General features: G+C 49.0%; 1 protein-coding gene and 2 long non-coding RNA genes across 7 annotated transcripts; 1 reads left to right on the top strand and 2 right to left on the bottom strand.

Moving 5' to 3' along the window:
- The first annotated feature begins 13,018 nt into the window (after positions 1 to 13,018).
- LOC134470546 (uncharacterized) lies at positions 13,019 to 15,305 on the top strand. The gene is made up of 5 exons (XR_010039490.1): positions 13,019 to 13,215; positions 13,373 to 13,450; positions 13,567 to 13,654; positions 14,657 to 14,812; positions 15,083 to 15,305. It is a non-coding gene; the product is annotated as an uncharacterized LOC134470546 (long non-coding RNA).
- Positions 15,306 to 18,232: 2,927 nt separating this feature from the next.
- Positions 18,233 to 44,801, bottom strand: LOC100717337 (interferon-induced GTP-binding protein Mx2-like). 5 transcript variants are annotated; one of them, XM_063224466.1, is made up of 17 exons: positions 44,650 to 44,801; positions 43,811 to 43,872; positions 43,140 to 43,165; positions 42,400 to 42,490; positions 40,026 to 40,218; positions 38,894 to 39,031; positions 38,681 to 38,728; positions 36,792 to 36,946; positions 36,008 to 36,146; positions 35,345 to 35,543; positions 33,884 to 33,962; positions 32,800 to 32,922; positions 32,296 to 32,437; positions 22,821 to 22,979; positions 21,057 to 21,133; positions 20,011 to 20,238; positions 18,233 to 18,865 (listed from the first exon to the last, which is right to left on the bottom strand). In XM_063224466.1, exons 1-17 carry the CDS (start codon positions 44,684 to 44,686, stop codon positions 18,635 to 18,637), a joined length of 2,127 nt encoding a protein of 708 aa, XP_063080536.1. In that variant the 5' UTR covers positions 44,687 to 44,801; the 3' UTR covers positions 18,233 to 18,634. The 5 variants fall into 5 exon arrangements, with proteins under 5 accessions (XP_063080536.1, XP_023418270.2, XP_063080537.1 ...); XM_023562502.2 differs by having other exon boundaries at positions 42,400 to 42,484; XM_063224467.1 differs by lacking the exon at positions 38,681 to 38,728 and having other exon boundaries at positions 44,650 to 44,692.
- A 9,385-nt stretch (positions 44,802 to 54,186) lies between these two features.
- LOC134470421 (uncharacterized) lies at positions 54,187 to 64,548 on the bottom strand. The gene is made up of 2 exons (XR_010039270.1): positions 64,018 to 64,548; positions 54,187 to 63,716 (listed from the first exon to the last, which is right to left on the bottom strand). It is a non-coding gene; the product is annotated as an uncharacterized LOC134470421 (long non-coding RNA).
- Between the last annotated feature and the right edge of the window lie 6,346 nt (positions 64,549 to 70,894).

The raw sequence follows: 70,894 nt of genomic DNA, 5'->3' as shown, positions 1-70,894 counted from the left end.
GAAGCAGCTCCCGCAGGCTTCTTTCTTGTCTCTAAGTGCATTGCTGTGGCTCGCTCAATGCCATTGCACTGAACCAAAACCTTTACCTTTTGTTTGGGTCTTGTACCTAGACTCTCAATCCCCAAATGGGTACATGGCGAAGACTCAAAGGAATGAGACACACGGCACAGTCTTTGGGCTGCAGGAGGAGAGAGATCCTCGGCAGAGCCCGTAATCCTGTTAGCCGGCCTGCCCACTGATGCTGGGCAGCCTGTACTTAATCAGAACAAGCAAGGAGTTGAGTGGACAATGGAGGAAACCTGAGCAGGATCTTGGTGGGGGGGGGGTCAAGGACCCCTCAGAGCAACAGACGATGCTCGTTAAGGAAAACAATCCAGAGAGGCTCCAGGTGGCCTCAGCTGTGGCCTGTCTTGTCCCTGAGGTGTCTCCTTGTTCTCAGTTCCATCATGCCCCAGTCATGCCACAGCCCTGTATGTGTATTCAGCTTCCACACTCTCCAACAACCTCTCATGGTCATTTTGACATCAAGGAAGAGCCAGAAGTTGCACAGGGTCAGATTCAGAGGATCAGGTGGTTGTCACTTTTTTTTATAAGCCTGCCTTTCCTTTGGATGGCACTCAGGAGTGGTACTCACCCTATTTTTGATCACCTCTTGCAAAGAAACTCATGAAAGAGAACTTCCATAAAGTTCTGCTTCAGAAAACGGGCAACAAGATGGGATGAGCATATTCCAGGGCAGGTGGAGTATTTGGAGGGAATGTGGTGGCTTGGTGTCTTCCACCATAAGAAATGTGTCTTCTTCAGACAGTCACTACATGTTTCAGTCACACTGTGTGCCGTGATGATGGGAGCTGGGGACAGGGTTCAAGCAGGGTTTAGACAGATGCAGGCCTGCTGCTCCTGTACCTCAGCCAGTGCTGCGCCTGGGCTGTGCCTGGACGAGGCTGCTGTCCTGAAGGAGAACGAGTGTCATCAGGCAAGGTCCCAGGCAGTTCCTAAGGATGGGGTGAAGATCCCCACTCACCTTCCCCCCAGGTCAGCTTGCGACTCTTGCAGCAGAGGATTTTCAGGACTGGTCAGTAGGAAATGTGGAGAAGCCTTAAGGAGAAAGACCACACCCTCAGCCTACAGTGTGGGCGTCATGCTGGTGGGCTTTGGGGACTTTGAAGGTGACTGTGGAAAAGGAGGAGCAAGTCACAGACTAGTGGTGATGGCCCTTCCTACCGGGAATGGTGACAGTTACAGGGGGATCCTGGGGGGCTCCCGAGTGCTGGGATTAGAGGTGTGCATGGCCAAACTCAGCTCCTCCTCTCCTTTCTGTCCCTTTTATGTCTCCTCTGTCACCCATGGATGGGTAATCACTGCCACCAAGCTCAGCCTCCTCCGCTGAGTAAGCCCAGTTTCTGCCAGCGCCTGAGCCAGGACAGGGAGATGCTTGCCTTCCAAAGGTGCTGAGTGATTGTTTCAGAACCCAATGGGCAAAGTTGCCCTCACCACTTCTGGCCTCCAGGTGTAGTGTAGGAGGGGTAGCAGTGGGCCAGGGCTGCTCTGAAGGGCCGCCCTCCTTTTCCTTTCTGATTTTTCAAAACTTTCTATCCTGTTGAGGATATGGAGACTGTATTTGCTCATTATAAGGATGCTTTGAGAAGTAGATGTCATGCACATACACACACCACACATGCATGTGCACACACATACATGTATGCAAATACACATGCATAATGCACACACACATGCATGCTCCAGTGTACAACCCAAATTATTTGTAGATTATTGTCCACACTTCCCATTTTTTGCAGTTTTTTTCAAAAGAGCAAGTTTTAAAAAATTATTTTAAAGAGGAAAAAAGTCAAAAACAATGATAGAGAATTTTTTTTTTCAAGAGAATAAAACAAAACAGAACAGAACAAAGCAAATCAGAACAGAATAATGCAAGCAATACAGCACTTCACAACAAGACAACTGGATATCAACAGTAGCTACCGTAATGTCTCTTTTCTTCAACATACTTGAACATACCTTCACACACAATAATATCAAACATAACAAAATACTATAAAACCGTTCAAAAGAATGAAAGCATTACAGGACTTCAAGACCAAATAAGAGGAAATGAATAATGGCTACTATAATATCTCATTTTCCTCAAAAAATTTGTCTATACCATCACACATAATAAAATCAAGTAAAACACAACAGGATAGAACCAATCAAAACAGAAGAACAAAAGCATGATAGGACTTCAAAGCAAGATGATAGTAAATCAGCAATGGCTGCCATAGTGTCTTGTTTTCTTCAAAATAACTGTTCATATCATTACACATAATAAAATCAAACAACACAGAATAAAACCAATCAAACAAATCAATGAAAGCATTATTATAGAATTTCAAAGAAATATAATAGGAAACCAAATGATTACCATAATACATCCCATTATATTCAAAATAGCTGTACCTACCATTTGACAGCATAAAATCTAACAAAACAAGACAGAACAAAGCCAAACCTAACAAAGCTGTGTAAACAATGCAAGAGTTTTCAAGATAAGACAATAAGAAACTGATGGTAGTTTGTACTTTTCCCTCCCAGGTATTTCCTCTCCTTTGCTCTTACATTAATTATTTTGCTTTTGGATCCCATTAACTCCTTCTATTTCTTTGCTAGGGTTCACGTGTATGATTTCAAACTGTTTTGGTCATGAACATGATCTCCAGTTGTGTCTATTTACCTATAAGAGCCTTGAGATTATTCTACTTTATAGCTGGGTAGCTTTCCACTGCATGAAATTACCATATCTTTCTTATCCATTCTGTGGTTGATGGGCAAGTTACTCATGTTTCTTTTTTTTGGTCTCTTGTCAAATGAAATAATTGCTCCTTTGATTTTCATTCTATGGATTTCCTTTCCAGTTAAATGTGTTTCTTATGTACAGTGTATTGATGGATATTGTTTTTTGATCCACTTTCCCTGTGTTTCTTTTTATTGCTGACCTGAGCTTGAATACATTAATGGTTACAACCAGCATACCCTGGTTTGTGTCTGCCCTGCTATTCTCCTGCTGTTGGCCCTCCACATTTCCCCTTCATTCCATTGCCTGTCCTGTTTGGTGATCCTCCTCTGCTGCTGTTCCTGGAACCATGGCCATCTTTATCTCTCTCTCTAGAATATCCTTTAGCACACTCTGTAGGTTTGGTTGACAGTTTTGCAGTGTAGATCAATCTGGGTTGGAAGTTGTTTTCTTTCAGAGTTTGAAACACTTCACTCCAAAGTCTTCTTGACTTGATGTTTTGTGTTGATAAGTCTGCTGAGATTCTGATTGGTTTTCCTTTATAGGTGAACCATCTCTTTTCTCTAACAGCTGGGCAAAACACAGAGCGAGTGGGCAAACACAGCCTATATCTGTGACCAGAGGCAGGGAGGATGTGGGAGACTCAGATTACCACCTGTGTCCCCAGACTGTGGCGTTGCCTGGGGCCCCACAGACACCAGTGTTCCAATGAGCATGGAGGACAGCATGTCAGGAACACAACTGAGTAGGTAGCACAGCTGTATGGCTTGTCAGTTATTTTAGCTACGTTTTAGCGCTTTGAGAGCAGCTGAGCTGGCGATCCCTCACATGCACAGAGCTGAGAGGGCAAAGTACCTGAGAAATGCCCTGAGGGCACAAAGCACCAGGCAAACAGGTGAGAACACAGGGCATGAAAGGTAAGCAAGGGGGCATCACATGACAAATGTATAAATAAATGCATTGCAGAGTGTCGATGTCGCTCCCGGCCGGCAGGAAGGACACACGACAAAGTCTGGCAGTGGACAACCTTTTCTTTTATTTTCCTTCTCCGTACAGCCTGCCCTGGGATCGCTCCCAGCCGAAGCCTCCTTTGGTCCGCTCCCCGCGGCTCCTTCTGGGCTTCTACTTCCGGGCTTCTTCTTCCCCCCCAGGGGTGGCACCAGTATATATACGGATACAGTGTCCAATCATGTTAAAGTAAGCAAGGCAAGCTGATTGGCTAACATCATCAGTTGCCAGGCAGACTATATTGTTGAGCGGGTTGCTTACGCGGTAAGCAGGAAACTAACGTGCTCGATGGGAGGGGTAATCTACCTCAGGCTTTACTCTTTACTACAGGCCTCACGTCCGCCAAGTGAGGCGACCGGGCTCGGGGCTGCGGCTCCCAACATCTCCCCCTTTTTTATTTTTTTATGAATGTGCGCATCGTAGCCCTTCCTGGACTGGGTGCAGAGGCTTATGCCCTATGTGTAGGCCCACCGTAGGTCCTTGGCTTAGACCCTGGTCGGCCGTCCCATGGTCCGCCAAGGCCCTGAGGCCCTCGTCCTTTTTCTAGGGCCAGGCACAAACTGGACGGAACCTGGATGCACACAAGCTTGCACTCATTTTCTCTCCGTAAAGAAATCCCCTCGGAGAGAAATTTAGACCTGGGCAGCATCTAACAGTCCAGCGGCTTACGTGCAGAATGGGGTAGGGCCTGGCTTAGGTTGAGTCGCACCGGGGGAGTACGCTCTTACCCGTCATTGACTCTCCTACCCAGCTATGTCATAATTTTTTAGAGGAGGAGTGTGGGAAGCTCACCGTCCCTAGACTCGGTCGTAGGCTAGGCGAGCGAGCCATGCATATGCCTGAGGATCTTCTTGTCCATTTCGGGCTACCGCTATTTCTATTCATCTTGTTGGTTGGTCTGTGATGGATCTCCGGTAGGGCAGGTCTGATCTTCAGTCGAGGGCTTTGTCGCCCGTGTCAGTCTCTCCGGTACCCACAGTGGTTCTCGTCCCGATTCCTGTGGGAAAACACAAACCGCGCCTCGGTTCCAGCTGACCACTGGATCCGGGCCCATCCATTGTCCTGTCAGGACATCTTTCCACTTCACCCACCCTTTATGGTTGGGGGAAGGGTTGCAGTGCTCCACGGCTGGGGAGCAATTATCATTATTTAAATTTAAAAAATTGTGTGTGAATAGTGCCATGGATAATCGTGCCTTTGGGGCCAGGCCTTGGCCTACTCCCCCTTTTTGTTTTTGTAAAATTTCTTTGAGGCTTCTATGAGCCCTCTCAATGATTCCTTGACCTTGGGGATTGTATGGGATACCATGTTTTAATTGAACCTCCATCATTTTGCAGAACTCATTGAAGGCTTTGCCTATATAGGCTGGTCCATTATCAGTTTTTAATATTTTTGGTTTGCCCCATGCGGCCCAAGCCGCCAGGCAATGATTGATCACATTAGACACTTTTTCACCTGTTTCTGCTGTTGCGAATATGACGTGAGAACAGGTGTCTGTGGAAACATGAACATATTTAAGAGTCCCAAACTCCTGTATATGTGTGATGTCCATCTGCCAAACATCACCAGGGATCAAACCTCGAGGGTTTACTCCCATCGGTATGGCAGGTTTGTATGTGGCACAGGAGTCACATAGTCGCACGATATCTCGTGCATCTGCTCTGGAAACATGGAAATGGTTTGCTAGTGTCCTGGCATTGACATGAAACTTATCATGGAAGGCACGGGCTCGCTCGATTGGTGTTAGTAAGGTAAAAATCCATAACGGGCGAGTGGCAGTATCAGCAGCCGCATTCCCCTGTGCCATGGGCCCCGGCAGGGATGTATGTGCTCTTATGTGGGTGGTGAAGACCTTATGGTGTCTGTTCTGAAGCAATGTCTGGATAGACAGGAACAGCCCAGCCACTGTGGAAGTGGATCTAATTAAACCGGCAGTCTCAAGCACTTGCATAGCATTGACCACATACCTAGAATCGGAGACAATATTAATGGCTTCTGAGAACCGTTCAAGAATCATTTTAACGATCTGCAGTTCCACCACCTGAGGCTGATCAGGTTCAAATTGTATGGTAACCGGGGGCTTGCCTAGGATCACATAGGCGCCTATCCCCGTCTTGGAGCCATCTGTGTATATTGTAGTTGCTGGGACTAATGGCTCAGAGGCAGTAACCTTTGGAAAAATTATAGGGTGCTGAGTGACAAATGACAAGATAGGGTCTTTAGGGTATTGATTGTTTATATCCCCATGGAAAACACATCTCAGAATGGCCCATGTATCTATGCAGGCAGCCAGGGTCTTGATCTGGCTGGCGGTATAGGGTACTCGGATGGCTTGTGGTCCTGAGCCAAAATGTTGGACAGCTCTATCATGCGCTTCAAGGGCCAATGAAGCGACTGCCTCCGGGTAATGCTCCATGACTTTTGCAGGTGAGACCTTAGGGTGTATCCACAGTAATGGTCCTTTCTGCCAAATCACCGCTGTGGGCTGTAGACTAGTCTGTAGCAAACAGACATCAAAGGGTCGCCCTGGTTCAATTCTGTGTAAGGTAGCCCCACCTAAGGCTTTTTCCACTCTCTGTAAGGCAGCTCTTGCCTCAGGAGTGAGCCTCCTGTGGGAGGCTATATCTGGGTCTCCCTTTAGAAGGTCGAACAGGGGTTTGAGATCTGAATTTGGTATATGTAAATATGGCCTAATCCAATTAATGTCTCCCAATAGCTTTTGCATGTCATTTAGGGTCCTAACGCCATCCGTCCTAATGGTGACCTTCTGTGGAGAGACTAGCATAGGGGAGATTTTCGCGCCTAAGTAGGTCACCATTTCTCCTCCCTGAATCTTGTCGGGGGCAACATGCAGATTAGCTTGTCTCAGGGCCTCGACCAACTGGCCGAGCATATTATTTAGCATGTCTGGGTCCCTGCCGCTGAGCAAAAGGTCGTCCATGTAATGCACACATCTTATCTTGGGAAAGGATTTCCGTAGGGGGGCCAGTAGGGAATCAAGGTAAATCTGACACATAGTGGGACTGTTGGCCATACCTTGGGGCAGCGTTATCCACTCGTATCTGAGATCAGGGCTTTCTTGGTTAATGGTGGGTAAAGTAAAGGCGAACCTATGAGTGTCCTCTGGATGCAGGGGGATTGAGAAGAAACAGTCTCTAAGATCTATAACATAAACTGGCCAGGACTGAGGGATGGCTGAGAGAGCTGGCAGCCCCCTCTGGACCGCCCCCAGGGACTGCATCTGCGCGTTGACCGCCCTTAGATCATGGAGCAGCCTCCACTTGCCAGACTTTTTCTTAATTATAAAAATGGGGGTGTTCCATGGGGAGGTTGACGGCTTAATGTGTCCTAATCTAAGTTGTGTACTGACTATTTCTGACAAGGCTAATAGCTTCTCCTTAGGCAGGGGCCACTGAGGTACCCAAACCGGATCATTTGACCTCCAGGTGATTTTGATCGAAGTGGGTAGGAGAGCTTCTTCAGCGGCCCCTAAGAAAAACCCAGCCCTTGCCTACCTTTTTTGTTCTCTACTGGTATTGGGGATGTCCGACCCTGTAGGGCATTGCCCAAGCCTTTGCCGGGGGTATATCCCTGGTTCCTGAGTATATCCTTAGCCTGGGGGGAGCAGTTTGACGTAAGCGTGACATCCATCTGAGTGAGGATGTCCCTTCCCCATAGAGACACTGGCAACTGCAACACAAATGGTTGGAAATGGCCCTGATGACCCTCCTCATCGCACCAGAGCAGGGTTGAAGCACTAACCTGAGGAGCTGACACCATCCCCAGGCCCTGCAGCGTGTTATCTGCAGTGTTGGTGGGCCAGTTGGAGGGCCAATCCTTTCTAGAGATAATGGAACGGTCAGCTCCTGTGTCTAGGAGCCCTGTTATATTCTTGCCATTGACCTTAAGTGAGAGCATGGGCCTTTTATCAAGTATTATATGGAGTCCCTCGAAGACTTCCCCTGAGGAACCGAAACCTTGACTTTCTCTAATTTTCTGCTTTGAGGGGAATCTCTTGTGGAGACTAGGGAGCAGCAAGAGCTGCGCTATCTTGTCTCCTTTATTGATTACCATAGTACCCACAAGAGATTGAACCATAATTTTAATGTGTCCTGTGTAGTCTGAGTCTATGACCCCCGGGACTACTATGAGACCCCGAAGGGCCGTAGAGGATCTCCCGATCACCAGACCCACGGAATTTTCGGGTAACGGTCCCTTAAAGGTGGTTTCAACCACTTGAACACCCATATCAGGCACTAATATAAGTCTGGAGGCGACACTGAGGTCCACACCTGCTGACCCAGGGGTGGCCCTTGTTGAAGGCTGCCATCCTGAGCTGTCCTGTCTCTGGGGCGGGGGCCCGCCTGTGAAGGGGGCCCCCTCTGGCCGTTTTTTGGCCCTCTAGCATCTCGTCCACAAATACGGTTGCCCTGAGCATCAAAGACCGACCTACACTCCTCAGCTTTGTGTGATCCCCTCTTGCATCGCCCACAAACATATGGTTCTTCATTCCTAGGGCGAGGCCTAGCATCTGCATTGTTTGGGCAATGACGTTTAATGTGTCCTGGCTCCCCGCAGGCAAAACACCCTTTAGCCTTACATTCCCCTTCTAACCCGCGAGGTCCCCTCTGCTGTACAGCCGCGACCAGGAGAGCAGCCACTCCCGAGTTGGAGAGCGGCCCCCCTATCTCTCTACATATCCTAATCCAGGCGTTGAGGTCCTTGTTCTTATGAGGAGCTATCGCTGCCTTGCACTCCTTTGTACATTGCTCAAAAATCAGCTGCCTTACCAGCGGTCGAGCCACTCCCGGATCAGAAAATATCTTATCGGCAGCATCTTGCATTCGGGCCACAAAGTCAACAAATGGCTCTGTGGTACCCTGAATTATTTTTGAAAGACACAAGGAGGCTGTTCCGGCACCACTTACCTGCTTCCAGGCGCGGAGCCCTATGGCGTTGATTTGTTCATAGACAGCGCCGGGGAACTGAGTCTGATCATCAGCGTGCCGACCTTCTCCCATAAGCATTTCCTTGTTCCACCCCCGGTTTCCCCGACTGGCGTTTCTCTCAGCCTGCTCTGCAGAGAACTCTGCGTACCAGGCTCGCCAATCCAGGTAACTACCCGAGGGCAGACACGCCTTTGCCAGCTGAATCCAGTCCGCGGGGGTGAGGGGCCCAGAAGACAGGTTCTCCAGCATGGCAATGGTGTAAGGCGCAGTCGGCCCAAAGGTTGTAACTGTATTTTTAAGTTCTCTAATCTGCTTTATCTCAAAAGGCTCCCATGCATTACGTCCCTGGCCCATAGCTACTTGTACAGGAAATATCCCGTAGGGGCCACTATCTATCCCAGGTGGTGGATGTACCTCATGAGACAAACGTCCCCCCTGCCAAAGCCGCCTGTAAAAATACCGACCCGCCGGCGGCGGAGCATAAGACAGCGGCCATGATTGGGCGGAAAATGGGGGCCCGTGCATCACTTCCTGTTCTGGCGAAGGGGAAGGGAGCTCCCGGGCGGCCGCCTCGCGGCGAGGGATCGCCTCCGGGAACAGCCCCCAAGGTGGGGCGGAAGGCTTCGCCTCCCTCTCACGCCGGGGAGCGCTCAGGAGCTCCCTACTCCTCCGCAGACCAAGTTGAGCGGAGCGCAATTCACGGCGCAACGCTGGGAAAGAACCCTGCGACTCCTTATCGAGCGACTTAGGCTCCTGACAGCTGGTCTCTTTGGCCTCCTTGCCATTCAACTTTCCCTCGTCCTCGGAGTCAGACGACTCCGAGGCTAGAGCCCCGTCCTTCTCCTTAGCATCTTTGTTCCCCTTGACGGGCCCCTCTCGGGAGCTCCCCGACTGGGCCTGCTCAAATACCCTGCGTACTTTTGTAAGCTCTTGAGAGCTTTCTCCACAACCACCCTCGCTCTTAGTGTTGCTACCTAGCATGTTTCCCATCTTTTAATATGTTACTCACCGCGTGAGGCCCAAGGAATCCGCCACTTACGCGTGAGCCTGAGGGGAGTCTAAAAGCCCTGTAGGTGCGCGCCACCCAGAGCCCAGGCTTATCCCCAACTCACCTGTCTCGCAGCTCTGTACTGGAGCGTTGTCCGCTGTCACGTCTCGGGGGTGATCAGTCCCCATGCGGGCCTCCAAATGTCGATGTCGCTCCCGGCCGGCAGGAAGGACACACGACAAAGTCTGGCAGTGGACAACCTTTTCTTTTATTTTCCTTCTCCGTACAGCCTGCCCTGGGATCGCTCCCAGCCGAAGCCTCCTTTGGTCCGCTCCCCGCGGCTCCTTCTGGGCTTCTACTTCCGGGCTTCTTCTTCCCCCCCAGGGGTGGCACCAGTATATATACGGATACAGTGTCCAATCATGTTAAAGTAAGCAAGGCAAGCTGATTGGCTAACATCATCAGTTGCCAGGCAGACTATATTGTTGAGCGGGTTGCTTACGCGGTAAGCAGGAAACTAACGTGCTCGATGGGAGGGGTAATCTACCTCAGGCTTTACTCTTTACTACAGGCCTCACGTCCGCCAAGTGAGGCGACCGGGCTCGGGGCTGCGGCTCCCAACAGCAGAGGTTGAGCAGTTTCTTTCCTCCCATCTGGAAAGAGGGCTCCACCTGACCTCAGTTATCTGTATATTGGCTCATCTTTATTTCTCCATCCTCTCAACATCCTTCCCCCTGGGGACTTTAAGAGCTACTCGGGATGCAGCAATATTGGCACCTAAACACATAACTGGGGTAAGAAGAAATAGGTGAAGGGACACTTCTCATTGTGCCCACAAAAGGGAGAGAAGTGCAATGATAGCATCAGTATTGATCACAGAGGTGTACTGATATTGATATCATCAGGCCTAAAATATGAGACAAAGAACATGTATATAGAAATGATATATAGAGAGATATATAGAAATGCTTATTGTATGATTCTTGTATTTACTTTCTTTTTGTAGAGAATCCATGGGAGAAATAGGTTCCAGAAAAGCCAGAGAAATAGGCTGGAGAAGCCTATTTGGAAATGGGCTCACTAGGGCCATACAGAGAAATGAGCTCACTAGGGTCAAAGAGAAAAACATGCTCATTAGAGCTAAAAGAGCGAAACAGGTTCAGGAGAAACAAGCGGGAGAGAGGTGTATTGCTTTTATCAGGTATTAAATATGAGTAAGCTCTCAAGAACAACAAATGTCTACATAAATACTTGTTCTGTTATGGATTTCTGTACTTACTTTTTTTGGGGACTTGAACTAGGAGGTATCTTAATGGTCACATCCTTGTTGACTTGACTGCAGAAGATTTGGCTCAGAGAACTATTTTAAAATCAAGTCACAAGTGGGGTGGGGGGAGGTTGTGGCTGCCCCAACAGTCAGGTGGGGGACACAGCCAGCTGTGGGAGCACAAGTGGGAGCCTCAGGCTCCTAAATACAGGACCCGGGTTTTTCTTCTGCACTTAAGACTGACAGTGTCCCAGTCTATAAGAGCGATGCCTTTCAAACATTTTGTAAAACTTTTCATATTTCCCTTACCATGGGAATTCCTTATAACCCTCAAGGTCAAGGAATTATTGAACACGTTCACTGTACACTCAAAATTCAATTATAAAAACAAAAGAGGGACTCCTTCCCTATCATGGACTGATCACACCCAAAACCTCCCAGATGAGTGGAAGTGAAGGCTTAAATAAGAGACAAAGTAGTATGGTTTTGGGGCTCCAGGAAGATGAAAACCCTCCAGCAGAATTTGAGATTCTCTGGGGGCTGAGACAAAGAACTTCTCTGGTTGTCAAAGAACTTATTGGTTGTCAAACAAGGAAAGGGATTAGAGTGCACATCATGGGAAACTGAGTAGAATTTTGAGAATGGTCCAAGGATTTCTCCAAGCAACAGTGTTAATTTAATTTAGAACTATCTTATGTTAATTAGGAGAAGTATTTTACTAAGTTGTCTTTCACTGCAGGAGTGAAATGCCTGCAGCTCCAGTCTTTATTTAGTTAATTAATGTGGGAGTAAAGGCATCCTAAACTGTGACTTTATCCTGTCCTTTAAGGCATCACAGCATCACAAGCCACTACAGACCTCAGCCAGGACCAGTAACCCATAGAGTTTCACTTACTTTGGGTCTGCTGCCCATCTCCAGACAGAGGATGTGGACCTTGCACAGACTCACAAGTAAATATACAAAACCAGTTTGTTAGATTTAGCTCTAACCTAACCTTAACCCTAACCACTAACAACAATGGTAACCCTAAACCTGAAACACGAACACTATGATGATGCTGTTAAAGCCTAACACTAACCCTAATCTTAACCATAATTCTAACCCTTGAACTAACTCTAAACCCAACGCTCACTCTTGCTCTATCCCCAAAACTCACCTCACTCCTCAAAATAACCTTGCCACCTACATCCTCAGCTTCACTAACACTGTCCCTTATCCTAGCATTACCTTTCTTCACACTGTAGTAAAATTTTCTTCACAATGTGCTTAGGGATGAAAATAGTATACAATATGGCTACTAACCAAAACACTAGCATTAAAATTAGCAGTGAACAAAATCCCAGTACACCTACCCCTAAAGACCCACTCATGAAATAGGACCCTAGGGGCTGGAGGTTTAGCTCAGCGGCATAAGTGCCTGCTTTGCAAGCAGGCAGTCGTGAGTTTGATCCCCAGTACCAATAAAAAGGAAAAAGACAAAAAAAAAAAAAAAAAAAAGAAAGAAATAGGACCCTAACCTTGAACTTAACATAAAAAATGTTAACCTAACCAGGCCCAGTTTCCTAAGCCAACTTGTTCCAATAACCACTCAGCCCTACTTCAAGGACATGCCCTGATGTTCACCCTAAACCTAACCAGAGCCCTAGACACCGCACTGCCTCTCAGTTGAATCCTTCACCCTGTGCTTCACCCACAGCAACTTCTAATCTATGGCCTGAGCCCCTCAACTTTAATACAAAGAAGGAGGGCCAGGCTCTTAACCAGCTGTCTCTGCCCATGGGAAGCTGGCTGCCCTGGGGTCTGCACAAGGTTAATAGTACAGAGCATGTTGGTTTGAGTATTTCCAGTTTTGCAAATAGCAGGTTGGGAAGGGACATCTAGCAGTTGGGGGGGGGGCATGGGACATTAGCAGTTAGAGGGGACATGGCAGAAGCAGCTAGGGGAGTAGGACCCCTGGAAGTGACCTCACTTCCTTGACAACACACCAAACAGAATTTAGAATCCCCAAGGCTGGTTGGATCCTTGTGCAGAGACTCAAAAGCCAAGAGGACACTATCCTGCTGTTTCCCAAGTGGCCTAGGATCCGGTCATAAGAGCTGGTGGAGGAAGGACCTTGTTTGAGGGCAGAAAGGCTTGGGCAGCCATCAGCCCCAGCTCCTTAGGCACATTGCCCCCAGAATCCCCAAGGTGACACAGGACAGCCTAGAACAGGTCAGAGTCAGCCTGGAGGGCCCAGTCCCCTGCCTGCCTGGTGGTGTGTTGGGGAGTGTGCATGTGTGGCTATGTAGAAGCCCAGGGACTCCCTTGGCAGCTGAGCAGCTGGCTCCCATTCCCAGGATTCAATCCTCCCTTCTCGCTGCCACCTCAGGGCCAAAAGGAATCCAGTCCAAAGCTGGAGGAGGCTGGCAGGATGAAGAGCCTGGATCCAGGCACCCTGAAGAAGCTGGTAAACCACCTGGTGCCCACCCATCTCCATGGAGACTCCTCCTTTGTGCCTGCCTTCTTGGCCACCTACAGGAGGTTTGCCACTCCACAGCAGGTGCTGGATCTCCTCTTCCTCAGGTTGCCCTATCTCCAAGTCACGGACCCACGGACTCCTCAGAGGCTCTTGGGGATGCCCTGCACCATTTCACACCCTGAAGAAAATGAGGTACTCAGAGGACTCCCCCTCACATGGTGTATTCATGACCAAGTAGGCTGCAGCCCCAGAGCACCTGGCCTAGGTCTGACTCTGGGCTGAGGGTGGGGTCCTAGAGCTGTCTGCCTTCCACAGCCCACCCCTTGAAGGAGTTGTCTATCTAGGGCCTCCTTTTCCTAGATTCCTGTCTAGGAGAATCCAGAATGGGGACCCCTAAGGGAGATCCAGCACCCTGGTGGCATCCTGAGATATTTGGGCACAGCTGGCTGGGCTCACTCACCACACTCATGTCTACAAAGCACCTACTGTGTGCGGGCACCTTGCCTGATGCTTTCCTGTCATTCAGATAACAGTGAACAAACCTCATAGCTTTCCCTGCCTGCAGTGCCATCCTGCAATCACATGGTCCCCCAGACATCCTGGCAGGTGGGGACACTTGGGTGCTCAAAGTACACATCCTCCTGGCTCTTCTAGATACCACTTTTTCTGTCCCAACTCTTGAGTAGGACCAGCAGAACAAGAGGTGAGAAGCCTTGGTGTAAGGGGAAGGGAGGGCTCCTGCCTTCAGAGTGGGATACATCAGATGAACTGGGTTTCAGGTAGGCTGAGAAAAACCAGGGCCCCTCACTGTTCATTGATTCCCATTAGAGGGCTGGGATCTGAGGCTAGACCTCCAGGAGGAGAAAGTCAGACAGCTGGGCTTGGGGTCCTGTGCACAAGGGACAGGGGTGGGCTGGGCACAGAGCAGGTCCCCATGAGGATGCATCTACACGCAGTCCATTCCCTGCTAGGAGAGCCCACACCATCCTGGATGGAGGCCGCCCAAGTGGTGTGGGGTGCAGACCACTGACACCTGGGCACCACACTTCTGCCTGGCTGCTGGCAGGCAGGTCGGGCTCTGTTAGACAGTGCCCTTCAGGCTCCATGACAGGGGAGGCTAGGGCATGGGGGGGGGTGGAGGCTGAGCCCCTGACTCTCCTACCCGCCTGCCCCTGAGAGACCTGGTTGCTCCAGTACCCAGGAGACTTTGGCCAGTGTCCAGACCTGAGCCTCAAGCAGCTCGTGGCCTATGCCCTCATCAACCTGCCAGACTCGGACATCATCCTGCAAGTGTGCAGACTCCCAACCTGACTCAGAGAAGAGTCCTCTAAGTGGGATCCCATCCCAGAGGTGAGTAGGAGGCTGGGGTTGGTGACTGGGGGTGGGGGGTGAGGTGTTGCAGCAGAGGTCACGTGGCCCCACCAGAGGTTCCAGAGCCAGGAGCAAAGAAACAGGACGGGACCACCCATGGGGCTGATGGAGAGTCAGGGTGGGGTCCTGCTGTGGGCTCAGCGCCTCGGGCTTCTCTGGCAGGAAGTGGGCTGCTGTGGCTTGGGAAAGGCTCAGAGAGGGGCGATCTTGCAGGAATTTTCTGTCCTGTCCCTCTCTTGCCACTTCTAGGACCACAACTGTTTCCACAGCAGCAACCATCAAGAAGAAGCAAGAGCAGGGGTGGGGTGGGATTACAGCGGGACAGAGACTGCCCAGCCTGACCCTGAGTCCGTCCCTCTCCCTCCTCTCGTGTAGCTGGTCATCAGGTTGCAGAACAATCCAGACCACCTCACCATGCAGGACTCCAGTGGCACAGCTCTCCCTCCCTCACCTGGAAATATCGCCTTTTGTTTTTTTCTGGTTTCACTTTAGTTTTTTTTCCATTAAATATTAATAAAATTTTATTGTAATATAAAATAGAACTGTCCCTCTATTTTAAGTGCACATCTAGTGGAGCTAAGTACTCATACTGTGCTGTGCACCCCGAAGCACTGACCAACTGTAACCCAGAGCCCCTGGCAGAGCCCCTGGTCCTAGGGGGATGAATCACAGCGCCTGCTGGAGGAAGGGACTGAGGAGCTGAGAGGGACAGGTAGACAGGTGGGCCCTGCCCCAGATGACCCAGGACTGGCTCTGCACTGGGCAGGCAGCCCCCTGCATCCCCACAGAGCCTCTCCTTCTCGAGTGTCAGCTTCCTGACCCATGAGGGGCACAGCAGCACCCTCCCTGGCCCAAGTGATGACACAGGAAAGGCGCTGGCATGGAGAGCCCCCTCCAGCCCTGAGGCTGAGCTGGGCCCGCTCCCAGTGCGCAGTGTACACAGGCAGACTTCTAAGGGCAAAGCGCATGCTCGGCAGGGATTGGGGTCTACAAGAGAGGTGCAAAGCGTGGGCGGTGCTCTGAGATGACTGTAGGTCCTCCACACGCGGGGACTGGAGTGTAGCTGGCAGAGTGGGGTCTGCAGGAATTTCACCCACGTATCTGCAGGAGGATCTGGGAGGAAACCCACGGAAGTGACCACACACTCAGGACCCTGCCTCCACCATGCCAGGGTTCACTGCTAAAATTCTCCAGTTATCTGAGGGCCTGGGCAAGATCCCACCTCACTGAGATAGCAGGGACACAACCTCACTGAGATAGCGGGGATCTCAGGAGCAGCAGCACCAGGACACAGCATAGGTGTGACCACACCATGCGCTGTGTGCCGTGAGCCACGGCCCTTCCTCTGCAGCACCCTGTGTTTCCCCAGCCCAGCCAGGGGACCTCTGAGCCACAGGCACAGACAGAAAGGGTGCAGGAAATGAGACACTGTTACCAAGGACAATCCAGAAGAAACCCTGGGCTTTGCCAGTTCCCAGTACACCTAAATCCCGGCCCCTAGCGGGGCAGCGAGTGCATGGCACCTCTGAGCAGGGTCTTTATGGGAGCAGCTGCTTGTGGGACTGCTGTTGCTGAGACCGCTTTTGCTAAGAGCACTGCCCTCTCCCTCTGCCTCCGGGAACCTGACAGCTGACTGAAATGGAAGAGGAGTTCCTCCTCTGTCTGCTCATTGTGTTTTTCTCTTGCTCTCCACCCTCGGGTCAGTGCACACTCATCTGCATCACTTACATGTTTAGTCCATCATAGACAGTCAGGAGACCTGACCGCACTGTTTCCTGCTCCCTGCACTGTGGCTGCACCTTCTGCCCTCTCATCCCCCTCTGAACTCCACTAAGGGCCAGCTGCCACTACCTCTGAGGGAGCCTGACTGCCCGCAAGATGGGTCTGCAGACAGGAAGCCAGAAGCTGCATGGGAGGAGGACTCCAGCACCTCTAGGCACAGCCTCTTCTGCAGGCAGGGGCTCATCCCTGAGCTCAGTGTGGGGTCTGAGACGTGCCTCCTGGCCCTCATCACTGTCCCCCAAGAGGGCCCTCCGAGTGTGTTCTTCTAAGCTGATGGGCATCTCAGAGGTTCCTTATCCTGGACCTCCAATTTCAGGCAGTGTTCAGGATCTCCATAATGCCACCCCATCATAGGAACCTGCAGACCCAGCTCAGGATTGTGCACTGCAACGTGTCCCTGAAGACTTAATGCCTCAATCCAAGAAAGCAAGACCCTGTCCTCAGCTCTCCCTGTCCCACATGGGAGCTATCTGGGGCTCAAGAGAAGACCCTGTGTCCCTTGAGAGCCGCCCCCCTTTTGCTGCTGTCATCCAGGGTGGAGAGGGGACGTGGACTGAAGAGGGCTGGAGGCTGCTTCAGGGTAGAACCTGCCATCAGCAGGAGAGGGTCTGCCTTGCAGTTCTAAAACAGCCCTGCAGGTTAGTAAGCCCACTGTAGACAAGGGCAGTCCAGCCTCCCACTGCAGTTTAAGGAAGTTCCATATAAATAAGTAGAGAATTTCGGGACAGAGCACTCCCAGAGAGGCATGGGGCACTGCCCAGCTGCAGCCAGGGACTTGTGCAGTGCTGGAATGTTCTCCCCTCATCACCTTCATGAACAAATCCTGGAACTGTCCGAAGATTACCATCACAGAGTCTCAGGGTCAGAAGTGAGCTAGAGGGGACAAGGACTTTAATCCCCCCCTGACACTGTCCACTGTGGCCCCAAGCCTGAATCCCTTGCTGGAAGTATGTGGTGCCCATGTGGCTACTGTATTTTGAGGCTCTGTGTATGCAGGATCTCAACCCCCACAGCAACTCTCCAGCACGTGGCCCCCGAGACAGCGTCTTCCACCTCTGGGTCCTCAGCTCTCATCTCTGCATCTTCCTCATCCCTCCTGGACTCCTCAGTTCGATGCCCCAGGGCTTCCTCAGAAGGAGTGTCAGGGCCTCTGCTGAGCATGGTCTCCGGAACCCTGTCTGTCATCTTGCCCTCTGACAGGTCTGCTGGTGGGGAGGCCCTGGGCAGGGTGGACCTGGAGCTAGAGGGAGGTTGGGATGCAGGCATATAACTGGTGTTGCCCATCTCAGCCACATGGAGGCCTGAGAACTGGACAGTCCACTGGGGAGGAAATTGTTCACATACTGCCCACTGTCCCCCCGGGGGCCTCAGCAAAGCTCAGCACTCAATGTCTTCCCTTGGCTCCTCTGCCCTAGAAGGGTCAGTGCCCACTGCACACGGGTGCTGTGTGCATCTTTTTGAGTACATCCCCTTCACTGCAGTCCCAGCAGACAGGAGGACCCTGCTCTGACTCCTTCCTTTCTCAGTGCACCTGAGGACAGCTTGGTGCCCAGCACTTTGTACCACCTGTTCCTTCTGCTCTTTCCCTTGGGCTCCTCCCAAACACCAAGCTCAGCAGACAAGGATTACATGTTTATTCAAACAGAAGAGGCCCAGCTTCTAAGAGCAGCAGACCATTCCTACAAGCCGGCTCCAGAGGAGACTGCAGACAGACCAGGAAGGAGCCTTTCCCGGCACTGAGCTGGAGGCCGTCTCCTGATGCACAAAAGTTGAGTGGGGGAGGTGAGTGACGCCCTTGACCCCCTCGTGACGGTGGCACCTTCCCTTCATTCTGCAGCCCACACTTTGACATGAGACTGTCCTCTTACAGCCAGAAATCAAACCATTCTCCTAACTCTTTTCGGTCCCTACATGCTACTGGAGAAAAAGAAGAGATCTCGTTCTACCTCTGCCTACTGAGCATCTGCTAAGCGACTACATCACCCTGGCTCGGCCTCCTCCCGAGGCTTGGGAGCTGGGTTAACCAGGGAACTTGGCGAGCTGGCGCCGGGCCTGGCCCAGCCGGGTCAGCCGCTCCTTCAGGAACTTCCTCTTCTCGCTGGTGTCGCTCCGCTCCTTCAGGAGCCAGGTGCAGTTCTCCTTCTCCTGAAGCAGCTGCAGCATGGCATTCTGCAGCCGCTGGCCAAACAACTGCAGGACATAGTACTGGATGATCAAGGGGATGTGGGTGGAGATGCGGCTGTGAACCTCCTGGAAGAAGGGACAGATCACAGAAGTGTTGAGTGGCAAGCATAAGGAAGGGACCCTGATGGTGACATGCGAGCATCAGAAGACCCAGGGATCCAGGGAGGGAGATCTTGGTCTGGGTTCACACTCAAGCATTCTCCGTGCTGGAGGCAGAAGGGGCTCCACATGGACAGAGAAGGACCTGCCAACCTGGGTGGCCTCTGTCCCTGGTGATGGCCTCTGTCCCTGGCTTCCCTGACCACCATCTGGATGCTGGAAGGAAGAGAGTGAGGTAGGCTCTGAGACAGTGAGGGGCCCACTCTGCCCAAAAGGACATCGCACATGCCTGCACCCCGGGAAGAATCCCAGGTTTGGGCTGTGACAGCCCCAGGCAGGAGCCTGAGTCCCCACGCCTCTTCTTCTGCCTATCTGTCCCCGGCATGAACCCTTTCAGACACACATTGATCTCAGGGCTCTGACGTGTGGCTCATCAAGTTCGGCTGCCCCTCTGTGACTCAGTTTTCTCCTCTGGGATGTAAGGACAGCATAGTCACCCATCTCGTCCAGCAGTGAACCACAGAGAACATGGCAAGGGCCACAGGCTTGGGAAGAAGCCAGGCAGGTGACCAGCACCCAGGGACAGTTACAGCAGGGTCAGTAAGAGAAGAGAGGAGCAAGTGAGCTAGACTGGCCTGTCCCCCAAGGGCCACGGAGGGGAGGAGACAAGGTACCAGCATAGGGTGGCTCACAGTAGCGGGACACACAGAAGCCTTGGGTAGGGACCCGGACACAGCTGTCAGGAAGGAATGGGTCAGCACACAGAATTCTGACTCGAGTGACACTGTGCCCAGACATATCAACCAGCCCTGTTTTTACAGGCCTGTGAGGCTCAGGTCCCTAGAGACAGACAGGATGATGCTGGTGCTGGCCCTGGGGATGGGGACTCAGAAAGAAGCCCAGGCTCAGAGAGATGAAGGCACTGGGCGGGAACCATGCACCAGTCCAGGCCGGAAGTGGGGGCCTCTAAGCCCGCAGCATCTCTGTCTAGCTGAGGTGGAGCTGCTTCCAGGGGCCACACAGAGCTCCACCTGGCACCCCATGACCCCAGATGGAGGGCTCTCAGAAGGAAAGGACTCAGCCCCTGGGGTCTGTGACATAAGCATGCGCACCTGGCAATAGGCATTCAGGTGCTGGAGGATTTCAGCCATAGCAGTGGTCTCTGAAGACTGAAATACTTTTTTCTGCTTCTCCTCCTTGGCCTCCTCCTCTCTGATCTTCTGCAGCGCACCTCGGTAAGCCTGGTCCTGGCAGTAGACGATCTGCTCCATCTGGAAGTGAGTGCGGATCGCCTTCTCCGCCGCTTCTTCCTGATCTGATCGAATATCTTCGATTTTGTTCTGGGGGAAGAGAAAGATGACTGAAGATCCCCCAGGAGGTGGACCCAAAACCATGAGAAACAGCTCACCCGTGAGCCCACAGGAGCGGCCACCCGACCAGAATGTCCCCACCAACAATGTGATGAAGAGATCCCACCCAGGGCTGGGCCTTATCTGTTTTGTCCTTAGCCAGAAATCAGTTTCTCTCTTTGCTCCCTTGTGGGTCTGAGGGGAACACATGAGGGCAGGAAGGGATCGCCTGGGGTCAATCCCATCCCACACGTGCTCCCCCAACTTTTAGAACCACCGGGGAGAACAGTTTTGCCCAGAAAACATCCACACCCTCTACCTTGCTGAGGTGGGTCCTGACCATGTCCCTCTTGTCACTCCTACCTCAGGACACATCTCTTGTCCATTCAGGGCCATGGGCCAGTAAAACAACCACCCTCAGCTCAGACTGGAGGGCAGCAGAGCCTGAGTCCCTTCTATGCCAGGACTTGGGCCATACCTGTCCCTGTCCCCCCTCCCTCTGATCTGGTCCAGTGTCTGTACTGAGCCTCCTTGCCGAGAGTCCTGATGGAGTCTTCACTCCCTTACATGCTCCTCACTCCCCTATCCGCTATCCCATGTCTACACTGACTGGGATTCCTGGTTCCTGGTTTCATTTCTGAGTCACCTCAAACCCACTGCTTTAACCAGACCTTGCTGGGGCACCAGCAGGGAGATTACCAGGCAGGGGAGAGGATTCCTAATGTAAATGGGAAATGCATGCAAACATATGCAAGAAGTGCATGTTCTACATATTTCTTCTTTAATGACAAGCTTGTCATGGGTTTTACCTTGGTGGTTTTGTAGAGGTTAAAAAACTCAGTGAAGTTTTTTTCAGACACATCTGTGAAGGCTGCCCGGACCATATCTGATCAAAGAGAGAAAGGCGAGTCAGCCTGGCGGGCTCCTGTATACCCACCTAGGCTGCCACACATGCAACTCTGAAACAGGCTTCTGTCCCTTCTCTTCCTCCTCCTCTTCCTCCTCCTCCTCTTTCTTCTTTTTCTACTTTCTCAGCCTCTTCATCAGTCCCTTCTCCATCCTACTCTGTTACAGTGAAGACAAAGCCGCGCTGTGTGAAGTCAGAACCCACTGGAGGATTCACAGCTAAATATCCCCTGGCCGGTCTCTGTTTCCCGTTAAATGTTTTATTCAGATAGAAACTGTGTTTCCAAGAAAGTCATTTCTTATAAATTACAAACCTATAAATACTTAAAAAATAAAGCCATCATGCCGTTCTTAAATTTATCAACCAAATCTGTGTGTCCGCACTCTTCACTTCAAAAAGAATTGCAAGGACATGTTCTTATTTAAACGAAACACACCTATGTTCTTACTTTTGGAAGCCATGTCTCTATTCTGATTTCTTACAGGGTGTTACTATCACACTGCTGAGAATCAATATGCTGGCACATCTTTATTGATGTTCAGATCACAACTTTCTGAAACTGATTTTCAACTCTGTTGTATGACTAGGAGGTAATAAGGATGGCAAACTTTCCTCTGGCCATAAAAAAGCAGGTGATGATGGCATGGAAATGAGCCAGGTGCGTTGTCCTGAGGCCTGGAGGAAAGGTGCATTGGATTCACTGGGCATGGGGTGTCTGAAGCCACCCTGACCCTGTCCCTCGAGGAACCTTGAAGGACTGGGCTTTGCTGAAATGGGAGGCAGAGTCTGGGGAGGAGGCCAGGAAGGAGCACCTGAGAGGAGACATCCATTGGATTCAATCCAACAGGTGACATATTTTAAGAAGGGGTGAGTGGAAGATGAGACTCAGGTCTCCCTTGGGGGCTCCGATCATGCCCTGGCCACAGTGACACCCCATACCTAGGAGAGCCCAGAGGACTCACGCCTGGCACAGGCATTTTGGCTCTGACCTAACTCTTCAGAGCCACCCCATCAGCAGAGCCTTTGGCAGTGGATGCAACACAGGCATGAGGCAGAGTGACCTGCAGCACGAGCCCCCAGTTCTGCTCTGGTAGTGTCCTGACACAGCACAGGATGTCTCTGCATGTCCTCTGTGATGGAAGCACCCTGCATTCTAAGGAAGAGACTGACCATGGTGGGCTTGGATGGCTGGAATGAGGCTGGTCGCCAGATGGACCAGGTCAGGATGAAAATCCAGAGACTCTCGTTCCCAACTTCCTCACTTCAGCAAAGGAAACTTCCAAGTTTCCAAGACCAGATGGAGCCCAAGTACTCCGGGAGGGTGGCACAATCCCACCCCACAGTGACTCAGGCCCTAGATGTCTCATCAGCACAGTGATGGTCAGGGAATTAATCAAATACAAGAACACATTGATAAGACCCTGACTGATAGATGGTCATTCAGGACTTGGGATGGAGCTATGAACCTGAGGACAGCCTTGGGGACTGAGCCCTCACTGGGTAATATACCAGCTCCTGCTACTATCAAGAAAACAAACTCTGGGACCCCGGGCTGGCATCCGGGGCAGCAGAAAACAGGTTTCATGCAGCAAACACCTAGGGCACAGCTCTGAAGTTCCATTCTGCTTCACTCTCCGCTTTCCCTGCCACCATGGGAGCCACTCACCGGTGATCTGGTGTAGCATGTCCACAGCCGGCTCCTCCAGGGCCTGGAGTTCCTTTTTGATGATTTTCTCAAATGTCCTGTAGTTCACAAACCCAGGCAGCTCTCTGCCACGATGCTGGTTTTCAAATTTCCAGATCTCTTTTTGTAAACCATCAAAACCTATAGCAGGAAAAGGCACATTTGCATTATTTTACTAAAACATCTTGAGGGGCTTGGCGGATCTGGGGTGCCTGCATCGGCCTCTCCGTGTGTCTAGAGGACTGTGGATATCTCAGCAAGCAGGGAGAGATCGCAGGTTCCTGAGGCACCGCGGCCTGTGATGAGTGCTCAGCACACTCTGCCCAAATCTCAGACTGTTCCGGACCCTCCAGGCTACCGGGTGCAGTGAACTGGAGAAGTGGCTTTGAGGCCTCTACATCCACCTCCCCATCCCGGCTGCACTTGGAGAACTGCTGAGCTTCCGACGGGTGGGCGGACCCACACTATCCCCGGAGCCCAGCTTGTTTCGGACTGCCGCACCTAGCCATCGGTGTGCAGAGGAGGGGCTGGGCGGATCTGGGGCGCCTGCATTGGCCTCCCCGTGTGTCTGGAGGACTGTGGATATCTCAGCAAGCAGGGAGGGATTGCAGGTTCCTGAGGCAACACGGCCTGTGGTGAGTACCCTAACCCAGCTGCGATTGGAGAGCTGTGGAGCTTCCAAGGGGCAGGTGGGCATACAGTGTCCCTGAGGCCCAGCTTGTCTGAACTGCGGAGTTCTGAGCAGGCAGAGGAGGGCCATTGGTTCTGCAGGCCCAGTGGCTTGGGGTAGTGTGGTGCCAGAGTCTCAGTAGCTGCAAACATAGAAGGGGATTTTCAACAGATCCTGAGGAAGCTTTCAAATAACACTTGAAACACAGAAATATAGGAAAATGACAAAACAAAAGACCAAATTACAACCTCAAACCTCCAGCCCATCTCAAGAAACCCTAGGAGCAATGTATATAGAAGAAAATATATGCCATCCACCTCAAATATCGGACACAATAGCTACTGAAATTGACAAGCAACTCCAGGAAGCTCTAAAGAAATTCAAACTCGAAATAATCTCCCAGATAAAAGAAGAAATGATAAAAGAAATGAAAGAGATTCTGAATATATCTAAAGAAAACACAGATAAAAAATTGGAGGAACTAAACAAAAAGATAGAATCCCTAGACGAGCAATATAAGAAACAAACAGAATACATAATGCAGATGCACAGAGATATACAGAAAATAACAAACTCCACTGAAAGTTGTAAAAACTGCCTTAATGAAAGTGAAGATAAAATTTCAGACCTTGAAGACAGGATTGCAGCTAGTGAACAGGAAAGGAAAGATCTTTTAAAAATAACAAGGAATCAGGAAACAACAATTCAACAACTGCAAGATAATGCAAAGAAGAACATAAGAATGATAGGGATTAATGAAAAAGAAGGAGACAACATAAAGGATGTCAAGAGGATATTTAGAGAAGTAATAGCTGAAAATTTCCCAAGCATGAGATCAGAAACTGACATCAGGATCAGTGAAGCATATAGAACTCCAAATAGTCATAACCAAAATAAAACTACACCCAGACATATAATAATCACCATCCCAGAAATCCAACACAAGAATAGATTATTAAAAGCTGTCAGAGAGAAGAGACAGATCACTTATAAAGGAAAACCTATGAGGATCACAAGCAGACTTCTCAGCACAAACAATAAAGTCAAGAAGAGCATGGAGTGAAGTATTCCAGATCCTAAAGCAAAATGATTTCCAACCTAGACTGATGTATCCTGCAAAATTATCATTCAAAATTGATGGTGAAATACGATACTTCCATGACAAAGAACAGCTGAAGAACTTCATGAACACCAAACCAACCCTGCAAAAAATATTGAAAGACAGTTTAGATACACAAAGGAAAAAAACCACTAAGCAAAGCAAATAATTAAACAGAACAGAAAGATAAAGATGCAACAGCAGAGAGATAACATTCCAAGAATAAACCAGCATTTAACAGTAATAACCATTAATGTAAATGGTCTCAATGCACCAATCAAAAGAAACAGACTAGCAGAATGGATCAAGAAACAAAGTCCAACGATATGCTGTTTACAGGAAACCCATCTAGCCCAGAAGGATACTCACAGACTGAAAGTCAAAGGATGGAAAACAATACTTCATGCAGCAGGAATCCAAAAAAAAGGCAGGAGTAGCTATTCTGTTTGCAGACAACGTGAACTTTAAACCAACAATGACCATAAAGGACAAAGAAGGTCACTACATACTCGTAAGGGGAAAACTCCAAGAGGAAGAGATAACTATCTTAAATATATACGCACCAAACTCCAGAGCACCCAGTTATATAAAATAATTAACAGAAATGAAAACTCAAAATATCAGTAACAAAATTGTAACAGGAGACCTTAATACGCCATTGACACCAAGGGACAGATCAACCAGACAGAAAATGAGCAAAGAAATAATAGAACTGAATCACACCTGTGAACAAATGGGTTTGATAGACATATACAGAATGTTCCACCCAACAACATCAGAATACACATTCTTCTCAGCAGTACATGGATCATTCTCTAAAATAGACCATATATTAGCTCACAGAACATATTTAAACAAATGCAAAAGAGTTGAAATCATCCCTTGCATGTTATCAGATCATAGCGCTCTGAAATTAGAAATTAATGATAAAAGATACTGCAAAAATCCCGCAAACATATGGAAACTGAATAACATACTCTTGAGCAATCAGTGGGTCACAGAAGAAATTAAAGAAGAAATTAAATAATACCTAAAAGAAAATGAAAATGCAGGTACAACTTACTGGAATCTGTGGGATGCAATGAAAGCCGTCCTGAGAGGAAAATTTATTGCACTGAGTTCCCACATCAGGAAAACAGAATGAATACAAATAAATAACTTGATGCTACACCTCAAACAGCTAGAAAAAGAAGAGCAAATCAAGTCCAAAGCCAAAAGAAGAGAGGAAATTATAAAAATCAGAGCAGAAATCAATGCAATAGAGACTAAGAAAACAATCCAAAGAATCAACGAATCAAAGAGTTGGTTCTTTGAAAGAATAAATAAAATCGATAAGCCCCTAGCCAACCTTATTAAAAAAAGGGAATAAAAAGCTCAAATTCATGCAATAAGAAATGAAAAAGGTGAAATCACTACAGACCCAATAGAAATACAGAAGATCATCAACACCTATTTCGAAAACCTCTACTCTCAAAAGTTTGATAACACAGAAGAAATAGACAGATTCTTAGAAACATATGAAGTACCAAAGCTAGATCAAGAGGATGTAAAACTGTTGAATAACCCAATCTCTGCTAATGAAATTGAAAATGTAATTAAGTCCTTACCCACCAAGAAGAGCCCAGGCCCAGATGGATTCACTGCAGAATTCTACAAGAAATACAAAGAAGACCTAATGCCGACACTCCTCAAACTATTCAATGAAATCAAAGGGGAAGCAATCCTTCCTAAGTCATTCCTGGAATCAAATATTACTCTAGTACCAAAACCTGAGAAAGACCCAACTAAAAAAGAGAACTATAGACCGATCTCCCTAACGAACACAGATGCAAAAATCCTCAATAAAATATTGGCAAATAGGATGCAGCAAATCATCAAGAAGATTATACACCATGACCAAGTGGGATTCATCCCAGGAATGCAAGGATGGTTCAACATACACAAATCAATAAATGTAATCCACCATATCAATAAAGCCAAAAATAAGAATCACATGATCACTTCTATAGATGCAGAAAAAGCCTTCAATAAGGTCCAACATTTATTCATGGTAAGAACTTTACAGAAAATTGGAATAGATGGTCTTTACCTCAATATAATAAAGGCCATTTATGACAAACCAACAGCCAGCATCATACCAAATGGCCAAAAATTGAAAGCCTTTACTTTAAAAATCAGGCACAAGACAAGGATGTCCTTTATCACCACTGCTATTTAATATAGTATTGGAAGTACTAGCCAGAGCAATTAGGCAAGAAAGAGAAATAAAAGGGGTAAAGATAGGAAAAGAAGAAGTTAAATTATCATTGTTTGCAGATGACATGATACTCTACATAGAAGACCCCCTAAACTCCATTGAAAGACTCTTAGATACAATAAATAAATTCAGTAATGTGGCTGGATACAAAATCAATACTCAGAAATCAATAGCATTCCTATACACAAACAACAAAATCACAGAGAGGGAAATAAGAGAAACTGGACTATTCACATTAGCAAGCAAAAAAATGAAATATTTAGGAATTACTCTTACGAAAGAAGTGAAAGACTTATACAGTGAAAATTATAATACACTGAAAAAGGAAATTGAAGATGATCTCAGAAAATGGAAAGACATCCCTTGCTCATGGATAGGAAGAACAAACATTGTGAAGATGGCCATTCTCCCAAAACTGTTATACAGATTCAATGCAATCCCAATAGAAATACCATCAACATACCTTATAGATCTAGAGAAATCACTCCTAAATTTCATCTGGAACCAGAAGAGACCTATAATCGCAAAGGCAATTCTAAGCAGCAAAGACAAAGCAGGAGGCATCACAATCCCTGACTTGAAGTTATACTACAAAGCAACAGTAGTAAAATCAACGTGGTATTGGAATCAAAACAGAGCCGAAGATCAATGGAATAGAAGATACAACCACAACTACAAACACACTCAACCACCTTATCTTTGATAAAGGAGCCAAGCAGGTTCATTGGAAGAACGACAGTCTCTTTAATAAATGGTGCTGGAAAAACTGGCTCTCCATTTGCTGAAAACTAAAGCTAGACCCATGTCTATCACCATGTACTAAATTAAAATCTAAATGGGTCAAAGACCTGAATATTAAAACAGAAACACTAAATCTATTGGAAGACAAATTGGGTAGAAACCTTGGAGACATAGGAGTAGGTAGAGAATTCATGAACAGGACTCAAACCGCACAGGAAATACTTCCCAGAATCAATAACTGGGACCACTTCTTATTAAAAAGTTTCTGCATGTCAAAAGAAATCTCCAGCATAGTGAAAAGAAAACCCACAAACTAGGAAAAGATTTTAGTGAACTCTCTCTCAGACAAGGGACTCTTGTCTAAAACATATAAAGAATTAAAAAAACTCAGACCTCCAAAATTCAAAGATCCAATCCAAAAATGGGCATCTGAGATGAATACGCACTTCTCAGATGAAGAAATGCAAATGGCAAATAAATACATGAAAAAATGTTCATCATCATTGGTCATTAGAGAAATGCAAATTAAAACCACACTGAGATACCATCTCACTCCTGAAAGAATGGCCAGGATCAAGAAAACCAACAACAAATGCTGGAGAGGCTGTGAGGAGAAAGGAACTCTCCTGTACTGTTGGTGGGAGTGTAGACTGGTACAGCCTTTGTGAAGGTCTGTCTGGAGATTTCTCAAAAAGTTGGGATTGGAAATCCCATTTATTCCAGCTATTCCATTTCTAGGCATATTCCAAGAAAAACTGAAAGTATCATACCACAGTGATATATGTGCACCTATGTTCATAGCAGCACAATTTGTAATCGCCAGATCTTGGAAACAACCCAAGTGTCCATCAACTGAGGAATGGATAAAAAAGTTGTGGTATTTCTATACAATGGAGTATTATTCAGCTATAAAGAAGGATCACATTGATATATTTATCAATAAATGGGTGCAGCTTGAGACCACATTCCTAAGTGAAATAAATCAATCTCGCATGTGTGAATACCGAATAGTTTCCCTAATATAAGTAATGATTCAAATATATAAAAATATGTGGTAATCATGATTCCCCATTATGTGGCCTTGAAGCCTTATAAAGTTTTCACTTATTAATTAGAAAGGCTTTATTCTGGGCTTCTTGATATGTAAATATTTGAAGCTATAGTATATGAAGTTTTATCCAAATATTTCAAGGGAAAAGACAGACAGTATGGTAACTACTATTAAGTCGGGTTATTTGGTGAAGCACTAGGTTGCTGAAACAGTCATGCTTTGACCTCTATTGTTATATTGTTATGTCCTGTTTTATCTCAATCTCTCCCTTATTTAGTTATTTCTTATGTTTGTTTTAATTAAGGGGAAAAATTTTAAAAATTAGCAGGATATATAATAGTAACTTTTTTTGATTTCCTATTAACTTGTTTTGAAGTCCTGTAATACTCCCATGATCTTGTTTTGACTGATTAGACTCTGTTCCATTCTGTATGATAGTATCAAGTTTGAGGGTATAGGCAACTACTTTGAAGGCAATAAGATTCACTAAGATGCCCATTCTGGTTTGACTATTGTCTCCTTTGGAAGTCCTGTAATGTTTACAATGCCTAAGTTTTATTGGTCTTGTTCTTTACTGTTTCGTTCAACTTTATAATATCTAATGAGATAGACAATTCTTTTTAAGGAAACAAGAGACATCGTTGATAACCATTGTTGATAACCTTGTACTCTGTTCTACATCATGTGCTATGTCTATCCTTGGTTTTGACTGACAGCTTTGTTTTGCCATATTTGACTGTATTCTCTCCCCCCCCAAAAAAGTAATAAGAACTAAGGAGTAATAAAGTCCAAAATGTATAAATTTTGTTGTAAAAAAGAGAGGGGAAAAAAAAGAGCTCTAACGGATATAACAGCAAGTGTGTTTAGGGGTGTTAAATAGCTGACTATATTAATGTTTTTGGATCATTGAACACAGCTGTTGGCAGTCTCACTGTTTGAATGTCCACTTTGTATTCTTTGATACTGTGATTTGTGCAACTATTTCTAAGATGATAATATGTAATCTATTAACAGGTGATTTCTTACTTTTTTTTTTTTTTGTAGTTCTGTACTACGTGTATCCTTACACCGCTTTGTTTTGTTTTGTGTTTTTCTCTTTTTCCTTTTAAATAAAATTTAAAAAAAAAGAAAAGAAAACTGTGCTACTAAAAAAAAAACATCTTGCAGATTTTTCTAAAACATGAGCAGCGAAATCAAAAATAATTCTTGGTTTTCAAATGGAAAACTACACTGGGACTGGCCTAAAGAAATCAATCTCAAGATAATTTGCTTCCACTGAGTCCGCGCTGGCAAGGGCAGAGGCAGAGAGCAGAAATCAAGGAAGATGAATTTTGGAGAAGCACGGGACTATGGAATTTCATAAACCCCGTTAGATTTTACCAAAGACAAAGGACCAGGATAGTGAATGCTCCTTACCCACAACAGTGGCCTCTAGGACACAGGATGACCTTAAGAAACAGTTGGAGCCACCTGCTGGCTGCCTGCTCCTAAGCTGTAGCAGGAGCAGGAAATGTCCCTCTTCACAGGGACCACACAGTGAGCTGGAACCTTGGAGTGTGATTTGGGCTGTGGGAGACCCCATCAGGGTGGAGACACAGAAGGGCCTGCCTCCCCCCTCCGGAATGGGAAGCCAGGTTCCCGTTTATGGACAGGAGAGATTTTCTCAGAGGAATTACATTACTGAGATAATTCACATACAATAAAATTTATCCTACTCAGGTGGAAGATCTCATGATTTTTGGTATCTTCACAGAGTTGTGCAATGCCTCCAGCGATTCCAGAACGTCCCCATCACCTGGAAGATGCCCCACAACTGCACAGTCCCTCCCCATCTCCTTGCTCTAGTCCTTCAGCCCCTCCTCCGCTTCCCACTTCAGTGGCTTCCCCATTCTGCACATTTCCCAGGCAAGGAATCTCAGGCTGTGTGGTCTTTTGTGACTGGTTTCTTTCATCCCACATCAAGTTTTCAAGGTTTAGCCATGTTCAGCGTGTATCAGTGCTTCGGGTTTTCTGTTGCTGAAAATGTCACCCTGAGCAGTGTTATAGCCTCTAGTCATTCCCATGCTAGCATTCCACAGAATAACTGTGCGCCACCTGCAGGAACTCCATGGAAAGTAAGGGGAAATGAGGTCTTTAGCATGGGCTCTGATGTGGCCTGAGAGGTCCCCGTACACAGAATGGAGACCAGGACGTAGACACGCCCAGGGAAGACCAAGGACGCGGCGAGAAGGTGCTGCGACATGGCAAGGAACGAGGCCTCAGACAGCTCCAACCGTGCAGCCTCCCTGACCTTGGATCACTGGCACCCAGAACTGCGGGAGCAGCTCCTCCTTGTCTCATCACCCAGTGCCAGAGGTGCATTGGAATAGCCCAAGCAAACACACACACATTTGGCAGTTATCAGCCAAGGGACCCTGGTGTTGAACGCACCTTCAAGTACCATGAATGATGCTGCCTTGACTACCCCTGTGTGAGCTGTGTGTCCATGTGTCTCTGGGTCCCTGGGGGCTTCCTAGGAGTAGAGTTGCAGGCCGTTTATTCCATCCACCCTCCATGCCTTCTGCCAATGACAAGTGGATCTGACAGTGTACCCAACCCAAAAGACAGCGTGGTCCATGTTCTTTACTCAAAGCAAAGAAAACTACTACTCTATTACTCTGAACCTCTGTTGATTAAGGAGGACTATGGATTCCTATCAAGTTCCTTGAAGAACAGCAAAATTGCTTGGCAGATAATCCATGATGGTTTGATGGATGATTTCCTTCAGGCTTCTTGTTAATAGAAAGGATTAAGAGGCTCCCGAAGATGTGCTTAGATCCTGGGGGCACCGCATCCCTCAGTGGCCTAGATGGAGAGTGGATGGCTGGGTACGCCTGTGGAAGCCATAGCTCTCTCTTCCCTGGTGTTCAGCTTCCCAGCCATTATGGGAAGCTCTGCAATGCCCTTCCACCATGATGCTTCTGCCTTGGAGCCAGCTGAGCTCTGAAACTGAGAGCCAAGTAGACCTCTCCTCCTTCCACTTGTGTGTCAGGTTATTTTCTTCCCAACCAATGGGAAAGCTGACCAGTATATTACATATCCTTTGAAATCAGTTACAGGTTCCTGTTGGCCTCATTTACTGACAAAGAACCTAGGGAGTATGTTTAGTTCCCTACGCCTCTGCTTCCTGCCTTGATGGTTTCCCCCATTCTGCATATTTCCCAGGCAAGGAATCTCAGACACACTCCTGGGACTCACATCACGCTTCTCTGTGTCCTCATAGCCCACACAGATGTTGGACCGCACCCCGACTTGCTGATGTGGTCTGAATGTGTCCCCCAAATTCAAATGTTAAAACTTCACCCACAGGGTGGTGCCATTCAAAGGTGGGTCTTCAAGATGTCAGGTTTCAAGGGCTGCACCTTCATAGACCGCATGGGTGTAGAAAAGAAGTGAGAAGGAGCTGGCCTGTCCTCCGCTACAGCCAGAAATCACCACCTTAGAAACAGCTGTAGAGACCTAGCTCTCATCAGACATCCAACGGACTGGTACCTTGACCTTGAATTTCCCAGAATCCAGAAGTGAGAGCGATGACTTTCTGCCCTTTATAAACTACCCTTGCTAAGATTTTGCTACAGCAGCACAAATTAAAACACTCACCCTTTGAAAAATGCTTCTCAATCATGGAACTCCACAACTGGAATTGCCTTCGGAGTTTGGCAAACAGCCTGGAGCCTTCAGTGCCTACACTTTCCTCCCCGTCAACTACAGCATTGATGTCCAGATTAAAGGCATTGATTTTCTGTAAAGAGCAGGAACATCGCATCAGCAGAGATACTTCAAATGCTGGGGTCTGGGTGGCTTGGAAATCTCGTGTGCCTTGAGGCTGGGTGAGTCATTCTTCACATGGCCACTCTGGGACAAGGGGAAAGATGAGGCAAAGGGACAAAATGCCCTGGGGATCTTGAGTGAGGCCCTTCCCAGAGTCCCTGCCACAAGCAGGACTCCCTGACCTCTGACTCTGCTAGTACCCTTCTCATGCTAAGTGGGCAAAGTGTGCTTGGGGGAGTCTTGGGTCAGCGCAGACAGCAGGTATCAGTCACAGGATGCGCTGGAGCACAGCAATGTGGGAGTCTCCAACACCAGCCCACCGGCTCTCCTTACCTCTATCAGGAAGAACATTTTCTCGCTGTCATCTTCTGGGATGTCCATGCCAAACTTCTGTAACTCATCTGTTGTTTTCTGGTGAAGATCCTTGATTTTATTTTCCAATAGTGGCAGAGATTTCTGGGGAAAGGACAGAAAAAGGGACATATAAATACGGACTAGGAATGGAAAGGAGGCCCTGGGCCTGCTCTGCTGAGGGGCTGCCTGGTCCATGTGACAACTCGGTGGCCTTTCATAATTTCCCTGGGGCAGAGAAGCACAATGTGCCATGTTCCTGTTCACAGCCATGAGCCATGTATCATGGAGCCACCAAGGAGGGACTCCTTCTTCACCTGCCATGAGCTCTCTGCAGGGAAAGCAGTCTGATGTTCTTTTTCAGGAAGAGTGGCAGTTGGAACAACTTGAAATTCTGTAGCTTTTATGCTGTTTACAGCAGGAGAAAAGCTATCAGAGACTGCTGTTTCTAGCCGTGTGGCCAGCATGGACGGCAGCACAGACTACGCTGGCAGGGATGTTAGTGCTGTCCCTTCCCATGTGCCAGATGACAAGATAATAAAGACACTAAGAGGCTGAAACTAGGACTCAGGGGTCACCCAGGGGTTTGAGAAGCCAGCAGCAAGGATACCAAATGGGGCTGCAAGGGAAAAAAAACCTGCACTCAGATTCAGGAGCTAGACCCAGGGCAGGGGAAAAATGAATCCCTCAAGCTTGGGCAAGGCTGGGAGTCGGACAGGGGAGCAAGTGCTTCTTGCACTTGCCGTGGAGAGCTCTGCTTTCACCATCAAGGTCTGCAAGACATCACCCTGCTCTCTACCCAAACGATGGGGTCAGGGAGGAGGACTGCAACCTTGGCTCTGGGCAGAGGGGAGAGAAGACCTCTGCTGAGCCTCAATGCCCACAAGCTGCCTTCACGAGGGTCTGCTGTGCAAACTCAGATTCTGACCAAGTAAACCCATAACCCCGGAACTTGTGGTGGAGGTGGAATCAGCCCCAGCCCAGGGCTTCTCCCTCCCATGGCTCAGGTCTCCCGGTGCACAGCATGGAGCTCGGTATGGTGTCACAGGGTTCTGCCTGCACTTACACAGATGTGTGCAATGAGCTCTTCAGACAGTCTCTCTGCCAGGCAGGGGACAGTGGCCTTTCTGGCCTCCAGCAGCACCCTGAATGGGGACAGAGAAATTTCCATTGGGATGTGAACAAAACACACACACATCTGTGCATGGGGGAGTCAAGCACAATTCAGTTGTTTCCAACAGGGTTGTTGACACATGACTGATGCCCATCATACATTGAGTCACGGCTGCAGGGAGCGAGCTCTGATATAAGCTGCATGACCCCTTCCAGCACAACAAGAAAGTGTCCCAAGACAGGACTCTCAGGTCCAAAATGCACACATACATAACCACAGGAAAACATGTTTCCATGGCAAACACACACACATATGCACATACACCAGCTTGTTAGCCAAGTACCCTCGGAATACAGGAGTAGGTATTCATACAAATGCACATGTGTGTGAGGAGCACGGTGCAGGGAGATTCACTCTGGCCTGGAATGTAAATCATGACACATGCAGGGAGGAGGCCGTGCAGCCTCTCACACTTCCTGGATCTGTTCATCCAGGGTGGGCTGTTTTAGGCTGCTCTGGGGTTGACAGGATTACTCAGGGTGACAGGCAGCAGAAGGATGAGCCATGGCTTGGCTGTGCCAGTACACTCACGCCAAACTTCTGTCTCCACACTCATAATTAAAAAAAAAAAATCTGTGGTAAAATATATATGAGGGAAAATGCAACATTTCAACTATTTTAGTGGCAGGTTAGTGACATCAATTTCCTTTAATCACTACCGTCCTTCTCCAGAGTCTTCCCATCTGCAGAGATGAAAGTCTCCCCATTACACACATCCTGCATCCTACCTCTGTGAGGCTACTACCCAACAGTGTCACTCAGTGGGATCATGCAGCATCAATCTCACTGTAACCAGCTACCTTGCTCTGCATTACATCCTCAAGGCCCCACCAAGCTGCAGCTCTCAGGGGAACCTCCTCCTTCCTGAGACTGGAAAATATTCCAGCTGCTGTGTAACCCAGTGCCTTTCTCTGTCCATGGACCTCAGGTTCTTGCACTCTCAGGATGTGTATAGAGTGCTGCCATGTGTCAAGGCTTGTGTGACACACCTGATATCCTGAAACCGCCTTCCTGCAGCCCTCTGGAAGGACTGATGCCCTAAGGATTCCACCTTTGCATGCACTTCCTTGAAGACCAAACCAATCTGCAGTCTTTTCAAAGTATTTCACCTTGGATATGACCACTGAAATTATTCATTTTCACTGATTTTGGCGGGGAGAGGGGAGCGGAAGGTACTACTTTGTGAACTCTCCTTTTATTTTTGCAGGCCAGAGAGCAAACACTGCCACACACAGTCACTCACTCACTATCACCTCCACTCACACACACCCTGGATATCTGCCCTCAAGGGGCAATCTCCCTGTGTGCACAATGTCTACAGTAGCATTGCGAGGGACAGGTGGCACACTGTACCTGAACTGTGGGTGGTCCTCAAAGAAGGCCTTCTCCCTCTGCAAGGCCTCAGTCAGGCACAGGTTCTCCTGGATGTCCTGCTGGCCGCGGCACTTGACAATCATGTAGCCCTTCTTCAGGTGGCACACCAGGTTTTGAACCACATCCACAACTTTGTCCTCAGTCCCTTTATCCACTAGATCAGGCTTCGTCAAGATTCCTGCAGCAGATAGTTCTGATCAGGCGACACACAAGGTGGAGGGGAAGCCCCCAGGCCCCAGCATCTCAGGGTAGAGGGTAGACACAGCCCCGGCTAGAAAGCCTCGTGAGGCAGGCACAGGAGGACAGGAGTGCTGCCTGCACTACTGGCACTCCAGACCTTCTTCACCACCTCCTGGCATAGAAAACAAAACCATTCATCCTTGTGTCCTCTATAGACACCTGCTTTGCTTCCTCCTCCCTCGATTCCCAAAGAATAGCATGACCCATCTGCCCTACCAATGACCTAGTCCTTCTGCAACTTCTGAAACATTGGGGAACCAGGCCAACTCTGACCCTCAACAGCCAAGCAGAGTTCAACTCCTCATGCCTTAGTGGGACCTTACCTGTTGCTCCCACTAGACATAAATTTCCATCCTCAGTAGGTGCAGAGGCTGGCCCCTGAATTCAATCCCTGCTCCTCACCTATGGTCCTGTCTCCTTCAGGATCCACCTCATTTGCCATGCTCAGAGCCTCCGTGGTGGCAATGTCCACATTACTAGGGACCACCACCAAGTTGATGGTCTCTTCCTTTTGGATGTACTTTCTGATGAGTCGCTTGATCTATGAGAAATGACACTATTGGCCTCCTGAGATGAGAGGAAGTGGTCAGACCATTCCGACCTCACACATGCTGGGCTCTCAGACTCTAGGAGTGTCTGCCCCTAAGAAGTAAGGATGGAAAAGTGGCCCCCACCTGCCAAACATGAAGGATGACCAACTTGTCTGTAGCAGTCAAAGAGCTAAAAGGTCCAGGATGACCATGAGGTTTGAGCTGCTTAACTTGCCCCTGAAACCTCAGGTCTGGCAGACACAGTGGACAACTCGATGCTAGAAGTGCTGCCTGGCTCATGCTCTCATCCCTGTGTCCATGAACTGAGATTCACCCATCCTCCAGTCTCCCTTCGTATCGTATGCCCTCTCTTCCAGCATAAAAGTCTTCTCACCACACACCTGTGTGGATACACCGCATGATGGAGCTGTAACCAGTGGTTACAGATCCACTTCTACGAGTCACTGCATAAATCAGAAGAAACAGAACACCTGTTTCCAATTGTACCTGTTTGCCTCACTTTCAGTGTCAACCCTGGGAGCTGATGATCACAGGGTTTTTCCAATGCCACCACACAGTGCAGCCCTGGACTCACAGCCACCCTCTGGCAGCACCACCTGCACCCCAAGGCCAGGCCTGAAGAGTCTGAACCTCACCTGTCGACCGATGTCCGCAGGCTGATTGCCCACAGGTACCCTGGTGATCCCAGGAAGGTCGATGAGAGTGAGATCCGGGACTTCGGGGCAGCTGACCTCCAGGCTAATGAGCTCATCCTGGATTCCCAGCCCATCCCCAGCGATGTAGTTCTGGGCTGGAGAAAAGGAAAAGAAAAAGCCCACGGGGCTTAGTGTCATTTCCCACCCCAGGGAAGATGGAAAATACCTTCACTCTCGGGGCTCCTGGGCAGCAGCTCCTTTTGGGCAGAGTCCATTTCACACATCAGACTTCAAAGACTCCAAGGACAACTCAACACTTTCTAAACTGTAGCCAGCCCCCCTGGAGAGGCCTGCGGATGCTGCCCATGGGAACCTCAGCCCAGGGCAGTGTGCACTGGAGCGCAGACTCCCGGGAGCTCTTGTGTCGCTCCCTCCACGCTGGGGTGATAGTCACAGGAGGAGGTGAGTGAAGGCACAAAGGATCCCTCACTAAGCTGCAAGTTTACCCACGGGAGAGGTCAGCTCAGGCAGAGGAACCCCAGCTGTGGTATCCTCCTTCCCCACAGGACAGATCTAGAATCGAGATGGAAAATAACAGCAATGGCGGGTATAGGCAAGTCTGCTAATTGCCCAAATTCCTGTGCCCAGTTCTTTGATTGTGATATTGGGCTCAGGCCCCTAGCACATATGAAAATGTTACATGCAACGTCCAGAAGGTGATCGGGGGCACTGACCTGCCCTTTGTCACTGCCAGTCGGCCAGAATGTGACCTTGCTAACTCCACTGTGAGGGCAAGAGGACAGCGGTCGCCCTCAGCACAAACAGAAATAGGACACATGGTTTCTGACAGTGGAGCCTCCAACCCAGCTGTGCTGTGAGTCCTGCAGATGTTTGTGCATCTGTGACATGCTGCCCACCCTCTAGGATTCCCATCATGCCTGAACATCCCTGCCTCACAGCCGATAGCCCTTGTCCTATCTACAAATAGCGTGTTCCTCCAATCGAGGTGCAGTCAGCACCCACAGGTATGTTCCTGAGTGTGAGTCTGTGGATTGAAGCTGCTATTTGTCAGGCTTTTCTGGTCTTGCTGCTCCAAGCTACCCCTGCCCTCTTCACCAACAAACCCCAGAGCTCCCTGGAGTATGGAAGTCACACCAGCCACGACCCAGATACGTTATAGTCTTCCCAGACTATGACCTAGGACAGCCCACACAAAGAATTGGCGTTAGCACAGGGTTAAGTGAATCATGAGAAATGTATCTTTAAGCCATGAAGCTTTCGGTCAGCTTGTTATTCAGCTGGGCATGACCAACACACAGTTAATTTGAGTCTTCTGCCACAGGCAAACAAACTAACTCCAACTCAGACCAAAGAAAACTTTGTGACATTATTTAACTAAGACTGTGGACCAGGCTAAAGAGCCCACTATACAGAAACAGAGGTCTCTGTTCCCCGTTCCAGACGTCACAGGAAGAAACACAGAGCCTCACAGCATGGTCCTACTTCCCCTGCAGTGGCTGCTCTGTCAGTATCCTGCCCGCAAAGGTCACTGCAGGGCTTGTCTCCTCCCACGCTTTACACTGACTCTGTGCTCAGGTTCAGAGGGTTCCGGGGAACTCTCCCCAGTCAGGTGACTGTAACTACACACATGTACACACTCTCTTGGGGACAAGGCCCACAGGTCCTTGTGGGGATTAAGGTGTCACAGCCTTCAGGGAGGCCCTTGGATGAGGCAGCAAGGCAGCAGTCCCTTTGCTCACACCCACATCCTCTTGCCTCTGATCCATGATCTACAGAGTCAACAGGCCCTTGGATGTGGGTAGCAGAGCACTGGGTTTGGAGACAAGCTTTAAATTTAAGACTCACATCATTCTCAGATATTTCCTTACATGCTCCACAGTCACTTCCTGATGCCAGATTCTGTGCCCACGCTCGGTCTTTGAGAGGAGAAAGGCAAGAGAGGAGCAAGACTGCGGGTGCCCATAGTAAGGGCTTTGAGAGCACGGGGTGGGCCAAGCTTGGGATAGTGGAGACCATCCACAGCCCGCATTGCGCAGCTGGAACAGGCATCCTGCAGACCACGAGGCACACAGGACACTTACCTTTGCGGATTTCCTCTTCTACCTTGGAGGCGTCCGAGATGTCCTCCTCAATGTCCAGGTAGCTGACCTTGCCTCTCCATTCTTCTTCTGGCCTCAGCTTCTTCAGTTTCAGCACCAAAGGGCACCTGGTGACAATGCCTAGGGGCCACATCTATGTCAGTCCTCCAGTCTTAGAGCTTCATATGGGGCCTCCAGCCAACACTGCTCACATTCCCATTGTCCCAGGAATGGGGGGATAGAAAGACAACCACCCTGGATGCCCTCAGATGTGCCAAGACCTCATGTTGGGGACCTCAGGCCTCTGCATTTGAAACAGGCAACCAAGAACTTTTCTCTTCACGGTTGAAAGCCACCACTCTGGTCAGACTTCCTGTGTCCTCCCACTGTCCTGCGGCCAGTTCAGGGGACAAAGGCAGTGGCAATGCCAGCACCTGCACTTGTCCTCAGGGTCCTGATACATGCTGCACTCACCACTCTCCCCAGCACCGTCCCACAACCCCCTACTGTCAACTTGCTCCTGATCCACTGGTCTCTCACTTCCCCTTGCACCCTGAGCTCTGCCCTCTCACCTGGGCTCTGACCTCTTCCTTTGAGCCTTCACTTGCCCCCTTGGCCTTGCACCTTGCCAAGTACCACTGACCTGAGTGCAATTCTCCACCTCCCCAGGGAGGGGCTCAGGACAGTTACCCACAAGTACACAGCACTGCTGGGGCCCCATCCTTTTATTCAGACCTGCCCACAAGACAGGTTCCACAGAGCCCATAGACACGTGCAATGCAATGGTGCTACTGACTGCATGGTCCTCCCCAAATCATCTGCAGAAGCCCTCACTCCAACATTTCTGTGTGGGAGACAGGGCCTCAAGGGAGGCTGTTCAAGCAGGCATAACAAGGGTGGACTCCCTACCACTATGCCTGGTGCCCTTCTCAGAAGTGGCAGAGACACCAGGACCCTGCCAGGGGAAAGGTCAGGTACAGCAGGTGAGGGGCTGGCTGGCTGCAATCTGTAAAGAAAGACTACAGCCTTGCTCATGTGCTTGCTGTGCTGGAGCCATGGGAGGTCCTCTTCTGTCCTTAAAGACCCCTCCCCAGTCTGGGCAGCTCAACCTGACTAAAGAGGACTCCGTTCTCACCGCTGCCCCTGGGGAGGGCGACTCCCGACAGAGCCTCCAGCAGGGAGCTCTTGCCCGAGCTCTGGTCCCCGATGACAGCGATGGCGGGCAGGGCCAGGTCCTGCTCCACGCCCAGGGCCCGCAGAGAGTCGATGAGGTCGATGCAGGGCCGCACCTTCTCCTCATACTGCCTGCAGAGGTTGTTCTCAGCCACCTGGAGGAGTGAAAACGCAGAACCTCTTCTGTGCTGCCCGTGAGGCACGCAAAAGACAGTCAGCTTCAAGAGCAGCAATACACAGGCTACCAGAATTCCAAAAAGGACTGAAAGATTTTTTTAAAATTGCAGTAAAAGTAATCTGCACAAAGACCTCAACTGATGAAAACTGTGAACCCAAGAAATTCAATGAACCCCAAGCATAGAACACATGATACAATCTACATGAAGACACATCTCAGGGAAATTGCTCTAAACCAGTTACAAAGAGAAAACATCAGAAGTAGAAAATATCATATAACATACAGAAGAACAAAGACAAGCTTGAAAGCAGATTTCTAGTCAGAAACAATGTCAGTATGAAGATAGTAAGACAATAAAACTTCAAAAAGATTTTTTTTCAGAAGTGGGGAATAAGCCTGACTGTCCCATCAGGTGGCTTTTTATTAATTTTATTAGTAAAACCACTAATAAGAATTATAAGATCTGTTTGCACCACCAGTAGTAGTATAAGCCACCTGATGGGTGGGTCAGTCTTCCACATACCGCCAGGGGTTTGAGCCTCCCAGTGGTGAGATATAAAAATTATGGCCCCATTATGAATGTGTTCATTATAAAAGGTCCAGAGCTGCTAGGACATCCCTTCCTCACTGGGAGGCCCTGCCAACATTTCCAGTGTCCTGTCAGGGACAACCGTGCTCTGACGCACAACTCGCCAGAGTGTAAGTAAGGGTTCTTCTACCTTGCTTCTCAGAGCACATGGCATTTCCATGCAGGGCCCTGCAAGGCAGGAGGATCACAGGCATGAGGGTGCTAAAGAACTAAGTACTTGCTGTTCTAACACTTTGCAGGCTGTGCTGATGCTGCTGGTCTGGGGCCCCACCTTGAGAACTGTCCCCATCCACCTGTGGTGGAGCCCCAAGATGACAGACACAGCTGGACAGGAAAAGGCCATGTCCAGGGCATGTGGTGTGAGTGGACGCTCCAGTTTAGAGCTGAAATGTCCTCCAAAGGGACAGGGAGTGAATGTTTGGTCCCCAGCTTGGCGCTATTGGGAGGTAGAGGAAACCTGAAAAGGTGGGCCATTGGGGAGAGCTTGGATCGCTGGGGAGAAGAGGTTGAAGTGGATAAAGGGACCCAGCCCTTCCCTTCTCTTGCTTTTATTTCCCAGACATGAAGTGTCTGCATTGCTCTGTGACACTCTCCCACCATGCTGTGCTGTCAGGTTCCCAAAGCAACTAAGTCAACCGGACCCGGGCTGAAACCTGTAAGATAAGTAAGTAAACCTTTCCTCCTTGTAAGTTCATTGTCTCAGGACTTGTGTTACAGTAACAGAAAGCTAACACAAGGCTGTGAGCTCATCTAACCCCATAGCCTGAGGATCATAGCTCAGCAAGTGGGACTAGTGGGGCAAACGAGGGAAATAAAAACAGAGACTTTATGAAGAGGACAAGACAGTAGCTGTTCTCCTGGCCTCTGATCTTTAACAATGCTGTAAATTAGAAAAGCTGTTGAATGGTACCTAGGTAGTACGCTGACATGAAACAAGCTGGTGGCCCAGAGTTTAAAACATTAATCATAATAAACAGAGCACTTTCAGAGGGTTTGATATTAGTGGCATTAATGACTCTCGGCAATCACGTACTGTTTGGTGCCATCTTAGACATGGAAAACCAGGCTAATAAGTGAAGAAAGAACTTCTCAAGGTCAGACAGTTGAAAGGGTCAGTGTTGGGACCAAAGTGAGAAGGGACTCATCCTACAGCCACGGTTTAGTTTCCCCAAAAATAGGTTTCAAGCCCAGGAAACCAGGTGCCACGTGATTTCCCTGGGAAGAAAGTGTCCTCATGCAGCCCTGGGCTGCATGATAAGCCAGGATCTGGGCAGGACCCACACGATGCTCTGGGTACCAGCATCCAGCCAGTTCCCAGGTGAGCTCATTAGCGTCACCTCTGCTTTCTCAAACCCAAAGGGCACCCATTCCACTGCACATTGTCCTAAGCAGAGTGACAAGCAGCTCAGATCTGCATCTGGCCCCAGGAAGGACAAGGAAGCCACGATTTGAGGGAAGGAGCACCCCACTCTCCTTTATGCCCTCCACCCACTACACAGACCCTACTGTACCCCTCAGATGGACACAGCTCCTGTCCACATGGCGTTTGACTCTAAGACAGCAACGTACCAGAACCTGGCCTTTCTCTGCCTTATTCACGTCTTCTGTGGCTTGCCCAATGGAAGGACCCATCTTCTTCCCAATTCTGTTGCACCTGGTGCTTCAAGAAAGACAGCAGGTGAGCACTTCCCACACACAACCCTCCAGCAGCCCCTCTTTGCACCCCAAGCCCGGACATGTGTGTCCAGACCATCATGGGCCCTCACTGCTCCATTTGAAAAGGACAACTAGATGCACTCCTGTGTGAGGATCAGAGGGGTGACTACGAAGGACCAACAGTTACAAGGGGGAGCCATGGATTCTGGCAGTCTGGAAATTTGTTCTAAAATCCTTCCCCCTCCACTGGCCAGGCAGCTCGTGGGGGGCAAGTTTCAGAAGCACCTGGGCCCCTCATACCCCGGTTACCCCGGGAACTTGAATGGCGCCTGAAGGTGCATGCGGTCCTCCCCACTGAGTCTCCCAGGAGTCCCCTGTCTCCGGGCAGAAGGATAGTGAGCAGCCTCCAACACAGCTGGGGTGTTTTTTGGGGGGTTCAAAGAACGCAAAGGATCAGAAGCCTCCTCAGTACCCCCAGAGGAGGCCCTGTGGCAGGAAGGCTCAGGTGCCAGCTGCTCCTGCTGCCTACTGTGAGCATCATTGCGCGTGGAGGGCCATGACTCAGCGGGTACGCACCCACTCAGAGCCACAGTTACTCGAACTCAGAGACGCCCGCATCCCATTCTGGGAGTTAGCCCACGAGGACCCCTCACCTCACGCGGTCCCTGTCCTGCGCGTCCTGGAGATGACAACCAGCGACAGTCACCAACCCCGTTTTGGGAACAAACACAGAAGTCAGGCTCAGCTCTAAGCAGCGCAGGCCCCGCCCCCGCCCCGCCCCGCCCCGCCCCCGCGCCAGAACTGGAGGAGCGCCCCGCAGAAACGAAACTGACCTGTGGCCCCCCGCGCCCTCCGAGGGGGGCCGTGTTAGTGAAGCCGCCATTCCACTGAAGGCTGTACCCTGACCTGGGGTTCAAGGCTCTTTGAGAGCCGCAGACATCCGTCCCCTCAGGACAGCGCCCGACTCTGCAGTGACTGGGGAGCGGCTCACCAGCCAGGGCTACCCAGCTGGGCGAGGTTCAGGGAGCCTGGAGAGCCTCCTGGACCCAGACTCCTGGGCTGAGCAAGCAGGGGCCGACGCCCACAGTGGCCAGGTCCTGGGCTGTTTACTGCCCCTTCCTGGGGTCTGGCATCCCCAGCCTGGTCTGGAGGGGAAGCTAAGCTCCCCCGGAGTTCCTGTGAGCCCCCTCAAGCCCTCTGGGTCCTTCACCTGCCCGTGAGGAACTGGAGTGACACCTGCCCCGGGCTGTGAGCTTAGGGCTGAGGCTTTCTGCAGAGGACAGGTCTACTGCCCTGCAGATGGAGGGTGAACCCCACAACTCACTCTGGGCAAAGACAGCTGTTTCCAAGACTGGATCCAGAACGCCCCAGGACACATAAAAGTCCCTAAAACAGAGAGAGTCTTTGGCAACCTGCTGTCTCTCTGCTGTCTCTCTCAGCTTTCTTTCTCTCAATAAATATGTTCTGCTCTTAACCCCCATTGTCCCTAAAATTCATTCTTTGATTTTAGAGAACAGGGCCTCATACCAGACATAGTAGGTTGGAAGTTTCACTCCCCTATATCAGGGCACAAGCTGGTTTTTAAGTGGAAGTGGGCAGTGATACCCTTCTAGCTGCCGTGAATGAGCCCTTAGTATGTTCCAAGTCAGCCTGAAGGGTGCACCTGCACTCACCCACCAACACCTCTGTCACCAGCTAGTTTGGGTGCTTGAGCTTGGTAATAATGGAAATGAAAACAGAACATCATTTCACAGGACAAAGCTGTGGTTGAAAAGTTAGAGGAAAAGCTGAAAAGAACTTTAAGAAAGCCGCAGGGGTCGTGCTCTGGTTCAGGAATCCAGCCTGGCCCACCCACAAGGGCAGAAGGCCTGCTTCCCAGATAGCTGGTGGGCTGAGGTCCCCTCCGTCATTGTCTCAGTGCTGATGTCACAGCTCTGGACTTAATGGTTGTGGGGGGGGTCTGTTCCCAGGTGACCTCAGTTTGAGTGCACCAACCCGAGATGTCTCAGGCGTAGCTGAAGCCTGGGAATTCCCCATCTTCTATTTTCAATTTTCAAATGGAAAACAGAAAGGGTGAGAGCATTCAAGGGTGATCAACCTTGGAGAGCTGAGATTTTACAGCAACAAAAGATGGAAAATGAGTTTTGTTCTATGTTTAGTTACCTATTGGGCATCTGTAGTGAAGAGTCATGGTTCGCATCAAGACTAGTCTGGCTTAGAAGGAGAAAACTCATGTTTTTAACACGCAGTTGTGATGGGCCCAGGATTCTTCTCTTTCCTCATCCCCGTAGAGATTCCTGAGTTCTAGCTCTTGTAAAATAAAAGTGGGTGTTGGGCGCAGGCGCTTAACATACCATACCCCACCCGGACTAAGGACCATGCCAGCTTCCGCAATGCGCTACGTCCCTCTTTAAATTAGCCAACCCGTGTGCACCCCGCGCTCACTCCGTACTCTGTGGCAACTCCTGATTGGCCACAGCTGGATATAGTAACCAGAGCCTGCATCCCATTCCCGCCCTGCTTCCTTGTGGCAGCCTGTGATTGGTCACGGCCAAATATATAAACCAGAGCCCGCGTAAATAAAGGAGCAGTTAACTGTCGTCCACAAAAGCGTCTCCTGTCTCCTGTTTCATTGGAGCTTTGCCGGTCAAGTGGGCTGTGTGTACCTGCTGCAGAGAGAAGCCATCCAAGGGGTAAACAGGGTGATGACAACTCTTTGTTTGGAAACAGGGTTTCAGAAGTAATCCTGGCTGGCCACAGACTGGCTGAGGTCTCCTCCCTAAGCCTCCCTGCTGCTGGTCCACTATGCCCAGCTTGTCTCCAAGACTTTCCAGCCCCTTACCCTCCGTCTGTACTTCCTAAGTTGCTCCAAGCTGCTCAGCATGGTATAGATGCCCTGCCCAACCTTCCACACCCACACCCACTTCAAGGCCAAGCCCTGTGCAGACCTCAGGCCCCTCCCAAGCTGAGCGCTGGCTCCTTCCACCGGCCTCCCCGGCCCTGGGGTTTGCTGGCTGATCTCGCACTGCCCCCTGGCAGGCAGAGCCCACTGTCAGCCTCCTCTGCCCCTAAGAAGCACAGGCCTGTGTGGGTCTTACCCTCTGCCATTACGTGAGGACTGGCTCAGGGGACAGCACCCGGTTGCCATGTGGGTTCCTTTCCTGGGTACCCCACTGTTTCAAGCACTTATGAATTTGGGTCTCCAGAAGGAATGAGGAGTCTGAAGGTTGCTTTTGGTCTGCACTGTGTTCCTAGATGAGGGCATGGAGCATAGAGCTTGGGGACTTGGGGGTACTGTGTGGGAGTGGGGCTAGGCGGTGAGCTGTAGGATGCAGGGTGAGCCTGAACGCACGTGAGGATGTGGTGAGGGGTGGGGATATGGGGTACGAATCAGGTGGGGGTGGGAGCATGGGGGAGGGAGTGGGAATATGCGCGTGGGATGGCAGGCGGGGGTGGGGCGGGCTGGGGTGCGTGTTACCCAGGCCGCTGATTCTGCCTCTCTTCCTTTCCCTCTTCCCCCTTCCCGCTAGTCTCTCCATTCAACTTCGGTTTCAGTTTCGATTCTCCTCCCAGGGTAGCAGAAAAGAAACTCTGAGTGGGCTGGGAAGCGGCGGATGATATAATCTTGGGGCGGGGCCGGGGGGGGGGCGGTGAGGATCAGGGATCAGAGGAAGCCCCGCCTCCAGGCTGCGCGTGTGCTAAGGAGGCCAGGCTGAGCAACCGCTGGAGCGGGAATTGGGTTTCCGGTGCGGGCTTGGGGACTGGAAGGATGAAAACCAATGGGAACCTGCCACAGGAGGGGGCGTCCGAGGCTGCTCCCAGCGCCCCCTGGGTCCCCCTGGGCTGCAGGCGGGCTCCTTGCTCCAGTACCAAGTCCTTTACTCTGTGCAATGACCAGGGACACTCCTGCACTCACCTCACCTGCTAGCAGGTTGGAGACACAGAGTGTGGGGTCCCTCTAGATCCCTGTATTCACACCCGCAGTTTAGAGGGGCTGGGTGCTGATTGCTGCTTCACTGTCCTCAAGGTCACAGCCAGGACCTCCTCCTGTCCTCTGCCTTGAGCCCAGCAGAGCCCTGCGGGGACAAGAGGTGGAGCCCTTTATGCTGGCCTAGCATAGGGGAGCAGTGAGCAGCTAGGCTGCGGCCCGGGGTTTGGGCCAATCTTGGAGTACCAGGGATCCAGCCCATCCTCCGGGCATTGACCGATGGAGGTGGGGCAGCCTCTCCAGGATCAGGGTTCCAGGAGGCCTAGCCACTAGCAGCATTGCATCTGATAATGTTACAGGCAGCTGAGTTAGTTAGAAATATTCTAGGTAGACAGAGAGACACAGAGAGGGCTGAGCCCTCAAAGGAGCCAGAGCAGAAGTTCAGACACCTTGCAGCCTTGGAAGAGGCAAACGCCTCCTGCCTTTGGCAGATCTCAAGACAAAAGGCAAAGCAAATACAACCACATCCCAAGGATTGATAGGCCAGGTATTTCCCTATCACCCTGAGAGAGTCAGGAGTCAGCATCTCACTCACTACAGGAAGGGTCAGTGCTGTTAAACATGCCCGCTCACTGTGTGACTCGCTCCCCATTTGCTCCTAATTTAATCAATTTCACCTGAGAATTAATCTTATTGGTTGACCGCAATTCTGTCCCACCTTATGCCCACCTTGTAAGTTCCCATTTTTATCCACTTTGGACACGTCTAACCTCATGATTTTACTCTATAAAAGTCCCTTAAAAGTCTTTGGCAACCAGCTCAGGACCACTTCTGTTTCTCTCTCAGACAGAAGCTTTCTTTCTCTCAATAAATATACTCCACTCCTACTCTGTTGTTCCTACAATTCATTCTTTGATTTTAGAGACCACAAACTCGTACCGGACATATAGTAGGTTGGCAGTTTCATTCCCCTATATCAATTAGCCTCTTGAATGGGAGGGGAAAGCACTGTCTTCCCTCCGTCCTCTCACCTCCCAACTGTGCTTCTTTGAGTTGTTCCACAAACACTGAGCACCTGCTAGGTTCCGTGCCAGGTGCTAGGATGTGAGAAGGAGGAGCAAGCCACCCAAGGGACAGCACTCAGCCACGGGAGAGTGGGGCTCTGGGCCCAGTGGAGGGGGCATGGGAGCCCAAGAGGCCCTGGAGCATGGGGGACCTGGACAGAACACAAGAAAGGACTTGGGGAGGAGGTGACAGTCACCTCAAAACCCATTCCAGTGTCCTCATACCGAGGAGAATGACGGAAAGTTCGCGTGCTTCTATCTCCCCCATCCTCCAATCAGGAGTGAGGTCAGCCAACATGTAGCGCACCTGCCTCTTGCCAGAGCTTGGTGCCTCTGGACATAGGTGCTGCTGGGTACTGCATAAGAGCCTGGAGGTGCTCAAGCTGTGTTTGTGTGGCCCAGCTGGTCCTGGGCTCGTGGAGTCATAAGCCGATGTTGCAGGGCAGCTGTCTTCCTCCTTTCTCACTTTCTACCTGAAACACAGCTGCCAGTCACCTAGCACCAAGACACCTGGCAGGAAGGATCCAGGCCTGGAAGATCACAGCAAGAGTGGAGCTGTGGACACAGCCTCCACCTTGTGCTTGGAGGTAAAACTTTGTACATCTGGGCAGGGCAGGGCTCCCTATCCTGGTCCCTGTCCCAATCCCCTCAGATGCTAAGTCAGAGGGAGATTTGAGAAAGGAGTACTTCAGATGGGTTCTGGGTTCTGGATGCTGGCATGTCTCTGAAGTTGATCAAAGTTAGCAGGACAAGGGACAATGTGTGGCAGGGAAGATTTTACCGCTCATGCACTCAGGGTTTCCTAATGGAGATACAGTTTGGTCCTCACACCTTTCTGGGAGTTTCCAGCCCTGTCTAGCTCCCCTGTGACCAAGAGCCATGTGGAGCTGGGGGATCCTCAGGAGGAGCACCTCGATTTTCCCAGAATCCAGAGGGGACACCTGGTGGCTGTTTCAGGTTTGGAGAGCTTGTGCCAGAGTAGAAGGTAACTGAATTGCAACCAAACTCCGTGTGCTTGGTGGACAGGAAGCAGAATGCCAAAGTCTGGCTTTCCATGGGTGCTGAGGTGGGGCTTTCCGTAAGTGTGGGCCTTGGAGTTAGGAATGTATTCTTCCAGAGCTTTCAAACCTTGGTTGTGCCCAGCATGTGCATATTTCTCATTCCTGCCAGGAATGGAATTACATCCCTTCTCCCAGTTCCTATGCTGGCGCCCTGGATCTAGTGTAACTACCTTTGGGACACGGTCTGTGAGCTGTGGAACTGTCAGAGAAATCAGGACAGGGGCAGCAGCAAGCTACCCACACTGCCAGGTTTCCTTTCACAACAGAGGATGCCAACATTAACCCGGTGTTTTCTGCTGTTGTGTTTTACTTTTCCTGCTTTGCAAGCAGAGTCATTTTGAGACGACCTTTCTGCTTTCTAGCCCTCTGCTCTTTCTTGTCTTTCTCCAGCTATAAAACCAGCTTCCTCTGCTCAGCCATCAGATCTGTCCTTCTATTTGATGGAATGAAGCTCTCTAATTCTAGAATTACAAATAAGGCCAACTGTGATCTTCAAACTGGTATAATATTTGTTCTTTGGCAACACAGGGTTGATTGGTATCTTAGGTCCCCCTTTGTATCCATCTACCCTGAAACACTGAGGTCCACTCACTGACCAGTGGCCATGAGTGGCCACCATGGGCAGTCCCAAGCCTTGATGATCATATCAGCTTGATACTTGTCCTGTGAGGCCAGCCTTGATCCAGGACCTTAGATGTACCCACAATCACCTGCCTGTTGTCCCCTGGCCTGTGCTGCAAGTTTCTCATGATGAGCCTCAAGTGACGCTTAATCCAAGAAGCAAGAGCATGTGCGGGCCATGGAACTGCAATGACCACTGAGGGGACCATAGTCTTTGATGAGCATGTACAGCTTGGTGTACTCCCCATGCCCCACACAGAAGTTCTGTTCCAGTAAATGGGGCACTGTTTGGGGGAGCCCTGCCCAGGGCTGTCCTTAGGTGTTAGCTGTAAGTGTGGACCTAGATTTTACACTCCTGATGGCATTACACAGGTGAGTCTTCTTCTCGGGCACAACTACTAGCTTTTCAGGGCCTGGTAAGCACCTTAATTTTCTGAAAATGACTGGAAGTCATTAGTCTGTGGTCATCAGGCATCTGCATGGCCCAGGCAGCAGGGGGTGGTTTTGGCAGCTGGGGGCTGCAAGGGTGAGAAAAAGAACTGCATTTGTAGTCACAACAGGTCCTGGCACTGCATGGCCACCTCTATGACACCCTGGGGGACCCAGGAAGGATACCCCCATCTCGAGAGCCCTGCTGACACCAGAGGGTATGTGTGTCTCAGGGTCACCTGGGTTCCAGGAACATCCTCCCATCCATCCCAGAAAGCAGATTGCCAGCTTCCTCTTGGAGTTGTCGCCCCACACTGACACAGCTCATCTGTCACCCTCTGATGGCCTCACCTCATTTATTTCCTAAATCAGGAGTGATTTCTGCTCAAAATAGTTTCAAATCATGAAACTGCTGGAGAAGGACTTAAGGATCCTGCCAACAGATTTCCCAGGGCTGGGGTTGGAGCCCACATTAGAGCATTCCGGAGGATGTGGAATTTCTGTGACTGTGTGGAAGACAGAGGGACAGAGCCCGTGTGGGACTCATAAAGGCCTTTTGTGTGAGGGTGCCTGTGCTCTGCAGGTGGAAGGACCGGGTCGGATCTCTGCAATTCTGTTACACAGCTGGGTGGCACGGATACAGGAGGGGCAGCTTTGGCTGTGCTTCGCTGTTGGCCGGTGGAGGACAGGACAAGCACTTGAATGTGATACAAGATTCTTTTAGCTAAATGTTCACTTGCTGAATGTCAGGAACACATACGTGGTGCTGATGGAGATCTGGAGGGACTGCATTCCAAAGAAAATCATCTTTTTAGATGAGCAAACTGCACACACAAACACATATTAATGGTCACACACGTTTTCAGAGAACCAAGAGAAAGTTCTTAACTCGGATTTGAGACCAAATGTGGCACAGGTGAAAACCCTACATATAAGTAATGACTCCTTCACAGGCTGCAGCTGGCCTGTAAGGCAATTTTCAAACATGGTGGCAAGACACCAGTGACCAGCTACCCAACCTGACAACACGAATACGTTTAGTTCAAGTTTCTAGGGGGCAGAAAACAGAAGGTCAGATGTTGATGCTTTGCGCCCGCTCAGGGCCAGCTTATGAAAACCGCTCCATTCAGTAATTTATCAGAATTGCACGGAAGAAAAGAAACCCAAAATCTACCTTGTGCCATTCCCTATGTTGGATGGTAAAGACCAAACACAATGTTCCATCCGAGTTGTGATTTTTAAATGATTGTCATAGCATGAGTGCAAGATAAAACAATAAGCTAAGCCATACAAAGGCAAGGAGAATCACAAAACTATTTTTACTACAAAAAAAAAATTCTATAGAAGTTTCCAGATGAACCACACGAAAATGTCACAAAGCCTTTTTTGAAGTGCAGGGGAGGAGCTACATGTGACAGGCCAGTCACACATTGCTAGTGAGGCTGTGAAACTTGTGAAATGGTCCCATGTGGTGCCGAAACAGTGAAGCTTGTCCATCTGCTTCATCAGAATAAAGTCAGACGTGACTAGAGAGCGTGCTCAAATATCTGCATAGGTGCTGCTAACCGTAAAAAGGGGAACAGGAACCTCTGCAATCAATGAACGTAGAACTTCCTTCTCCGTGTGGAAAAAAAAGTAACGCGAAATAGAATTTTACCCATCCATCCACCCCCACAGCACCCACTGAGAGGACCTTCACTCTCGGGCTTGATATTCAAACCATGATGGGGGACAAAACAGACAGAGCCACAGTGTCCCAAGGTTTCACAGCTTCTGCGCCTGCAAGTGCTTTATGGCACGGGACAGGACAGGGCAGAGTTTGGCTAATGTGCACTCAATCACCGAGGAACAGAGTGTCTGGCTCTTACTCTGGTGTTCCCAAGACTGCACCCACTAAACGTGAACAGTGATGCTGGGAGCCACGCAGAGTATACGTGGCCTGGGGCCCGGCCCATGCTATAGCTGAGTCTGAGGCTGGGCTTCCTTGGTCTCGCTCTGCTCCCAACACACTTGCTAGGGGTGCTTGGGATTAGGAGCACTGAACACAGCTCCAATCGAAGCAGGACTTGTGGATCTGAGGTCTGGGAACGCTCGTCTTTCAAAGCATCTAACATAATCTCCATATCTGTCCCTGTTAGGATGGAGACATCACCTGGAAGCACTAGGTGCCACTGCTGGGTGCCCTTTTGGAAAGAAGCCTGCCAGCTTAACAGTCCCTGAGTCACCAGTGACCTGGGTCAGCATCATGGCACATGGAAATCAAACGGCACCGAATTCTTTTGGACACAATGTGTCTTGCTCTGTAGTTCGGTCTGCCTCCAATTGGTGGGATCCTCCTGCCCTGAGGCTCCCGAACGCTGGGAATACAGGCTTACACCACAGTGCCAGAATCATTAATTAATTTTAAAGGGAAGATGAAAGTTCATTACAGTAAAGAAACACACTGCTGTATAATAAGCAGCTCCAGGAAGAGAAGTGACTGCTTAACAGCAAAAGCTACTTCAGAAAGTAATGCAGAACAAAGGAAATGTTTCACTTCAGGAGGTCTCAGAGGGTATCACTACCCCTGGGTTTTTACCTAAAAGGGTTGGGGTCTCTGGACAGGGTGGGGCTAAGTTACCACGCAGCTGTGAGGTTGCACACGGCTGTGGAAATGTGTGGTCCCCACTCTCTGGGAGGAGAATTTATGATGCAAACGCCCTGTCCTGTGTGTGTAACAGTATCCGGGGCAGCACCTGGCCAGGTCTGCGCCACCTTCACTTGCTCTGTCTCCTCCAGTGGCCCCCGACCCCGCCTTCCCATCTCCAGGGATACAGCAGAGCCCTGGTTGACCAGCAGCCTCCTTTGTGGCCGGCTCTAGTCTTCAACGGTGCAGCCCCCGCTCCTCTGCTCTGGGGACACCACTCAGAAGTCGCACTGGCCCTGCTCCCTCAGGGGCCCGGCCAGGCGTAGTCCTCAGGGGAGCCGAGGGGCCATGGTCCATCTTCTAGGGCAGCTGCAGAACGGTTGGAGGCAGCTGGCCCTGCCCAGTGTGGGGACACCGACCCTTGGCTGCCTGAGCTCAGGGACCTAGTGGCCGGCTCTGACTTTCAGTGCCAGTGGCAGGGGTGGCTGGAAGACACACGTGACCATCTCCGATATGACAAGTGTGGGCCACAGACAGGCAGCAGTCAAGTGGTGACGGGGGCCTGGAGACACAGGAACCAAGTGAGCCTGGCCAGGCACTTTCCTGCTGTCCGGCCCGGCACCTGGTCCGCAGCCCATCTCATTTCCCCCTCTGCTACACGGGAAGTCAGGCAGCAGCCGCACATGGGTAACAGTGACTTTTCAGTGCGGAGTGGGGGTGCCTCAGGTTGCTCACTGACCTGTCATCTACCTTTCAGCCATTCGGGGCCTTGTTCGTGCAGGCAAGAATGTGACTTAGTGCCTCTTTCTAGAGCAGGACAGTGTCTGGGGAGTGCCCGACATCCCTGACGATGTCACTGGAGGCACAGGGAGGCTGGGCCCGGGGATGCCCGCATTGCTTCTCTAAGCGGGCTGGGGTTAGCTCCGGCCCTCAGAGGGCACGTTTCCTTCTCTAGCTCTGCCAGCAGCTGGGTGGAGTCTGAGGCCCCTTTTGTTCCCTTTCCTCCCGGAAGGCCTGAAACAATGGCCTTCCTTTCCCTCTGCTCCTCATTGCCATCCCTCCCTGCACCCTGTGGTCCTGCCTTCACGCTGCAGCTTCCAGGCCCAGTGGTGACCTCTGTGTGCATCAGCCTTTGTCCCACTATCTGGCAGCCTCAGCGGAGGCTCCCTCAGCTCTGTCCCCTCCCAGACGTGTCACCTGCCAGGCCAGGCCAGGCTGGCACCAAAGCACTCGGTGACCGCGCCTGCCAGCACTGAGGACACGGCCACGCTAATGACTGCGCCCTGCACACTGCACACAGCCCCTCCTGCTCTCTGGAGTCCACTCGTCACCCCACGAGGAGCTCACCAGGGCTGCAGGGCCCTTTCCAGGGGTCTCGCCTTTCCTTGTTGGCTGGGGAGGGAGGGAGGGAGGGAGGGAGGCAGCGGCAAGGCACCGGTCTGCCTTTCAGCCTCCCACCTTCCTTCATCGCAGCGCTCAACACACAGAGGCCAGTTCCACCGTCCCGAGTGGGGGTGAGCTGCTCGGCTACTGAACACACAGAGGCCAGTTCCACCGTCCCGAGTGGGGGTGAGCTGCTCTGCTACTGAACACACAGAGGCCAGTTCTACCGTCCCGAGTGGGGGTGAGCTGCTCTGCTGCCTCTGGAGCATCCTCTGCAGTGCGGGCCACTCTGAGATGGAAGGCGGACTGGAGATCGTCAGCCTGCGCTTGAGTAGGGTTAGAGGGGACACGGCTGTCTGTCTGCCCTCCTGTACGTGGCAGCCCTCGTCTCAGAATCTACCCGGGATGTCCTGCGACTGCTGGCTGACAAGGGGCAGTGGATATCAAGCTTTACAGAGAAAATACACAACAGAGCCAACCTCAAAACCAGCCACTCGGGGGTGAGGTACCTCCGAATCATGGAGTGCAGTATCTTAATAATACAAATTTTCTTCAAGTTATTTGAAGAAAAAATGACTTCTTTGAAAATTGCTTTTTAAAAATTTTATTTAAAGAAAAAATCAAAACAGAAAAAAGGGTAGAAATACTACATAATTTAAAAAAAACAGTAAAAAATCACCAGTTGATAAATTACATATTGTCCTCTTAGAAATAGTCATTCAAGTTACAAAACTAAAGCATACAAAGTGAACATTCAAACAGCGAGACTGCAAACAGTTCTGTTCAACTATCCAACAAAAACCTAGTAACATGGTTGTTAATCCTATATACTTATACATGCAGTTATATCCTTTAGAGCACTTTCTTTTCCTTTGTTACAATAGCAATTACATATTTTGGGTTTATTACTGCTACAGTTCTTATTTCTTTTTACACTAGAGACACAATGTGACGTTTATAAATATGATTATATATTTCACTTATGAGGATAGTCTCAAGTTGTCTCCATTTACCTATGAAGGCTTCAAGACTATCCTCTTTATAGCTGAGTAATATTCCATTGTATAAAAAATAACACATCTTTTTCATCCACTCTGCAGTTGATGAGCATTTTGGTTGTTTCCAAGAGTTAGCTATTACAAATTGTGCTGCTATGAACATGGGTGCACATATATTACCGTGACAGGACCTTTTCAGTTTTTTTGGGAAAATTCCCAGGAGGGGAAAGAGCTGGACTGAATGGAGCTTCCAATCCAAGTCTCCTGAGACATGTCCATAGTGATTTCCAGAGTGGCTGCACCAGTCTACATTCCCACCAATAGTGGAGCAGTGTTCCTTTTCCCCCCGCAGCCTCGCCAACATTTGTTATCAGTTGATTTCTTGATGGCAGCTATTCTCTCTAGAGTGAGATGAAATCTCAATGCTGTTTTAATTTGCATTTCTTGAATGACCAGTGATGAACACGTCATGTATTTATTTGCCATTTGTGTATCTTCATCTGAGAACTGTGTGTTCATCTCAGATACCCATTTTTGGAGCAGGTATTTGAATATGGGGGGCTTGATGTTTTTCAGTTCTTTGTATGTTCTAGCTATAAGTTTTTTTTCTGAGGGGTTGCTGGCTAAAATTCTTTACCATTCTGTGGGTTTTTTTTTCATTCTGTTGGTGATTTCTTTGGAAGTGCAAAAAATTTTCAACAATGTAAGATCCCAGTTGTTGATTCTTTGAAGTGTTTCCTGTGCAGTTTGTGTTTTGTTCATGAGTTCTCTGCCTATCCCATGTCTCCAAGGCTACCTACCTTGTCTTCCAGTAGACTTAGCATTTCTGTCTAATATTTAGGTCTTTGATCCTTTCAGACTTTAGTTTTGTGCATGGTGATAGGCATGGATCTAGTTTCAGTCTTCAGCATGTGGAGAGCCAATTTTGCCAAAACTATTTATTATTAAAGAGGCTATCCTTCTTCCAGTGAACACGTTTAGCTCCTTTGTCAAATATCAGGAGGCTGAGGGTCTTTGTAGTTGTGCTTGCATCCTCTAATCTGTTCCACTGATCCTCAAGTCTACTTCTTTGCCAGTACCATGCTGATTTTGTCACTGTGACCTTGTAATATAGTTTTAAGTCAGCAACTGAGATGCCTCCTATCTTGCCTTTGTTGTCCAGAATTGCCTTTGCTATTCTAGTCTGTTTCCAAATGAATTTTAGGAGTGTTTTCTCTAGAGCTGGGAGGTATGTTAATGCTATTTTGATTGGGATTGCATTGAATCTGTGTAACAGTTTTGGGAGTATTGCCATTTTCACCATATAGGTTCTTCCTAGCCAAGAGCAAGGAATATCCTTCCATTTTCTAATATCCTCTTCAGTCTCCTCTTTTAGCATAGCATAATCTTCAGCATATAGGTCTTTTACATTCTTTCTTAGGTTGATTCCTAAGTATTTCATCTTTTTAGATGGTACTGTGAAGGGCGATATTTCCATAATTTCTGTGTCGGTGAGTTTTTGTTTGTGTACGGGAATGCTTTTTTTTTTAATTTTAAAGAGATGCTGTTGATTTTTGAGCATTGACTTTGTATCCAGCTACACTGCTAAATTTGTTTATTACCTCTAGTAATCTTTTAATGGAGTCTTTTGGGTATCATGGGTATCATATCTTTTGGGAGTATCATGTCATCTGCAAATAGTGATAATTTAACTTCTTCCTTTCCTATCTTTATTTCTTTTATTTCTCTCTCTTGTCTTACTGCCCTGGCTAGTATTTCTGAAACTATACTTAATAGGAGTGGTGATAGTGGACATCCTTGTCTTGTTCCTGATTTTAATGAAAGCTTTCACTATTTGTCCATTTAGTATAATGTTCGCTGTTTGTCATAGATGGCCTTTATAAAGATTGAGGTAGACACCATGTATTCTGAATTTCTGAAGGTTTTTATGATGAACATGTGTTGGACTTTATTGACAGCTTTTTCTGCATCTATTGAGATGACCATGTGGTTTTTGTTTTCGGCTCTGTTGATGTGGTGTTTCACATTTATTGATTTGTGTATGTTAAACCATCCTTACATTCCTGGAATGAATCCCACTTGGTTGTGATGTATAATCTTCTTGATGATTTGTTGCATTCTATTTGCCAGCATTTTATTGACAGTCTTTGCATCAATGTTCATTAGTGAGATTGGCATATATTTCTTTTTGGTTGGGTCTTTCTCTGGTTTTGGTGTCAGAGTAATACTTGCCTCCAGGAATGACTTAGGGAGGATTGCTTGCTTTTCAATTTCATTGAAGAGTTTAAGGGCCAGAGATTTAGCTCAATGGCCTAAGTGCTAGCCTGGCAAACACAAGGTCATGAGTTTAAGCCCTGGTACAAAAAAAAAAAGAGTTTAAGTAGTATTGACATCAAATCTTCTCTACATTATTTGTAGAATTCAGCTATGAATCCATCAGGACCTGGGCTTTTGTTTGTTAGTGTGTTTTTATTTGTGTTTTCAATTTCAGTAGCTGATATTGGGTTATTGAAGATTGTTATATCTTCTTGGTTGAGCTTTGGTAGTTCATATGTTTATAGAAAGCTGACCATTTCCTCTGTGTTTTCCACTCTTATGTGAGTAGAGATATTCAAAGTTAAGTATTCATGATCTTTAGAATTTCCATAGGATCTGGAATAATTTCCCTCTTTTCAATCCTAATTGCATGAATTTGGGTTTTTCTTTCTTTTTCTTGATAAGGTTAGCTAGAGGCTTGTCAATTTTGTTTATTCTCTCAAAACCCAGGTTTGTGATACATTAATTCTTTGTATTTCTTTTTAGTTTCAAGTGCATTGATTTCTGCTCTAATCTTTACAATTTCCTCTCTTCTATGAGCTTTGGGTTTCATTTGCTCTTCTTTTCCTAGAAGCTTGAGATGAAGCATTATGTTATTTGTGCTTGTTCTGTTTTCTTGATATGACAATTAAGTGTTATATATTTCCCTCTTAACACTGCTTTCATTTCATCCCACACATTACAGTATGTTGTGTCCTCATTTTCATTGAATTGTAGGTATTATTTCTTAATTGTAGCCCACTTTTTGTTTAGAAGGTTATTTAATTTCCATGTATTTATGCAGATTTTGCAATTTATTTTGCCATTAATTTCCAATTCTAGTGCACTATGATCAAATATTATGCAAGGGATAATTTCAATACCTTTGCATTTACTTAAGAATGTTTTATGAGATACTATATGGTCTCTTTTGGAGAATGTCTCATGTGCAGCTGAGAAGAATGTGTATTCTGATGTGGTTGGGTGGAACACTCTGTAAACATCTATTAAGTTCAATTGCTCACAGGTATGATTCAGTTCTATTATTTCTTTGCTGACTTTTTGTCTAGTTGATCTCTCTCTTTGTGACAATGTGGTGTAAGTTTCCCTTATAATTGTGTTCTTGTGTATTGGGTTTTTCATGTCCATTAGTATTTGTCTTATATAGTTGGGTGCTGCAGTATTTAGTGCATATACATTTATACTTGTTAGTTCTTCCTCTTGAATTTTTCCACTAACAAGTACGTAGTGACCTTTTAAATCTCTTTTAATCATTTTAGGTTTGAAGTTCACATTGTCTGCAAAGAGAATAGTTACCCCTGCTTTTTTCTGAGCTCCTGTTGCATGGAATACTGTTTTCCATCCTTTGACTTTTAATCTATGAGTTTCCTTTTGGGTCAGGTGTTTTCTTGCACACAGCATACTGTGGGATCATTTTTCTTGATCCTTTCTGTCAACCTATTTCTTTTGATAGGTGAATTGAGGTCATTTACATTTATGGATATCACTGATATGTACTGATTTGACTTTGCTATGTTGTGTTACAGTTGTTTGCTTTCTGCTTTTCCCCTTTGTTTAATTGCTTGTCTGAACTGGTGATTTCTTTTTGTTGTTATTCATGAGATTGTGGTCATATTTCTCTCTACCTAGTATCTCTTTCAATATTCTTTCTAGGGTTGATTTGGTGGATATGAATTTCTTCAGCTGTTCTTTGTCATGGAAGTAGCTTGTTTCTCCATTAAGTATGAATGAAAGTTTTTCTGGATACATCAGTCTGAGTTGAAAGCTGTTTTCTTTCAGGGCTTGAAACACCTCACTCCACCCTTGACTTGCTGAAAAGTCTGCTGTGATTCTAATGGGCTTTCCTTGATAGGTGAGTTGTTGTCTTTTCTCCAACAGCTGTTAGTATTCTCTAACAGTTTTTATGCTGCATGTCTGGGATCTTAATTATTATATGTATGGGTATAAATTTATGTTGGTTGTGACTGTTTGGCATTCTATATGCCTCACTTATTTGCATATCAGACTTTTTCCCCATGTTTGGGAAATTTTCTAGTATTACTTCTGTGAATATGTTAGTTATGTCATTTGCATTGACTTCTGCATCTTCACTGATGCCTATTAATCTTGTATTGTTTCTCATGGCACCATCTTGAAGCTGCTGGATTGTCATTTCATGCTGCTGTTATTTCTAAAAGTTCTATCATTTCAAGATCACTAATTGTAATCCTGTCCTCAAGGTCCAAAATCCTATCCTCAGCTCCATTTAAATGGTTTTGCCAGCTTTGAATAGAATTTTTTGTTTCTTGGCTGTCTCTTTGAGTTTCTTTCATGGACTCTGCTTGTTTTCTATATTGTTCATTCAAGTTTTAAATCAGTTTCCCATGCTCCTGTACTTCTTCCTTAAGCGTGCTGAGCAACTCCTTTACTAAGGTTGTTATTTCTGTCTTTGCATGAGAGATTGCTTCTAATTTGATTTCCTGTATAGCCTCATGGAGTTGTTTTATTTCACTTGCTATCTTTTCAGAGATTTCCAGTGTTACTTTGAAGTCCTCTATTTCAGTGTCTCCTGTACTTGCTCCCGGTGGACTAGATTTTGAGGTTGCATTTTGCTTTTTCATTTTGCCATTTTCCCCTTTCAAGTTAACATTTGGTCCTTCAGTTCCACTAGTGTCAACTGTTGATAGTGTGTATCTTGGGGTCCTACTGTAAGGTTGATGCTTGTCCAATTTCTGGGTCCCACAATGAAGAGGTGAGCCAGTTGCCTGGATTCGCCCTGCAGGGCCTTTTGGGTGAGTCCTATATTCTTCCTGGGCTGACAAACCTAGTAGTATTGATGTAGGTCAACTTCTACTTCCTACTATTACCTTATCTTCAGGTTATTCCAGGTCACCAAATCTCCCTGCCCTATTGTGTCCCTACTGTGTGCCTGTGTGACTCACAAGCCCTTTTGATTTTCTCCAAGTTGGGGGGATCCTTATTGGCACACTCCTCATGCTGCCTGATGTTCTCTGTGTGCCAGAAGGGGTCACTCACACTCTTACCAGACTCACCAAGGTCTGACAGTTAGCGGCAGGGAGCTTTACTACCGGCCCTGTTTACCCACTGTACAGGTAAGATTTAGGGCCATACACACCACACCGACTGGAGCCTGCTGAGATCCTTTGTTTGAGAGAGGCAGTTACTAAATCTCCCATCAAGCTAGCACAGTTAATCTGTTGTATCCCAAGTTTCTGGGAGAAAGGGTGGGAGTTGAAGATCAATAGCAGTATTAAGTCCAGGAGGTAGGGAGTATCCCCAGTGGGCCAGCAGGTGTCCTGGGTTCAAGCATCCACCATACACTTGGGAAGCACGGTGCAGCGGCATATGCGGTCCTGGGCGGAGGGACGGGCTGGTAGCATCAGTCTGTGTGTCTGCAGGGTGCTATCTTATTTTGAAGTCTTGTATCACTTTGATGATTTTTTTCTCAGTGGTTTCATCTATTTGGTCCCATTCTACTTAGTGAAGCTGTAATTCGAACTGGTTGTTGAAGTTGTAGGATGAATGCCAGAAGTACAGGAGCATAGTGATTGGATCCTGCTGAGGTCCTCGGTTTGGGTGAGAGGTCACTGAGTCTCCCTTCAACTCACCACAGTAATCCACTGCAGTGCAAGTTTCTGGGAGGAGGAATGGGAGCCAAAGATCAAGTACTTGGTCTAGGAGAATGGGAGGGTCACCGAAGGCAGCGGCCATTGGCGCAGTGTCCCTCCAGGTGAAAGGAAGTTGCATAGGAAGCCAGTGGTACAGATGCAAGGTCCGAGGGTGGCGCTGTGTCCTACAGGGCCAGCAGAAGTAACACAGGAAGTGCATGGCAGCATGAGCCAAGGTCCGAGGGCAGCGTGCGTTCCTCTAAAAAATAAGTTTATTTTTGCCAGAAAGCTGTTCACAGTACTTGCTAGATTCCCTTTGAGGAACCTGTTCACAAATGCTTCAGAGAACAGTCAAAATCAGGGATGACAAAAGGCTCAGATGAGCTACAGTTAAAACTCCGAGGAGAGTTTAGCAAACAACAAAATGACCCATTTCCCAATGGCATTTTAGGGTTAGTAGATGCGACTGACAGCATGATATCAGGACCATACACTTCAAAAAACATATTTGACTTCCTGTTTTACTATGCAGTGTGACAACATTAACAAGATGTAATTTATAAACAATGTCACTTTATATAATTACAATTTTTTTTTGAGACAGGGCCTAGTTCCTGCTGGCCTCAAACTCCTGATAACCCTCTGCCTCAGAATCCCCAATTCTGGGATTAGAGGCATGCACCACAACACCTGGCCAATCACAAAACCTTAGCCACATAAATCTGCATGAAATTTTGTCTCTCAGCAATGATGGGTTTTCTTTGGCAGTGCCGGCTGCTGAGTCTAAGGCCTGTGTGTGCTTGGCAAGTGCTCTGTCATGAAGCTGCATGCTGACCGGGAATCACGGAATGTGTTAGATAAAGCGGACAGTGCTCCTCACAGATGTACTTTAACTTTTTCAGTCGCAGAGTGGCACTGCTTGGAATGCACTGTGCGTGGGCCTGTGTGAGTATTGTCGCCCAAAGAGGGCTGTCACAGTAGAACCAGGAGCACACGCACACACACCTGCACATGCCTGTCATTACCAGTGACCAAGTCAGAAGGCTCAGCATGGTGAGCTGCTCCCCAGAGCTGTGCACTGTAGAAGACGGAACACGGGAGCAGATACATGTGACACACAAAGAACCAGCAACATTTAGCATCACGGCTGCACAGAAGTCCTGCCCACACCAACCCAGCTTTTAACTTTGCGGTGAATGTCAAGGTAACAATGCTGACAGAATCAAAGGAGACTTATGGAGCACCTCCACGCTGAGGAGACAGTGCTAATGGCCACAGGTGCCTGGGTACCTGATGGACAAGGGCAGCGAATTGGGGGCTTTTTCCCACTCAGTACTGAGTGCAAAGGACACAGGTGCCCAAAGTTTTCTGGTCACAGCTTTCATAAGCAGAAGTGATGCACAGTGCACAAAAGACAACATGTATTTGTTATCTGACATGCATTCAACCTATGTGCCTTCAATTTTACAAACCTTTGCATACATTTAGACAAAGCTAGGGCACACGGCATATTTAGTCCTCAGAGGTAATCTCACAGTTGGTCACATATACAGGTGCCAGATTCACTGCAACCAGGGATGAGAGTGTCATAAACTGATGATGTAAAAAGACTTTACAGCAAATAGACACTTTAGATCTATCTAGCTCTACTGAGATACACTTCCTTCAGTGTATCTGACAAACACAAAATCTTTGTTTTCTAAGCCAGCACAACACTTTGTATATTATTTGAGACAGGTTCTCAATACATAGTTTCATGCTGGCTTCGAACTCACTATGTAGCCCATGTTGGCCTTGAACTTGTGTTGATCCTCCTGCCTCAGCTTCTTGAGAGCTGGGGTTACTGTCCTGGGACACCATATGTGGTACACCACCTTATCAATATTTTAAGAAAACTTTGGTGTATTAAGCATAGAGGATTGGGTTTTGGTTTTGTATTGCTGCATTAAACTGTTACCTTAGAAAATCCCTTTAAAGTAACGTTTTTTTCTTGCTGTTGTTGTTGGTCCAGGGGATTCAGGGACTCCCCCTGGCCTCTTCTTAATTTTCATTTTGAGGCAGATCTTGCTAAACCACAGTTCATGAACTCCTGACCCTCCTGCCTCCCTCTGGCTCCTAAAATGCTGGCTGGGGCTGCAGGCACCACCACACCTGGCTTTTACAATTAGAAATATATTCCTTCAAAACAGCCTTAGAAAAGTTTTGAATTTCGGCAAATGCCTTTTTGTGTGTGCTGGGGATGCCTCCCAGATCCTGGCGGGAAGCCACGCACACCCCCCGGGTTTATTACTTTTTGAGGCAGGCTCTCACCAAGGGGCTCGGCCTGGACTCCTACCTTGGAACCCCCTGACCCAAGTTCCCAGAGCACTGGGACCACAGGGGTGCACACACCTAGTAATGATCCCTTTCCTTAGCAAAAGGCTGAGTCACTTCATCAGATTTCTAGGAAATGGGGCGGGGGGGGGGGAGAATAATCAAAATGAGCAAAAATCCAAAGAAGCATCCTTCCTAAATGAAGTCTCTCATAGGAAAAGCCTGGAAAGTGGCCCTGTGACCTCTCACGGCCTCCACCTCGTGGCAGAAGGTCCCAAAACCAGGTCTGAAGTTTCCAGAAGGAACCTCAGAAAGTCTACCTGGTTGCATGCATTGTGCTTTGCAGTATATGCGAATTCTTCCCCTAAGAAAAGCAATGGGGCAGAAAGAGATGTGTTGGCAGGTGGATGACAGGGCTCTGGAGAAAGCCTGATGATTCGTGTACCCTGGAGGAAACTGAGGCACCAGGGTCAGTCTGCTGCCTGCCCTGATGCAGCCTGGGTTTCCCCAGGTGTCACTTATGCCTCAAGGGAACCCCGGGAAAATTTCTTCCCCTCTTAGAGTTAGTCCAAACCAGCATTTCAGTAAGATCAACAGAGAAAGCATCTTTAAGACAAAAGTAACTATCTTTACCCTCTAATTACAATCTATGAATTTTATACGCATAGAAAGAAGAAGGGAGCAGAAAATCATAAACTCAAAAGGTGAAAAACAGGAAGCAGTCACAGACTAAATTCACTTCTAGGGATTTGGGGTCAGTTTCCCTCCAGGTGTTTTTCCTCCAGTGTCCACTGGGATGATCCTTGCCGGCCTCCGTGGTCCCTGGCTTTGCCCAGTCCGTCACCACACACAGATTAACCGCCAGACCAGCAGACTAAGGAACCTGTGGCGTGCAGGAAACAAGCCAGTCAATCTGTGTGCACCTCAGAGCCGTTGGTCAGAACCCAAGGCAGGCCACTGAGGTTGTATTTGCCCCTCTTAGCTCACCCCAACAAATGTGCTCCTGTGAATAGAATACTAGGGGATTTCCTCTTACACCCGGGGTTGTCTGGTATTGGTTTCCTTCCTTGCTAGTTAATCTCACAAAATTCAAGCAAGCGTCCCCAGAATTACAGTTTCCGCAAAGTTAGAGCCAGATACAGAATGGAGAAGAAAGAAGGAAAGAGAGTGTTAGGTGCACTCACAGATCCACCACGCCAGGTCTCAGGCCAGCACCTGGGAGGAAGTATCACAAGGAAGTCCGGGGGCACTTGGACCCCACTGGGGATTCAAGTTATTCGTGGCACCCCTGGGAATTAAATGGAGGCCTGGGAGAAGAGGGAAAAGATTAAACAAACAAACAAACAAACAAAGAAAGTAATCCTGCCAGTATAAAATAAACACCAGGCATAATGAAACTGATGGCCAATCAGGGTGACTGACAGGGACTGCCAGTTCCCGGATTCCTGGATTCCTTCAGTGACTCTGCAGTCACAGGAAATGAAATAGAAGGGTTAGGGAAGACCAGAGAGGCACTGGGAGAGCAACTGAAGCCTGGAGATCCCCCTGGGGTTTTGCTCCTCAGGTCTTCCAATGCAGTGACCGCTTAGTGCATTACATGGTCCAGAGCCCACTGCAACAGGCTGGGGAGGCCCCCTTTCCGTTAGTCACTGGAAAGCTGTCACCGGTGAGCATGGGTCACAACAAAGGTGCTTGGAGCTGACACAGGAGACACGATTTCCTGCTAACACCCTTTCTGAGTAAGGTTCTCAGCACCTGGATGAGATCGAGCTAGTCCCAGAGCTTGGGAGAGCAGATGCAGTGACCCTGGAGAAGCAGCCTATCATGGGGCACAGGCACTTCCTGGAGGCTGCTGCCAGCAGGGAGAGGAGGCCTGGAGCAGGCCTCCAGGGGCCCCGCCGCCTGCCAAAGCCAGGGCATCACAAGCAGAGACTGAAGCTGGAGAACGTCCTGTGGGCCCTGCAGGAAACACCACAGTCAAGGACTGTGGCTGGGCAGCAGGCGCAGGGCCCGGGAGGAGCTGGCCAAGATCCATGGCCGCCCCCTATTCTGTGCTCTGGAAATAGTGCGTGGAGAAGACAGCAAAGGGGAACAGAAGGGATCACAGTGTGTCGTGGATAGCTATGAAAACTCCCCGTGTGAATGGAAGATTTAGTCAATGAGAAGGACCCTGAGCATCTCGGTTCCCTCCCCCAATCGACTGCAGCTCTGCTCACTGGCCCATCACTCCACGGAGGTCAGTGCAGAGCAGGTGAGACCCGACCCGGCTCAGAGACCTCCCCTGTAGCAAGTGTGGATCTGCCTTCACTGCACCAGCTCCTGACTCCCAGACCAGAGAGCTGTGTGCCTACGTTCCCCATGGGCGAGGCTGGCAGGATTTTCCTCCTCCCACTAGGAATAACTTGCTCCACGTGACCAATGAGTCTCTGCATACAGTGTTCCCATCGGCCAGACAAGGAAACACAAACAGTGCAACCTGTGAGGCGCGTAAAACATGGAGGAAGTGACTTTATAACTGCCTGTCTTTAGGGTTCACTAGAGGAATATGACACATAAGGATTTGCTTGGGGTTTCCTGTGGGGTCCCATAGATGCCCAGGGCAGCCAGGCACTTGGCTTACAGTGGAGCCCTCAGTGGTGGTGGCCCATGAAGGGCATCATGCTGGCCAGCAGGGGGAGACAGGGAGCAGTGAGCTGGCACAGAACAGAGCTGCAGTTTCCAGGTGCCTGCTACCCTAGGAGACCCTTAGGATGCTGTGTGCATCCTGGACTCAGGGTAAATTCCTGCGCGGGCAAAGGTGAGTCGAAGACGGCCTTGTTTCCAGTGTGATTTGTCTCATTTGGAGAGAAGGTTAATTGAAGCCACCCACAGAGAGATAAAATTAGAGAATGAGACTCAAACTTTTCGTCCTGATTTCGAAGAAAAGTACAAATCCCCAGAGCTTCAGATAATGCAGCAATCTGCAAGGTACGGGAATCAGCTGCATCAGAAGGAGGCTCACAGAACACACAGCCCTGCGACATAAAATACGCATACTGCAAAATATTAAGGAATTTCAACAGGAGCAAAGGCAAGAAATAGATAAACAGTCTCTAGAAAAGGCATTACGAAAGGCACATGCAAAGCAAATGACGTACTGAGACCTCAGCATGGCAGAGAGTGAAGCAAGTATGAAGAACTTCAGAATCAACGAGTTAGAGTAACCAAGAGTTAGGGTAACCGAGAACTCTAAAATATGTGAGATGCAGAAAATGATTCGGCTTCTCCAAACCGAAAAATCAGAGTCCATGAAAAAATTGAAGTAGTAGAGGGTAGAAGCCTTAAGTAAAAAATCTTCTGTGCAAAGTGTCAGAGTCCACTGAAAGGCAGAAGAAGTGCTGAATATTGGAAAAGAGTCAAATAAGTGAACCCTCAGAAGGAGATGGAAATCTCAGGCTTATGCCGTGGTCAAAGGGACGCTGTGCTGGAGAAGGCAAGATGTCTTCCACAGTGTCCCTCTGAAGAAGAAATGCTCAGACCACAAGAACCAATGTCTGAGGACAAAAACTTTACAGGGAGGCTGAGCAGCGGCACCATTTCTTCCCACCCGAGGTGCTGTGTCAGCCTTCCTGGAGGAGAACAGCCTCACGCAAGACAATGCGAGACACATTGCCTGTCCAAACCGTAGAAAGAGAGAAGTCATTGTCAAGTCAAGAAAAGCAAGAACTTCAGTATAACTCTCAAAACTAAGATGGAGGAGGAGTGTCTGCCCCTCCTCCTTGTGCCCCATGCACCCCAGCGGAGCTGGATGGTTTCTGTCACAGTTCTCCCTGGCTACCTAGCAGTGTCCTCCCCGGCTATCAAACCCCCATTGTCCACTCCAATGGCAGCCAGGCCATGTGCGGCCAATGCCCCGCCATACCCACTCCAGTGGATATTGTTGCTTTTTCGGGAAGAGAGAGCACCTGGGACTTGCTCACATCAGGCAGGAAGAGACCTGAGCCACTTACCCTCTGCATGCACAGCACATCTTCCAGAAGAGTCCATGGCTTCAGCCCACACCCTCACTCCAATAGGTTGCAAGCTCCTGTGTTAGCAGCGCTTTAAAGACCTCGGTTCTTGGACTCGGAGGGGCTCCTCTTGTGGAATACAAGCCTGTGCTGTAGCCCAAACCCTAATAAAAATTGTTTGGTGTCCTGTGAACCTGCTCATTGTTTCTTTCTCTGCTACTGTGGGCTCCAAAAGTCCTGAACAATAATTTGGGATTTGATCCTGAGTAGGGCAGGCAGACAGCATGAATTGTGCTGTTCACACTGAAGAGCTCCAGACACCAGCAGCCAGTTTAGAACGGCAGCTAAGGGAGACCAGTGGCAGTGACCCAGCACCTGCTAGAGCCGACCTATAGGGTCCAACACAAGTTGGCATCCGATGGTGACAACTGGCAGCAGCAGTGACCACCAGCTGGCCGTGTCAACTGGTCACAGGGTGTGATGGAGCCTCCGGCCAAACCTTCATTCTGCTGCTTCGCGAATCCCATCTCAGTTGAGCAAAAGAAACCTCATCTGATTGGCAACAAAACTGTGCACTGAGTGTGAATTACAAGTCCAGCTGAGAGAGACGGGAACTGTGATGCAGGATGATATGACTTGAGCCTGAACTTGAACGTGAAGGCTCATGCAAAGGCAGTGCTGATGGGTGAGATAGAAGAATTAGGCAAACAGAACCAGGAAGTTACAAAGCATGTGATTTCATAAAAAGGTCAGCTGTCCAAACAGCAAAGGAAAGGATGTGGCAGCACCAAGAAACAGAGAAGAGCAAAGCGGTAAAAAAAGAAAGCTCCTCAGTGTGAGGGTGGCAAGGTGAGCATCGTTCGAGGGCAGGATGAACAGAGACAAAAGTGAAGGCGAGGTGACAGGTTCTGATCGATTTGTGTTGAACCCAGGAAAGCCTCGTCAGGAGATCAGTGCAGCTGGAGTCTCTGCAGGGAGAGCTGGGCCCGGCCAGGAAGGGAAGGCACGGAAGTGCACTGCAGCTTCCTGTCTCTCAGGAGCCAGCGGAGCGGGCCACAGTCATCAGCTGACCTCCAGACAGTCCTAAAAGACTTCCAACAAGAGGGAAAAACAGGTTCTGCTGAATTAGAACAGCAGCACACCTTGTGGCTGAATGGAAGGGAAAGGCAGAAAACCTGGGGGAAAGGCGTCGTCTTTACAGGAACATTTGCATGAGGCAGGTGCGCTAACAAAAGGATCGAAAGCAAAATTTAGTAAACAGCGGGAGCTGAAGAAAAAACAGACTGAAGAATTATTAAGCAAAATGAGCTCCAAAAAGAAATGTAGGAAGATGCACAAAGGAAAGGGTGACGTTGGTCAACAGCAGAAGAGGAAGAGTGGTCCGAGTTCATGTAGGAGATCCCCTCCGTGCCATTGCTGTGCACCCAAATCCAGCATTAGGAAGTGTCCCCACTAACAGGAAGCACCCCAGGGAGTGACGGGAAGAAATGGACAGTTGCTGATGAAGATCAGGTAGATGTTTCTAGATGAATTCCTAGGGGGCTTGGAAGACCAAACAGTAACCTAACACATCGTTGAGACCAATCCAGCAATCTGTGCTTAAAGATTCCTTTTCAGAACTTTGTTGAATTCCTAGAAACAGAATCCCACTCAGCTGTTACATCACCACACTTTTCTGTTCATGCCTTGAACCTCTAGATTCACCAACAAGGAGAGAACTAAACTAATGCTGTCAGAGAGCTTTTCAAGTCGAGCAGAAGCCAGGGAAGCCAATGGAGGAGCCAGGGAAAAGGATGACTGGCTGACTGAGGGTCACCTTGGGGTTCCACATGCTGACGGTGTCCAACACTGTGAGCACTCAGGGCATTATGGGGTCCCATTGTCTCCTGCAGCAGGCTCAAGAGGCCCCACATTGGGCACCAGAGAGCTGTCACCAGTTAGCACGGGATGCAGCCAAGATGTGGAGATCAGAGAGGAGACAGGAGTTCTAGCTGAATGGCCTTTTGCAATGAAGACACTGAACCGCCCAAATGTGATCAATCTGTTCCAAGTGCCCAGAACAGCTGCTGCAGTGTAGCAGGTGCTGGTGTCCACCAGAGAGGGACAACAGCTGCACTGCATCCTAGAAGCAGCTACTGGCAGGAAGAGGAGGCCTGGAGAGGGATCAGGTGCACCTGGCGCTCCTGACAAAATAGGGCATCACAGAGACCCGCAGCTGGACCATGCCCTGTGGACACTGGAGGAAACACCAAGGTCAGGGACTTTGGCACGGACAGCAGGTGCAGGGCCCAACAGAAGCAGGGCCAGCTCTCCAGCCTGCTTCCATTCTCTATTTCTGAAATATTGCAAGACAAAAAATATGATGCCTCCTCAGGAGACGTCTGGACCCCTGTGACCTCCTGGGTGACACGGGCACGGGTTCCTCCCTTTCCCTGTGCTCTCCGCTGTTGCTCTTCAGCAGCAGGTCACACAGTCAAGGCACAGTGCCCGACTTTCCCTTCGCACACAAGTACAAAGTATCCCCAGTCGCCAAATAAACTGAACCCCAGGCTGAGGTCCAGACCGGACTACACCATGGGCAGGCAGGGCAGAGCCACGGGTGGAACATTCACCCTGTCCTTATGGACTCTGAGGTCCTTGTCTCACCTGGGCTGAGCCTCTCACCTGGGCCGTGATACGAGACTCGGAGACAGAGAACGATTAATGAGGTGACACAGAGCACAGGCACTCCGCGGCTGTACCGTCGTGGTGAAACTCATGAATCTGGGGATGTGCTTTTCCCAGCACCCTCGATCCTTCCATGACGGCATCTCCGCCCCACAGAGGAGCCATGGGAGAGCCCCTCACCCTGTCACTGTTTTGCTCCCTGAGGATCACCTGTCTGAGAAGGACGGGCAGGCAGGGAAGAAGGGGTAGTGGAGCCCCCACGCCGGCCACTCCCGCCAGCACCCACACAGTGGCCGACGCCCCCCACATAGCCCTCACTGTGCTCCTCCTCCAGCCCAGCACAAGCAGCATGTGAGAAGACTGGAGTGCGGTGGTCCCGAGGGACAGAGGCAGAGCACTTCCTCCAAACTGCTCAAGCCAAGGAGGGACGGCAGTGACAAGAGGCAGGGGGCAGGCAGGCACCTGGGTCACCACCTGTGTTGCGGGCCAAGGCTCCCCAGACACCTGCGCATGCAGAAACCACAGGCACAGCGATTATGGTGACCAGAAGCACAGACGACTAGGCAGAAGGGACAGCGCACTGCCTGTGGTCCGCTCATCTACACCTGGTGGCGTCATTGTCTACCACGTGAACCTAACTGGAAGGCTCCATGGCAGGAGAGAGAAGCACAGGGACCTGTTGGTCACAAGTCACGGTTCCAGGCAAGCAGGAGGGATCGGCTGGGAGACGTGTTCCTCAACAGGTGCTGGGGCCAAGAGCGACACCTCGTAGATTGGACTGTGTCTGCATATGAAGCGCCAGAGCCAGAGAGCTGTGAGCACCGCCACGGGGACATCGTGCTTTGGGGGCTGACTAAAAATGGATGCAGATTCTGCAGGGGCTGAACTGTTCCAGAGGCTCCTGGGCCCCTTCCCCTGCCTGCCTGTCTCTCTGCTTTCTCCCCTGGATCATTAATGGGCCGTAAAGGCCACTGCAGAGGAAGAGTCCACCTAGGGACACTGGTCAAGCATCTCCTTCCCAGAAGCGCAGCAGCTATAAAACTCCAGCTAAAGACACACGACAAGTCCTCCTTCCTCATGTTGCAAGGGCTTGTGAAGAAAGCTCTGAGTCACCCCGGCATTATCCAGCTGCTTCATGTGGCTGCAACAGCACACTGGGTGTGTCAGGGGACGGCGCACGCAGGCCAGGACAGCTGTGCCACTGCATCCTGGAGGCTGGGTGCCTTCTTTGGAGGCCTGCCATTCTCAGGTAGGCGGTGTGTCCCATCCAGTACTGTCATGAAAAGGGGGTAATACACGTGGACCGGAAGGTTGCAAACAGCCAGTTTGATGCCAAGTGCAACATGACAGTGAGTGACCTTGGGCTGGGCGCCAGGACCTTGGGAGGGCAGAGTCACTCTGTTGC

Source organism: Cavia porcellus, unplaced genomic scaffold, assembly GCF_034190915.1.
Source record: "Cavia porcellus strain 051 isolate PalLab524CR breed Dunkin Hartley unplaced genomic scaffold, mCavPor4.1 scaffold_15, whole genome shotgun sequence".
Lineage (NCBI taxonomy): Eukaryota > Metazoa > Chordata > Mammalia > Rodentia > Caviidae > Cavia > Cavia porcellus.
The sequence above is the reverse complement of the archived record's forward strand: the minus strand, read 5'-3'. Positions and strand labels throughout refer to the sequence as shown.

Coding starts and splice junctions, on each gene's coding strand:
- LOC100717337 (XM_063224466.1), bottom strand. CDS start 44,686: ATGCGAACCATGACTCTTCACTACAGATGCCCAATAG. Junction 39,032..40,025: donor CGCCCTCCCCAGGGGCAGCG/GTGAGAACGGAG, acceptor TGTGGCCCCTAG/GCATTGTCACCAGGTGCCCT. Junction 32,438..32,799: donor AAATGTTCTTCCTGATAGAG/GTAAGGAGAGCC, acceptor TGCTCTTTACAG/AAAATCAATGCCTTTAATCT.